Genomic DNA, 72,089 nt, shown 5'->3' with positions numbered 1-72,089 from the left:
TCTTCTATTTTTTTCTCCCATCCCCCCCCCCCTTGTTTACCTGTATCTCATCTTTTTTGTAAGGGGCGCTGGAAGCCGGCAGACCCGTCAGCGATCCTGTTCTGTCTCCCTGTAATTTTTGTCTAAACTTGAATGGGATTGTGCTGAAAATTGTAATTTTCCTGAAGGAACTCTCCTGACGGAATAAATAAAGTACTATCTAATCTAATCTAATAATTCTTCCCGCGGCCCGGGTGGGGGGGGGTCCTTTTTTTTTTTTTCTTAGTCATGAAAAATAGACGTTTTTGTGGTTGGTGCACTAATTGTAAGTGTATATTGTGTTTTTTATATTGATTTAATACATTTTTTTTTTTTAAACAGGGGTTTTTTTTGTTGTTTTTTAATGAAAAGGAATAAAAAATTCTTCTGCGGCCCGGTACCAATCGGGCCATGACCCGGTACCGCGGCCCGGTGGTTGGGGACCACTGCTGTAAATGATACACATGTGTGAGAGAAGTGTGGCATGCTTTCTGCTTAATAGTCCAGAGGGATTTCAATTTTATTACAAGATATAACACAAGTTTAAAGGTGGCAATAAAATATGTTTTTTCCAGCTTGCCCTGCTTTCATTCTTCCTATATCTCTATATGGACTCACCATCTGTCATCTGTCACCCCCCCAAACTCCCGCCACTCCTAATTTCAACCACCCCAATGCAATTCGAGGAGCTTTATTGGCATTAATAGGTGTTTTTTACTTCCTCTCTCTCTGCAGTTCGTCCTGTTAATTCCCTGCCTGCAGAATTCTGCAGAGTCCCCACACAGGGGGCTGCACAAGCCATGGTCAGCCTAAAGTGAGGCCAGTGCACTCTTTCACATCAATATTCAAGTCAAGGCTATGTATTCTTTATTACCTTGTCGGTGTTCACGAACAAGCAGGGTGGGCTGAGCGCTAAGTGATAACAGGATGTTACTAGCAGAGTTGAGGCTTGCATGCAAGAATGTGAAGCGTTGGCCTGCCAAATTAAATTACTAATAAAAAAAAGTACTGTAGTGGCCTTGGAACTGACTTGTAACTCTATGGTGTCACCGTGTGGACTAACCCTGTAAATGATTTCAAAAGACTTTGGTGTTTTGAGATCATTTACAAAGTTAACCTTGTTAACGTTTTCAAATTATTATGTTAATCTTGTAAATTATTTCAAAATACTACTTGTTTATCTTGTAAATTATTTCTAAATACTACTTAGCAAACCCCGTTTCTATATGAGTTGGGAAAATTGTGTTAGATGTAAATATAAACTGAATACAATGATTTCAAAATCCTTTTCAACCCATATTCAATTGAATGCACTACAAAGACAAGATATCCATCCATCTATCCATTTTCTACCGCCTATTCCCTTTTGGGGGTCGCGGGGGGCGCTGGCGCCTATCTCAGCTACAATCGGGCGGAAGGCGGGGTACACCCTGGACAAGTCGCCACCTCATCGCAGGGCTAACACAGATAGACAGACAACATTCACACTCACATTCACACACTAGGGCCAATTTTAGTGTTGCCAATCAACCTATCCCCAGGTGCATGTCTTTGGGAGTGGGAGGAAGCCGGAGTACCCGGAGGGAACCCACGCATTCACGGGGAGAACATGCAAACTATGTGATGTTCAAACTCATAAACTTTATTATTTTTTTTGCAAATAATTGGCCCTAGTGTGTGAGAGTGTGAATGTTGTCCTTTCTATCTGTGTTGGCCCTGCGATGAGGTGGCGACTTGTCCAGAGTGTACCCCGCCTACCGCCCGATTGTAGCTGAGATAGGCTCCTGCGTCCCCCGCGACCCCAAAAGGGAATAAGCGGTAGAAAATGAAAGGATGGATGGATAATCAACTTAGAATTTCATGGCTGCAACACGTGCCAAAGTAGTTGGGAAAGGCCATGTTCACCACTGTGTTACATCACCTTTTTCTTTTAACAACACTCAATAAACGTTTGGGAACTGAGGAAACTAATTGTTGAAGCTTTGAAAGTGGAATTAAATAAATAAATGGGTTGTACTTGTATAGCGCTTTTCTACCTTCAAGGTACTCAAAGCGCTTTGACACTATTTCCACATTTACCCATTCACACACACATTCACATACTGATGGAGGGAGCTGCCATGCAAGGCGCCAACCAGCACCCATCAGGAGCAAGGGTGAAGTGTCTTGCTCAGGACACAACGGACATGACGAGGTTGGTACTAGGTGGGATTTGAACCAGGGACCCTCGGGTTGCGCACGGCCACTCTTCCTCTGCGCCACACCGTCCCTAATTTTTTACCAATTCTTTACCATTTTTGTTTTATGTAGAGCTTCAGTCGTTCAACAGTCCGGGGTCTCCGCTGTCGTATTTTACCCTTCATAATGCGCCAGACATTTTCGATGGGAGACAGGTCTAGACTGCAGGCGGGCCAGGAAAGTACCCGCACTCTTTTTTTTACCAAGCCACGCTGTTGTAACACATGCTGAATGTGGCTTGGCATTGTCTTGCTTAAATAAACAGGGGCATCCATGAAAAAAACTGCGCTTAGATGGCAGCAAATGTTGTTCCAAAACCTGTATGTACCTTTCAGCATTAATGGTGCCTTCACAGATGTGCAAGTTACCCATGCCTTGGGCACTAATGCACCCCCACACCATCACAGATGCTGGCTTTTGAACTTTGCGTCGATAACAGTCTGGATGGTTCGCTTCCCCTTTGGTCCGGATGACACGATGTCAAATATTTCCCCCAAAAATTTGAAATGTGGACTCGTCAGACCACAGAACACTTTTCCACTTTGCATCAGTCCATCTTAGATGATCTTGGGCCTAGAGAAGCCAGCGACGTTTCTGGATGTTGTTGATAAATGGCTTTCGCTTTGCATAGTAGAGCTTTAACTTGCACTTACAGATGTAGCGACGAACTGTATTTAGTGACAGTGGTTTTCTGAAGTGTTCATGAGGTGATATCCTTTAGAGATTGATGTCAGTTTTTTATACAGTGCCGTCTGAGGGATCAAAGGTCACGGTCATTAAATGTTGGTTTCCGGCCATGCCGCTTACGTGGAGTGAATTTTCCAGATTCTCTGAACCTTTTGATGATATCATGGACTGTAGATGTTGAAATCCCTAAATTTCTTGCAATTGTGCTTTAAGAAACGTTGTTCTTAAACCGTATATACTATATTTATTGACCTTGTAAATGATTCAAAAATACTCTATTTATTGACTACTTAATTATTTCTAAATACTACTTATTGACTTGTTCACTTGCAAATTATTTAAAAATACTAATTATCAGATCATGGATGGCCAACGTGGGACCAAAGGGTGCACGGTTTACCAAATTGTACACCTATTCAAGCTCACACAATCATTGATGGCATGGCCACAAGGCTTAAGTTACCATCCATCAAACTTGACAAGCTCCAATACTTTTGGCGATAAAGCACTAAACTCCTCAATCATGGTGCTGCGGTATGCTTAAAATCTCTGTGTTCGGCCCGCGGCCCATTGGCACATTTTCACTTAGGTCCTTGGAGGAAAAAGGTTTGGATGGATGGTATGTTTTTCTGCTAGATGGCAGAAGGTACATATTTAATGTAATTGTTTTCCATGGTTACACAACTGCTTAGAGGGCACTACTGTGACTTTCGAAAGTGCTGCCAGCATTGTGGAGCCTCTGCTTGAAGCATGGCAAACTACGTCCCACGTAACACTTCTTGGGCTGCTCTTGTCTCCAACTGTGTGCACTGTAGGCATGTGTATGTTTTATTTTAAAGTTAAAGTAAAGTAAAGTTAAAGTACCAATGATTGTCACACACACACTAGGTGTGGTGAAATTTCTCCTCTGCATTTGACCCATCCCCTTGTTCACCCCCTTGGAGGTGAGCGGAGCAGTGGGCAGCAGCGGTGCCGCGCCCGGGAATCATTTTTGGTGATTTAACCCCCAATTCGACTTTAATCAGGTCGAAATGACTTGTATTCAATTTAACGTGTAATTGTGAAACATATAGACATGTATTTTGTTGTACCTGTTTTTTTAAACCACAAAAAGTTACAATATGCCAGTGTGAGGCGTACCCAACCTGTCACTCGAAGTCAGCTGGGATAAATTCACCAAATTATGGGCCCCCTATCATAAGACCCCTAAACCCCCCCATCCCATCTCACCCATAAAACCAACATCGCCGCCCCATACACACATGCTTGGTATGTTTACATACATTAAAACACTAATTGCAGGGAATTGGTTGAAACCAGCTTTTTTTTTTTTTTAAATATGTATAAGCCTTAATTAGGTTTTTGACTTTTTAAAGATGGGATTAACATATTTAGAACATATCTAAATAAACTAACCTAAATAGTTTGTTTTTGTTTAATGTGGATTTTTTACAAAAAAAAGTGCAGACAAATTAAATATAAAGGGGCCAGAATCCATCCATCATCCATCGATCATCTTCCGCTCACCCGAGGTTGGGTCGCGGGGGCAACAGCCTAAGCAGGGAAACCCAGACTTCCCTCTCCCCAGCCACTTCGTCTAGCTCTTCCCGGGGGATCCCGAGGCGTTCCCAGGCCAGCCGGGAGACATAGTCTTCCCAACGTGTCCTGGGTCTTCCCCGTGGCCTCCTACCGGTTGGACGTGCCCTAAACACCTCCCTAGGGAGGCGTTCGGGTGGCATCCTGACCAGATGCCCGAACCACCTCATCTGGCTCCTCTCGATGTGGAGGAGCAGCGGCTTTACTTTGAGTTCCTCCCGGATGGCAGAGCTTCTCACCCTATCTCTAAGGGAGAACCCCGCCACACGGCGGAGGAAACTCATTTCGGCCGCTTGTACCCGTGATCTTATCCTTTCGGTCATGACCCAAAGCTCATGACCATAGGTGAGGATGGGAACGTAGATCGACCGGTAAATTGAGAGCTTTGCCTTCCGGCTCAGCTCCTTCTTCACCACAACGGATCGATACAACGTCCGCATTACTGAAGACGCCGCACCGATCCGCCTGTCGATCTCACGATCCACTCTTCCCCCACTCGTGAACAAGACTCCTAGGTACTTGAACTCCTCCACTTGGGGCAGGGTCTCCTCCCCAACCCGGAGATGGCATTCCACCCTTTTCCAGGCGAGAACCATGGACTCGGACTTGGAGGTGCTGATTCTCATTCCGGTCGCTTCACACTCGGCTGCGAACCGATCCAGCGAGAGCTTAAGATCCCGGTCAGATGAAGCCATCAGGACCACATCCATCCATCCATCATCTTCCGCTTATCCGAGGTCGGGTCGCGGGGGCAACAGCCTAAGCAGGGAAACCCAGACTTCCATCAGGACCACATCATCTGCAAAAAGCAGAGACCTAATCCTGCGGTTACCAAACTGGAACCCCTCAACGCCTTGACTGCGCCTAGAAATTCTGTCGAAAAAGTTATGAACAGAATCGGTGACAAAGGACAGCCTTGGCGGAGTCCAACCCTCACTGGAAATGTGTTCGACTTACTGCCGGCAATGCGGACCAAGCTCTGGCACTGATCGTACAGGGAGCGGACCGCCACAATAAGACAGTCCGATACCCCATACTCTCTGAGCACTCCCCACAGGACTTCCCGAGGGACACGGTCGAATGCCTTCTCCAAGTCCACACAGGCCAGAATATGAATTTAAATAATTATATAACATATCATTATTATTCACTTAAATATGATTCGAAATCTTTCTTTTACATGTTCATGTTGAGTCCTCAATTACAAAATGATCAGCAAGCTGAATATTACACTTGATTATTTCATAGAGAAGGTTAAAATATTGTTATGCAGCAAAATGAAGACCATTAACTTGTACAAAATCCTAATACTAAAAGCATTAATTTAGGTAGAAATATCACAGATTACACCTGGGATAGGCTCCAGCCACCCGAGACCCCGAAAGGGATTAGCGGTGGGAAATGGATGGATGGATGGATATTACAAAAACATCTTTTACAATGGGACGGCGTGGCGCAGTGGAAGAGTGGCCGTGTGCAACCCGAGGGTAAATGGTTCAAATCCCACCTAGAACCAACCTCGTCACGTCCGTTGTGTCCTGAGCAAGACACTTCACCCTTGCTCCTGATGGTTGCTGGTTGGCGCCTTGCATGGCAGCTCCCTCCATCAGTGTGTGAATGTGTGTGTGAATGGGTAAATGTGGAAGTAGTGTCAAAGCGCTTTGAGTACCTTGAAGGTAGAAAAGCGCTATACAAGTACAACCCATTTAATGTGTAATTTATGCGGGAAACTATTATCTAAACATGGAAGTGTAGCCCCTCCCCTGATTGCAAGTGCTCCTAAAGCAGGAATATAAATCTGTATTTCTACAAAATACAAAATACAAAATCTGGCAAGACACCAACACACAGTAGGCGTTTTTTTTTTTATTGTCATTAAATCATGTTTGTAATTTTTGTGTTTAACTGTTTAAAAAAAGCATAATGTTTAAAACACATTTATTTAAAGCAAATTAATTGTCCGCTCGTGGTTTTAAAACTTGAAAAATATCTGTCTAAGGTACACTTATTAATGATAAAAAATTATATATAACTGTGATTAATCACCATTAATATTAAGTTAACTATGAACAAAATGCGATTAATGAGAATTAACTATTTTAATTGTTTGACAACCCTAATAATACTACATCATTCGTATAAATATATTAATATTAATGCATCTCTTGGGAGTTTAGTCTCCACATGTCTTAAAACTAGCAATGCCTCTGTTCCTAACTTTAATCAAGAGTTCTTGAATGCACCACAGTTATAGTACAAAAGTGAAACTTGCTTTTCATTGATCTATATTTCAAATACTTTTCAATCGGGGTTACATTTGAGATCAGTCTCTTTTACATATTTTAGGAAACCACCCTATACTTCCTAATACTTCACAGAACAGTCATTCAATGGCAGCCTCATTTTCTTCAGTTTGAGCAAATACAGAATATCTTTAATTCAGCGGGTGGGTAAGGAGGTGCTCTTGCATTCCAGTTTAACACAACAAAATAGTGAAAGCTACAAGATTATTTTTGGATTTTCTAAGAGTATAGGTGTTACCCCCAAAGGTCCACTTAGAGGATTTGGTTCAGTATTTTCACCAAATACCAATGACAAGGTATTAAAAATGTCAGTCCAATACCTGCACAGAGATGGGCAGAGAGGGCAGAGCCAAAACAAATGTATTAAGTTAGCTGAAGACTGTTAACACCATTTACATAATATTGATATTCTGTCATTCATCTTATCCAGTTGGACCTTAGTACAATAACTCTGATGTGTTAGCTTGCATGGAATATGGGTGTGTTTAGCACAAATAGAAAACTTATGAACTCTACTGAACATTTCTGTCCAGCTCTCCTCAGATAGGGCCAGCCCTAAGTCACCCTCGCAAAGTGACTTAATAGAATTCAGAGACTCAGGTGCATAAATGAAAAATGTGATTGTAAATACGGGTAAAGGATCCTTTTGAAGTTGGAAGTGGTATCAAAAAACATCTAAAACTGTGTCAGTCAGTAGGTTTGGAAACCTGGCAAGAGTATTACAAACAAAACTGTGGATCTGTAGATATGTAAAAAAGGCCAGTGGTTCTCAAACGGGGGTACGCGTACCCCTGGGGGTACTTGAAGGTATGCCAAGGAGTACGTGAGATTTTTTTTAAATATTCTAAAAATAGCCACAATTCTGAGGTAGTTAAAAAGCTCCTCGGCGGCAAGGCCCCGGGGGTGGATGAGATCCGCCCGGAGTTCCTTAAGGCTCTGGATGCTGTGGGTCTGTCTTGGTTGACAAGACTCTGCAGCATCGCGTGGTCCCCGGGGGGGGGGGGCGGTACCTCTGGATTGGCAGACCGGGGTGGTGGTCCCTCTCTTTAAGAAGGGGGACCGGAGGGTGTGTTCCAACTATCGTGGGATCACAATCCTCAGCCTTCCCGGTAAGGTTTATTCAGGTGTACTGGAGAGGAGGCTACGTCGGATAGTCCAACCTCGGATTCAGGAGGAACAGTGTGGTTTTCGTCCTGGTCGTGGAACTGTGGACCAGCTCTATACTCTCGGCAGGGTTCTTGAGGGTGCATGGGAGTTTGCCCAACCAGTCTACATGTGCTTTGTGGACTTGGAGAAGGCATTCGACCGTGTCCCTCGGGAAGTCCTGTGGGGAGTGCTCAGAGAGTATGGGGTACCGGACTGTCTTATTATGGCGGTCCGCTCCCTGTATAATTGGTGCCAGAGCTTGGTCCGCATTGCTGGCAGTAAGTCGGACTCGTTTCCAGTGAGGGTTGGACTCCGCCAAGGCTGTCCTTTGTCACCGATTCTGTTCATAACTTTTATGGACAGAATTTCTAGGTGCAGTCAAGGCGTTGAGGGGTTCCGGTTTGGTGGCCGCGGGATTAAGTTTCTGCTTTTCGCAGATGATGTGGTCCTGATGGCTTCATCTGGCCGGGATCTTCAGCTCTCACTGGATCGGAATGAGAATCAGTACCTCCAAGTCCGAGTCGATGGTTCTCGCCCGGAAAAGGGTGGAGTGCCATCTTCAGGTTGGGGAGAAGACACTGCCCCAAGTAGAGGAGTTCAAGTACCTAGGAGTCTTGTTCACGAGTGGGGGAAGAGTGGATCATGAGATCGACAGGCGGATCGGTGCGGCGTCTTCAGTAATGCGGACGTTGTACCGATCCGTTGTGGTGAAGAAGGAGCTGAGCCGGAAGGCAAAGCTCTCAATTTACCGGTCAATCTACGTTCCCATCCTCACCTATGGTCATGAGCTTTGGGTCATGACCGAAAGGATAAGATTACGGGTACAAGCGGCCGAAATGAGTTTCCTCCGCCGGGTGGCGGGTCTCTCCTTTAGAGATAGGGTGAGAAGCTCTGCCATCCGGGAGGAACTCAAAGTAAAGCCGCTGCTGCTCCACATCGAGAGGAGCCAGATGAGGTGGTTCAGGCATCTGGTCAGGATGCCACCCAAACGCCTCCCTAGGGAGGTGTTTAGGGCACGTCCAACCGGTAGGAGGCCACGGGGAAGACCCAGGACACGTTGGAAGACTATGTCTCCCGGCTGGCCTGGGAACGCCTCGGGATCCCTCGGGAAGAGCTGGACGAAGTGGCTGGGGAGAGGGAAGTCTGGGCTTCCCTGCTCAGGCTGCTGCCCCCGCGACCCGACCTCGGATAAGCGGAAGATGATGAATGGATGGATAGCCACAATTCCAAAATCCTTTATAAATATATTTATTGAATGATACTTCAACAAAATATGAATGTAAGTTAATAAACTGTGAAAAAACAACACTACAATGCAATATTCAGTGTGGACAGCTCGATTTTTTTGTGGACATGTTCCATAAATATTCTTTTTTTGTGAAGACATTTTTAGAATTAAGTTCATGAATCCAGATGGATCTCTATTACAATCCCCAAAGAGGGCACATTAAGTTGATGATTACTTCTATGTGTGGAAATATTTATTTATAATTGAATCATTTTTTAATTTTTCAACAAGTTTTTAGTTATTTGTATATCTTTTTTTCCAAATAGTTCAAGAAAGACCACTACAAATGACCAATATTTTGCACTTTTATACAATTTAATAAATCAGAAACTGATGACATAGTACTGTATTTTACTTCTTTATCTCTTTTTCCATCCATCCATTTCCTACCGCTTATTCCCTTTGGGGTCGCGAGTTTTTCAACCAAAAAATGCTTTGCTCTGATTAGGGGGTACTTGAATTAAAAAAAAATTTCATAGGGGGTACATCACTGAAAAAAAATTGAGAACCACTGACTTAGGAAGTAAAAAATTTAACTGTTGTCAATGTATGTTTATTTTATTGTTGTTGATCCCCAGACTTGACCACCTTAAAAAGGCACTATCGACGAGAGGGAGGGAAAGCACTGTAAAGTGGAGATTAGCTGATACTCGTAGGTGTCACAGTTAGTTGGTGATGAACCCCAAAATGCAGAGATGGAGGCAGGCATTGGATAGGAAAACATGATTTAATTAACACTAAACAAGAACAAACAAATAGCACGTACGTGGGAGGATAACAAACTAAGGGAGCTAGTATGGGAGCAAGAAAACAAAAAGGAACTTAGCATGGAAGCTAGCAAGAATCGAGCAGGAAACAGAAGTCGTACATGTAATATAAAAACAAACTTGGAAGCAGGGAACAAAAGGCAGTAAGCTAAAAACCGCAATCAAACATAGCTTACCGCAACGCCGCATAGACAAGACAAGGTACGACACGACAGGAGCGATAACAAGAGCGACATCGACAATCCAATACAATAATCCAGCAGTGACTGGATGGGAAGACAGGTCTAAATAGGAGCGGACTGATTGAAACCAGGTGTGGCCAGGTGCCAATCAGCCGCAGCTGAGGGGGAACACAGCACTCAGGGAGAAAGACAGGAATCCAACAAAATAAGAGCGCTGACAGGAAAAACTACACACACACAGAGGAAATCGGGATATCATGGTACTCTATGATGAACTGATGGCGTACTCTTTTAGGCTTTGAATACATTGCACATGATCGAATGAAGGGCATACTTATTCAAGAGCCATATATGTCACACTCAGGGTGGCCGTGTGAACAATGCCAACACAAATGTGTGCCGTATAGTGAAACCAAACTAAACAACAACAACAAACACATTTTGGAAGAATATTTACACCTTAACACAAAACAAACACTGCAGAACAAATACCCGAATTACCTGTAGCACCAACTTTTCTGGGATGCTACAATATCAACAAACGCCATTGGTGGAGCTACACCTAACACCCACTGTAATGATATCAGGTACAATAGCGTACCTAGTTGATACCACTATGATTACGTCGATAATTTTTAACCTCACAAAATCTTCTTTAGTTTTATATATATATATATATATATATATATATATATATATATATATATATATATATATATATATATATATATATGTTTACATATATATTTATAAATATATATACATACACATATATATATATATATATATATATATATATATATATACACATACATATATATATATATATATATATATATATATATATATATATATATATATATATATATATATATATATGATTGTAGCTGAGATAGGCGCCAGCGCCCCCCGCAACCCCAAAAGGGAATAAGCGGTAGAAAATGGATGGATGGATAGATATATATATACATATATATATATATATATATATATATATATATATATATATGTATATATATATATATATATATATATATATATACATGTTTATATCCTCCACATTGAGAGGAGCCAGATGAGGTGGTTCAGGCATCTGGTCAGGATGCCACCCGAACGCCTGCCTCGGGAGGTGTTTCTGGCACGTCCGACAGATAGGAGGCCACGGGGAAGAGTCAGGACACGTTGGGAAGACTATCTCTCCCAGCTAGTCTGGGTAGGCCTCGGGATCCCACGGGAGAAACTGGACTAAGTGGCTGGGGAGAGTGAAGTCTGGGCTTCCCTGCTTAGGCTGCCGCCCCCGCGACCGACCTCGGATAAGCGGAAGAAGATGGATGGATGGATGGATTATGTTTATAAACTCAGGAAATACAGTATGGCCTTTGAAACATGAGGATTTTGAATATGACCAATGTATGATCCTGTAACTCCTTGGAATCGGATTGATACCCAGATTTGTGGTATCATCCAAAACTAATGTAAAGTATCTAACAACAGAAGAATAAGTGATTACATTTTAACAGAAGTGTAAATAGAACATGTTGAAACAGAAAATAACCAGATATTAACAGTAAATAAACAAGTAGATTAATAATCCATTGTCTACCGCTTGTACTTAATAATGTTGACAAAAAAATAGAATGGAAAATGACACAATATGTTACTGCATATGTCAGCAGCTAAATTAGGAGCCTTTTTTTGCTTACTTACTACTAAAAGACAAGTTGTCTAGTATGTACTCTATTTTATTTAAGGACAAAATTGCAATAAGAAACATATGGTCAATGTACCGTATGATTTTTTGGTTAAAATAAAGCTAATAATTACGTTTTTTGTGGTCCCCTTTATTTAGAAAAGTACCAAAATAAATTTGGTATCGGTACCCGTACCAAAATATTGGTATCGGGACAACAATACACACACACAGCACCCACTGGCAGAAATGTAGATCGGTGCTTATGGTGTACACCAGTGGTTCTCAACCTTTTTTTAGTGATGTACCCCCTGTGAATATTTTTTTAATTCAAGTACTTCCTAATCACAGCAATTCATTTTTGGTTGAAAAAAAAGATATAAAAAAGTAAAATACAGCACTATGTCATCAGTTTCTTATTTATTAAATTGTATAACCGTGCAAAATATTGCTCATTTGTAGTGGTCTTTCTTGAACTATTTGGAAGAAAAGATAAAAATAACTAAAAACTTGTTGAAAAATAAATAATTGATTCAATTATAAATAAAGATTTCTACACATAAAATCATCAACTTAAAGTTCCCTCTTTGGGGATTGTAATAAAGATCTCTCTGGATTCATGAACTTAATTCTAAACATTTCTTTACAAAAAAAGAAATCTTTAACATCAATATTTATGGAACATGTCCACATAAAATCTAGCTGTCAACACTGAATATTGCATTGTTGCATTTCTTTTCACAGTTTATGAACTTACATTCATATTTTGTTTAAGTATTATTCAATAAATATATTTATAAAGGATTTTTGAATTGTTGTTATTTTTAGAATATTTTAGAAAAATCTCACGTGCCCTTTGGCATACCTTCAAGTACCCCCAGGGGTACGCGTACCCTCATTTGAGAACCACTGGTGTACAATGTCTTTAGCACATTTTGGTTTAATTGAACATTTTCTAATGTAAAACATGTGCCTTGGCTCCTCAAATATTGGGAATCGCTGCACATGTGTTTAAAATAAATAAATACAATAATACTCCCTCCTAGGTCTGCACTAAATTTTAAGCAAGATGATCAGGACCACCCAAGGGAGCTTCGTTGGGACCCTGACCAAAGAATGGAATAAAAAACCAATGGTTTTCATATTAATATTCAGATTTAACTCAGATGGCTACAGAGAAGGTGGGGTAAACTGCAGCGTTACCATTGCTTTACATCAGTGTTTTTCAACCTTTTTTGAGCCAAGGCACATTTTTTGCTTTGAAAAAATGCAGAGGCACACCACCAGCAGAAATCCTTAAAAAACAAAACTCAGTTGACAGTAAAAAGTTGTTGTCGCAATTGTTGGATATGACTTTAAACCACAACCAAGCATGCATTAATATACTGTAGCTCTTGACTCAAAGTAGGTGTACTGTCACCCCCTGTCACATCACGCCCTGACTTATTTGGACTTTTTTGCTGTTTTCCTGTGTGTAGTGTTTTACTTCTTGTCTTGCGCTCCTATTTTGGTGGCTTTTCCTGTTTGTTGGTATTTTCCTGTAGTAGTTTCATGTCTTTGAGCGATATTTCTCGCATCTACTTTGTTTTAGTAGTCAAACATTTTTCTGTTGTTTTTAGCCTTCTTTGTGGGGACGTTGTTGATTGTCATGTTCGGATGTACATTGCGGACGACGTCTTTGCTCCACAGTAAGTCTTTGCTGTCATCCAGCAATCGTTTTTTGTTCACTTTGTAGCCAGTTCAGTTTTAGTGTTGTTCTGCATAGCCTTCCCTAAGCTTCAATGCCTTTTCTTAGGGGCACTCACCTATTCTTTATTTTTGGTTTAAGCCTTAGACACCTTTTTACCTGCACCCTGCCTCCCGCTGTTTCCGACATCTACAAAGCTATTAGCTACCGGCTGCCACCTCCTGGTATGGAAGAGTATTACACGGTTACTCTGCCGAGTTCTAGACAGTACAGACACTCAACAACAACACATCATTTGCAGACTATAATTACTGGTTTGCAAAAAAATATTTGTAACCCAAATAGGTGAAACTATGGTTGAAAAACACTGCTTTACATTACATTACATCAGGTAGGATGGCAGGAGTCTTATTGCCTCACATCATTTCTAGTACTTTTCCTAGACAGAAGTCAGCATTTTGGCAGAGAATGTCTTCCTGTATTCAGGATGTGACGAAAAATACTTTTTGGTAGGGTCGACCGGCCGAGACAACCCGAGGGAGGTTGTCACGTCTCTACAAAAAGTTAAGTGGGAAAGGATACCCGTCAGACTAGCAATGGACGAACCAACTCAAGCAGGATTTTAACTTCAAAATAAAATAATTCACAACACAAGTAGCTATTTCCAGCTCTCATTCATACAATTCAATAGGATCTAAGTAATAATATTGAAAAAAATACTGTAGTGTGATTTTTGGTATTAAATATGGCAGTAGGAGCTAAACAAAAAAAAGCCACTTCAACCCTAAACGCACAGCTGTTTTATTTTGAAAATACAAACCGGAAACGTAAGTGGTTACGTTTTTTGTTGTACCCATCCTGAGAGAAGGGGGTTCTGCTTGACAAACACCGACCAGAAAAACATCCGACGAGGAATCTTTGCACGCACTAATTCTACACTTTTAAACTTGACAACTTCAACGGAGGACGCCGCCAACCGCTGCATTGAATCTCGCTGTTGTTCTCACAAAGTTTCGGGCTTTGACGTGTTTACGTTGAGGAGTTCGAAAAGTTCGCGTTGAAAACGGAGAGGGCCAGCTGAGTGATAGTGGGGTGAGGAGGCTGGGTTTGGCAACTTTGGGACTTTGGGAGTCCTGCCCTGCCGCTAGCAGCAACGTTAGCATGCTTAGCTTTGTCATCGCCAATCAAGCCCAATGAGGTGAGGATTTAACATTTTTTCCACACTTTTGATATCACTCATGGTGTGTGGACGCCTTTATTGGATAGTTTATATGCACTAATTATCCCAAAAATGACATGTCTGCCATTGCTTACGGGAGAGTTAGGCATCATGAGGGCCTTGGTCAGTTTAAACAAACTTTTAGATTGATTTTTACAAAAGTACACTGCATACTGTCATTCAATAATTATATATTTTTAATGTGTATACATATGTATATGTGTATACATATGTATATGTGTGTGCATATATATATATATATATATATTTATATACATATATATACATATACATACATACATATACACACACACACATTATATATATATATATATATATACATACACTCCGGCACTTACCAAAGGTATGCAGTAAAAAGTTGAGTGTGATGTAAGCTTGGAACTGAAATCCTACTGAATGGCTCTTAATCTTCTTCCCTTTATGCGATTTCAAATTACCGGTATTGAAATGAGCCTCCTCCATTTTGAAAGTGATGACAGGGGAAGTGTCACTCGTGACGTCACGAGTTTGACCAGGCGGTAATACTAAGCATGCGCTAATTATTTCGGGAAGCGAGTTTGACCCGGCAGTAATTCAAGGCAGGGGCATACTATTTGCCCTGCGGCAATTCAAGGAAATACGGTGTATATACATATATATATATATATATATATATATATATATATATATATATATATATATATATATATATATATGTATATATATATATGTGTGTGTATATATGTGTGTATGTATATATATATGTGTGTGTATGTATATATATATATGTGTGTGTGTGTGTATGTATATATATATATGTGTATATATATATATGTGTGTGCATATATATATATATATATATATATATATATATATATATATATGTGTATATATATATATGTATGTGTATACATATACATACGTTAGGTCAGGAAAAATCAGAGGCTATATCATCTGTACAAGCCTGTTTCACAGACTTGTACAGATGATATAGCCTGTGTTTTTTCCTGACCTAACGTATATTCCGCTCTACCATGGTATTGAGCACTGTATAATGGATTAACCACATAAACCTCGACTATGTATATATATATATACATATAACTATATATATATATATATGTATATGTGTGTGTATGTCTTGATTGGATTATCCAGAGAATAGTGCTCGATACCGTGGTAGAGCGCAATATGTAGGTGTGGGAAAAATCACAAGACTACTTCATCTCTACAGAACTGTTTCATGAGGGGTTCCCTCAATCATCAGGAGATTTTAATGGAAGCATTCACATACAATGGTGTATATAGGGCACAGAGTGGGTGGGTACAGGCAGGCGTAGGCTGTGGTGATTGGCTCATGTGTTACCTAGGAGGTGTTTCCGTCTGTGCCGGCATGTTGAAAGGATTTCACTTCGCTTGTTGAAAGATGACAGGTCTGGATGATATATAATAAACAGTTTCTCTTTTAAGCATAGGTTGCATCTTTTATTACCACTGTTGTAAGGTGTGCTGGATGCAACTTTGGGACTTTGAGTTCTGTAGAATTCTGTGCAATTCTACAGAACTCAGCAAGCACATTTGGAACCTCAAAGACAATAATGTTGAATATTCAATAACATGGCAAATTCTTGCATCCAGCACACCTTACAACAGTGGTAATAAAATATGCAACCTATGCTTAAAAGAGAAACTGTTTATTATATATCATCCAGACCTGTCATCTCTCAACAAGCGCAGTGAAATCATTTCAACATGCCGCCACAGACGGAAACACCTCCTAGGTAACACATGAGCCAATCACCACACCCTACGACTGCCTGTACCCAACCACTCTGTGCCCTATGTAAACCATTGTATGTGAATGCTTCCATTAAAATCTCCTGATGATTGAGGGAACCCCTCTTGAAACAGTTCTGAAGAGATGAAGTAGTCTTGTGATTTTTCCCACACCTACACATATATATATATATATATATATTTCATATTTATATATTTATATATTTTTATATAAATATATATATCCATCCATTTCCTACCGCTTATTCCCTTTGTGGTTGCGGGGGGCGCTGGTGCCTATCTCAGCTACAATCGGGCGGAAGGCGGGATACACCCTGGACAAGTCGCCACCTTATCGCAGGGCCAACACAGATAGACAGACAACATTCACACTCACATTTACACACTAGGGCCAATTTAGTGTTGCCAATCAACCTATCCCCAGGTGCATGTCTTTGGAGGTGGGAAGAAGCTGGAGTACCCGGAGGGAACCCACGCATTCATGGGGAGAACATGCAAACTCCACACAGAAAGATCCCGAGCCCGGGATTGAACCCAGGACTACTCAGGACTTTCGTATTGTGAGGCAGACGCACTAACCCCTCTTCCACCGTGAAGCCCTAAATATATATATATATATATACATATATATATGTATATATATATATATATATATATGTATATGTGTATATATGTGTGTGTGTTTCCACATGTACGTTAATGTGAATTACATTAAATAAAGTTGAACTACTTGGGTGATTGAAAATTGTCACAGACCTGTTTCACTCTTGTCAGTACTGAGCGTTATTAAAACGAACATGCAGGCACAAACTAAGTTTCAGTTTATTTCAAACAGGCATACGATACAATGTAATGCATCACATATTTCCAGTTGTTTCATTACAGCACGTCGGAAAAGGAGTAGGAAGAAGCAGAGCTTATTTTATCCTACCCCTTTTCATTCCATAGCAATGTTATCCTATTTCCTTTTTCTCTGTATCAAAACAGTGAATAAATGCATAATAAATTAATTATATACCATAGTAAGTAAACACATATTAAATACATAAATAATATTTGTCTCAAAATAAATAAATATAAGTATTCCAGATGTTCATCATAATTATTGTTCTGTGTACTTTGTGAACACTTGTATTTTTAACGGTCTCTTAAACTGAATCATATTGGTGTGTTGCTGGATTTCTTTGGTTAATCCGTTCCATAATTTAATGCCACATACTGATATGCTAAAGGTTTTAATTTGTGCTTTTCTTTCTCAGAGCTTCCATCTTCACTTCTACAACTTTGTCAAAGGAGAGGTTGATGGAGACTTTGCAGTGTTTAACAAAATGGATTAAACCATAGCCAACCAATTTACTTCCAATATACATGCAATGATGGTAACGTTGTGCAGTTGTCCTAGTAAAGGCAGATCTCTTCTAGTTTAAGTTTAATGCTGCAGGGTTGTACTCCCCCCACTTGTCTGTAGATTTGACATATTAACCCACGACATTCAAAATATGGCATCAGCCCAGATTTTCATGTGCAATGATTGGCTGCAGATATTTCAAGAAAAGCAGCAACTTGTGACATGCAGTAACTAAAAGAAGAAAACATACAGCATGTTTTCAATACTGCAGTGATGTGTCACCTCAGACTTTAGTGGATGGAAATTGTGCATTTTGAGAACAGCCAATACTGATGCCAGCTTATTGGGACGCCAGTTCAATTCATGAACCCTCTTATCTGAGTCAGGCTTGGCCTGGAAATTTGGATTCCTTGAATGTGTTGAATCAGCTGTTGCGGTGATGAGGCAGGGCTCCTGGTCGCCTGCGTGGCTGGCTGAGCAGAGGCCCCAAGTTATGTGATGGGGTGCAGGAACAGTAAGGTCCTCCCTGAGCCTCCAGGGGATGTTCAGTTGGACCTGGTAAAAAAGGTGAGTAAAGTGCATCACTTGTACTACATCTACCTGACACTTGATTCAATACACCTCCTTAGTTAAATCAGATCCAATGCAAGAGTTTAGTACAGTTTTGACTGATTCGGTATGTACTGCACTGGTATAGATTTGCACGGCATTAGTGTTCCTAATACTTTGGTTATGTTGGCTATGCTACTAAAACTTTATTATGTGATGACACAATATTGGATATTGTTGAGTTAAAGGGGAACTGCTTGTTTTTTTGTTTTAATTTTGTCTATTGTTTAGAATCATTCTAACTCATGAATAAGTCTGCTTACAATGGAGTTAATGAGAGGTCCTCTAGTCTGCCCTTAAAACTCTCTAAATAACCACCCAAAAGCGCCAACAATATGCCTTTTACAATTTGTGACCTGAATTTTAACCAAGTACTGGTGGTATTGTTATTGTAAGCGCTATTGCAGACACTTTTTTTGGAGGCCCATTGTCACAGACAGCTAACTGGCATGTTGCTGTATGGTGTCATGAGCAGGTGAGCTGCTTTCTCGCCTCAAAGCTCGTTATGAACAAAAGACTCTTTGAAACGCTTGTTTTTTTTTTGTACAATACTTCTCACCTGGAAAGTAGAAGGATGAGCACAAAATCAGTCAATTTTGGCATCCAATCAACCAGGAAATGACGAGAATGACATGACTTGGTTGCCACCCCTTTTTTTCTTTTCCAAGGATTATTAGTTAATCTTCATATAAATGAGAATATATGAACACCCAATCAGTCTGCATTATAATGACAGCACACATTGTACTGTAAGTGATATTTTTTTATGTTTGTTGTCTCATGAGGTCTGCAGTGAGCAGTAATCAGTGATGTTGTCGAAGGAAAAGCTAACGTTGTGATGCGTCTGTGAAATGAATGCGCCGCCGTATGTTTAAAATAAAATGCGCTGTGACATCTTTATTACTAAATGCCCGTTATGTGTCACAATGGTAAATGCAGCTTGGAATTTGTGAGATTATGCGTGGCGCAGTGGAAGAGTGGCCGTGCGCAACCCGAGGGTCAATGGTTCAAATCCCACCTAGTACCAACCTCGTCACGTCCGTTGTGTCCTGAGCAAGACACTTCACCCTTGCTCCTGATGGGTGCTGGTTGGCGCCTTGCATGGCAGCTCCCTCCATCAGTGTGTGAATGTGTGTGTGTATGGGTAAATGTGGAAGTAGTGTCAAAGCGCTTTGAGTACCTTGAAGGTAGAAAAGCGCTATACAAGTACAACCCATTTATTATTATATAATAACAATAGCTTGTCGGGCCTTAAATTAATGTCACACTTATCCACCTTGGTTGTTTGCCCAAAAAGATCTTTTGAGAAGCAATGGAGATACATTTTAATTATGTGGATGAGATTAGTCTAACGCCAAGTTATGGTAATAATACTAAATAATTGAGTTGACTCAGTGTTCCCCTTCCACACCGGCCTTCATATTGAACTGTTGTATATGCTGCATCTGGGACCAACTATATCCATACATTTTTTTCCAGGTGGATCCGCCCCCTCAAACTGATGTCTTTAAGCACTTCATTAGAGGTGATGGCACTTTGAGCAAAGTGGGTGAGGCTGGTGGAGAAAGAGAGGACAAAGCCGGCTCCGCCTCCCCATTGCTTACTCAGGCACAAGCTGCCACCCCTGTTGCCTCCACCCAGCAACCTAAAAACCCATCTGAAGTGTCAGACCCTCAAAGGAAAAAAGTGGCAAAATATCGAGCCAAATTTGACCCAAGGGTCACCGCCAAGTATGACATCAAAGCTCTGATAGGTCGAGGGAGTTTTAGCCGCGTGGTCCGCGTTGAACACAAGAGCACTCGGCAGCCATACGCCATAAAGATGATCGAGACACGGTACAGAGAGGGTCGGGAGGTCTGTGAGTCAGAGCTGTGCGTTCTTCGACGGGTTCGCCACACCAATATAATCCAGCTGATGGAGGTCTTTGAGACTGCTGAGCGTGTATACATGGTGATGGAGCTGGCTACTGGAGGAGAGCTCTTTGACCGCATCATTGCTCGCGGCTCCTTCACGGAGCGAGACGCCACTCGCGTGCTGCAGATGGTGTTGGACGGCGTCAAGTATCTTCACACTTTAGGGATCACGCACCGTGATCTGAAGCCTGAGAACCTGCTGTACTACCACCCGGGAGCAGACTCCAAGATCATCATCACCGACTTTGGTTTGGCCAGCAGCAGGAAGAAGGGAGACGAATGTCTGATGAAGACCACATGCGGCACGCCTGAGTACATTGCCCCAGAGATTCTAGTGAGAAAACCATACACAAATGCCGTGGACATGTGGGCATTGGGGGTGATCTCATACATCCTGCTGAGCGGAACCATGCCATTTGAGGATGACAACCGCATGAGGCTCTACCGGCAGATCCTCAAGGGGAAGTACAGCTTTTCTGGAGAGGTAAGGAATGACATGCTGTCACACATTTACATAACGGTGACTTAAACCTATATGTATATTTGTATTGTTAGTATTTTGCCCAAAAAAATGGCTGCACAATTGCTCAAAGTAGAAATGAATGCTATCATGTTCAGTGAACAGCATATATCTCATATTGCTTCAATTATGAACATGGTCTACTTACTAAATTTACTTGAAACTCTGCTGCACTGTTGTACATATTTGAGGATATGTTTGTAAAATAATTAATAGATTATAAGATATAATATAAAACCAGTTCTTGAACAGGGTTCATATATATAATATTTTGCATATTGAAGCACATTTCTTAATAAGAATCATGAAAAAAATTTAAAATGGGTTCCAGTCTCTTTTATTTTAATAAAAGTTAACACACTTTGAACACAGTGTACAGCACTTTTCAGTACTGATTATCAAACAAAACAAGGGGGTGATGAATCAACATTGAAAAAAACTAAACAACTACCTGTAGCTAAACTGTCTCCCTCCTATGTCTCTTCCTTGCTGACACATACTATCACAAGCCCTGTGGTGCACTCACAGTTTAAAATCACAAAACTCCTTTACTTTTAAACAGCCAGGGTGCTACAATGATTAGGAATACAAGATAAACACTTTATCCCGTTGGTCAATCTTCTTTGTGTGCTATGTAAGGTAGGAGAAGGGCAGTGTCGACATTACTGTGGATACGTCCTGAAACCACACATCGCTTGTCCGTTGCTTTTTTGGACTCATATTGAGTTAACAAAACTAGAAAAATGTTTAAAAGAGATAATATAAATAAACAAAATGTACACAAAGTAATGCTTAGCACGGTAGCTAATGACAGCATTGCTCTGCTCTGCTGACCAAATAAGCGCCGCAGATTGATTGCTGTGCTGTTTGGTCTGTTGTTCGTAAATTTAAAAGTAGAATAAAGAGTTAATATAAATCAAGGTTTCACTGTAATGTATGTAATGCTGTAGTGTTATCAGACTATTTGAATAATGAAGAACCGGAGCAAACTTAGAGTGGATGTACAAAGAACACCTTTGCTTGATATTATATTTTTTTATGTGTTGCAATTATATTGACAGTCAAATTCAGCACATTTTCAATTAAGATTGATTGCATACTTATGCCACATTTGTGTTCATTTCCCCAGCCATGGCCGAGCGTTTCCAATCTTGCCAAAGACTTTGTGGAGCGAATTCTAACAGTAGATCCCAGTGAGCGGCTGACTGCCGGCCAGGCTCTCAAGCACCCATGGATCATCAGCATGGCCGCTGCTTCTTCCATGAAGAACCTACAACGCTGTATATCTCAGAACCTGCTGAAGCGGGCGTCATCTCGCTGCCACAGCACCAAGTCGGCTCAGTCCACACGCTCTAGTCGCTCGACCAAATCCAACAAAGCTCGACGCGTTCGAGAAAAGGAGCTGCGCGAGTTGAACCGACGTTATCAGCAGCAGTACAACGGCTGAAACAGAACTCGGTATAACATCAATGAGCTTCCTGACCCACAAAACTAAACTCAGAAAGCAACCTGATGTGTCAAAGTCATGAGAACCAACAACGCATGGACACTTTGTTTCCAGTGAGAATAAATCAAAAATAATTCCTGAACTTTTAAGGACAAACTTGCATACCCTTTTTGTTCTCTAATGAAAACAAACACTAAAAGCCTGATTTACTAAACGTTTGCATGTACTAAAACACTTGCCAACCTGATATCACACGCAAAACAGATTAACTAAACGTGTGCAAAGTGGATTGCGTCTGTTAAGTGAGCAGAATAAGGCGTGCAATCCATTTTACATTTGCTTATTATTATTATGCAAAATATATGCTGTTCATCCAAACGCCCACAATGTGGGAGGAGATGATGCAAATATATTATACAGTGCACACCATTGTGCGAACACTATGTAGAGTTTTATTTAGAACGTCTGAAAATATGTGCTAGCGCTGCAAAGACGAATGACTGACAGAATGCTCCGTTATACAGTACGTGTGTTTCAACATATTGGCATGGTTCATCCGAAATCAAATATCTTAGCATATTGTCTATTCAGCAACATCCTTTTATATTTTCATAGCTGAATGCTGGGGTACCTATGCGGCTAATTAAAACAAATTCAGTTGATGCGTTTTGGTGTCTGCTGGCGTTTTTTTCGAATGCCATTTGATTTTTCATTTATAATACACATTAATATATTTCCTGTATGGAAAAACTTCTTGAAGTATGCAGCCTCTCTCTCGTGAGCGTACTTTCAGCGCTGAAAAAAAATGGCTTCTGTTGTAAATACACTTTGGACTGTGTCTAAAATGCCAATCAAACGTGGTAGTTGCCTCCTGCATGTTTGAAAACAGCCTACACCACAGGTTGGAGCATGATAAAATTAATGTATAGTAAATGATCGCGAGGCTCCGTGGTGATGCCCTGTAAATATAGTACATGCAAACTACTCATTTAAATAAGGCAGTCTACACCAATTTTGGACTGTACACAGTGTTAGATCACACACAACACGCCGACTAATAGTACACACAATTTTATAGATTTCACTCACTGTTTTAGCGTGTGATATCAAGATCTTAGTAAATCAGGTCCTTAGTGTTTTACCACAAGATCATCTCTCCATTGATGCATCCTTCTCTCTCACAGGGAGGAGTACTCCCAAGTCCCTGTTTTGACATGTATTTATTTATTAATGTGGACAGTCTTCATTCAGTTGGTCACTGGATAATGACCATCAACGAGGATCTGTTGAACAGAGTTCTGGATACTGAAGTTACTTAAGAGCAGGGCAATCCCTCTCAAACTCTGTTGATTGATGACAATTGCTGTGAATTATTGTACTAAGCGTCTTAAGAGTGTAGCTGATGCAGCAACCTCCAACGGTAAAAAATTAAGTCATGTTTTGTCTTAAGTCAAAGCTTGCATCGTCTTGCCATATAGTGTTTTTCAAGCTTTGGTGGGTCAGTTCAGTTGACATACGACACACAGCTCTGCTCCTAGTGCATTTTATTGTAAATTAGATTTCAATATTGCTGCTATGAGCACTGTGATTTATTTGGCTTCTTGGGTTATGTGTCCGTTTAAGCACCTGCTGTTCAGACCATCTTGTTTTAAAAGCAAGACAAAGCTTGTAATTAAATCCTGATTAGTTGTAGCGAAACAAAGCCCGGTGGAAATCAACTACATACGGCTGGACTGACTTTATATACTATTTCTGTTTAATGTAAATGTGAAGTAATTCATTGCTGCCCAGGAATTAACAAGGGTTTTAAACTTGATATGCCGGTTTTTAACTTTTAGTAAAGTTCAAATATAAATACATCTCACAAGGTCATAATGGACCTGTTAGGAAGAATGAACACATCACACTTCCTGAAGGATCTATCCATAGCAAGTGCAATATAATCTACAAGTCCAGTCAGTTTCTGATTCAGAAGAAGTTTTGAGCTGGATACTACATTTCCAGCACCATGGTGGCACATCTGCGTCAGAGATTGGTTGTTCTGTGCATTAATCGGCTCAGAGTGCTTTTACTCTGGACACTGGTTGATTAAATTGCCCATAAGTATTAATGTGAGTGCAAATGGTTGTCTTTCTGTTCCCTTCAGTGTGTAGCCTATGTCTTGCCCAAAGTCAGCTGGGATAGGCTCAACCCCACTCAGAAGAGGATAAACCGTTTAATAAATAAATATATAGATAAATGCCACTCTTACCTTTAACGTTACGTGTAGAGATAGTGCAGTATACAGCTATGCACCCTTTATGTGTACGTTTATTTTGAGGTGAGAATAATACATTTGTCTTTATTTTTAGGTTAAAGTCCCGATGATAGTCACACACACACTAGGTGTGGGGAAATTACCCTCTGCATTTGACCTATCGCCATTTTGCACCCACTGGGAGGGGAGGGGAGCAGTGAGCAGCGAGCAGCAGCGCTCTGTAGTCATTTGGTGATATAACCCCCAATTCCAAACCAGTGCCAAGCAAGGAGGCAATGGGTCCCATTTATATAGTCTTTGGTATGGCTTGGCTGGGGTTTGAATTTATGACCTTCCAGTCCCAGGGTGGATACTCCAAACACACAAGCCACTGAGCAGGTCTAATTTTGTGCATAAACTGTTGACTTGTGTGTGTGTGTGTGTGTGTGTGTGTATACAGTATATATATATATATATATATATATATATATATATATATATTATATATATATATATATATATATATATATATATATATATATATATATATATATATATATATATCTTAATTAGATTATCCAGAGAATAGTGCTTGATACCGTGGTAGAGCACAATATATGTATGTGTGGGATAAATCACAAGACTACTTCATCTCTACAGGGGTTCCCTCATGAATCAAATCTCCTGATTTTATATATATATATATATATATATATATATATATATATATATATATATATATATATGTATATATGTATGTGTGTGTGTGTGTGTGTGTGGGTGGGTGGGAAAAATCACAAGACTATTTCATCTCTACAGAACTGTTTCGTGAGCGGTTCCCTAATGAATCAAATCTGCAGATTGAGGGAACCCCTCATGAAACAGTTCTGTAGAGATGAAGTAGTCTTGTGATTTTTCCCACACATACATATATATATATATATATATATATATAAAACACACACACACACGATATTTCCAGTGACGTCTAACATTTTCACAGATTAAAATATTTTGTGTACAGTAATTTGGCAAAGCACTTTTTTCTTTTTATATTATACATTTTTTTAACAATCGGATTTTGCTACTTCAGGTCTTGTGTTAATGTTCATTCCCCCCTAAAAAAAAACAACTTAATTAGTTCTCCCAATTCTTTTAGAAAGAATGTTGCTGTGATGTACCAAGACATGCTAAGGTTGTTGTGAACTTTTGAATAAATACTGGAAACTTAACTGAGCCATTTTAGCTGACCTCAGTGTTTCTATGAATATTTTGCTAAAATTCTGATTCTATTGCTGTTTGTATTTTCCTCATAAACATTTCTTTTCCTACCGTTGAAAATAAATTGGTTGCGTATGAAAAACTGAGGCTACAGATGATCACCGCACTCATAAGCACTTGTTGAATGGTACTGGACATTGCTCGGTTTCATTCCTCCAAAGGAAATGTGCCTTTTAACATTAGTTTAATGTTTGAGAATGAGTTCTAGAATACAGCAAACCATTTGAAGTGTTGCGTTATCTAGCTCCATCATTGAGTACTCTATATATGCTGTTATGACTAACCAAATCAATTCCTTTTTGTTTTGCAGCATGTCAACACGGCAGCGCTTTCTTTCTGTTTTTATTTACCTGCGATTTTATGTAAATGACGATGCCCAAAATTAAGTAAACAGCAGTTACCCAAAAGCAATTAATTTTTGATATTATGTATACATAAACATGTCGATTCTTCTACGATTAGTTTTGTTATTTGTCTGAAACCATGTGTTTTACTGTGTTCTGTGCCAATAAAAACGAAAACCTGATATGTATTTTGGATGTTCTTAATATTCTTAGAGATAGATCAGTTTGTGACTGTTCATAGTAGTTCAGAATAAGACTACTGTATTTAAGGTTTGTATCAATTCCTTGACTACATAATAGTTTCCTAATGAGTTTACACTACCCTTAAATATGTTATATGGTACATCATCACAACATCCATCCATCCATTTTGTACCGCTTGTCCCTCATCACAACATACACTATATTGCCAAAAGTATTTGGCCAGCCATCCAAATGATAATAATCAGGTGTCTTAATCATTTGGCCCAGTCACAGGTGTATAAAATCAAGCACTTAGTCATGGAGACTATTTCTTTGAACATTTGTGAAAGAATGGGCTTTTTTCAGTGATTTCCAGTGCGGAACTGTCATAAAATGCCACCTGTGCAACAAATCCAGTCGTGAAATGTCCTCGCTCCTAAATATTTCAAAGTCAACTGTAGGCTTTACTATAAGAAAAGTAAAGAGTTTGGGAACAACAGCAACTCAGCCACCAAGTAGTAGGCCACGTAAACTGACAGAGAGGGGTCAGCGGATGTTAAAGCGCATAGTGCAAAGACTTTCTGCACAGCCAGTTGCTACAGAACTCGACACTTCATGTGACCTTCATGAAATGGGTTTCCATGGCCGAGCAGCTGAATCTAAGCCATACATCACCAAGTCTGATGCAAAGCGTCGGATGCAGTGGTGTTAAGCATGTCGCCACTGGACTCTAGAGCAGTGGGACGCCTTCTCTGGAGTGACGAATCACACTTTTCCATCTGGCAATCTGATGGACGAGTCTGGGTTTGGAGGTTGCCAGGAGAACAGTACATTTCGGACTGCATTGTGCCGAGTGTGAAATTTGGTGGAGGAAGAATTATGGTGTGGGGTTGTTTTTCAGGTGTTTGGGCCTGGCCCCTTAGTTCCAGTGAAAGGAACTTTGAATGCTCCAGGATACCAAAATATTTTGGACGTTCCCATGCTCCCAACCCTGTGGGAACAGTTTAGAGCGGGCCCCTTCCTCTTCCAACATGACTGTGCACCAGTGCACAAAACAAGGTCCATAAAAACATGGACGGCATAGTCTGGTGTGGACATACTTGCCAACCTTGAGACGTGGGGGGTGGGGGCGTGGTTGGGGGAAGGGGGCGTGGTTAAGAGGGGAGTAGTATATTTGTGCAGTTGTGCACTGCACTTTCTAAAGTAGATGTTATTGTCACAAATGCATGATTGATTGATTGAAACTTTTATTAGTAGATTATACAGCACAGTACAATTGACCACTGAATGGTAACACCGCAGTAAGTTTTTCAACTTGCACGTTAATCAATTCATGGTACAAATATATACTATCAGCATAATACATTCGCCACACAAGTTAATCATCATAGTGGATACATTGAATTATTTACAATCCGGGGGGTGGGATGAGGAGCTTTGGTTGATATCAGTACTTCAGTCATCAACAATTGCATCAACAGAGAAATGGACATTGAAACAGTGTAGGTGTGACTTAGTAGGATATGTACAGCTAGCAGAGAACATAGTGAGTTCACATAGCATAAGAACAAGTATATACATTATAAATACATTCGATTATTTACATTAGGTTATTTACAATCCGGGGAGATGGGATCTGAATGTAGGAGGATTAAAGGGTTGAAGTTCCCTGGAGGTATTGTGGTGCATGTACAGTAGATGGCAGTATTGTCCTGTTTAAGAATGTCACATGCTGTTTATGGCAGACTAACTGCCTTACGGTAGAGTGTTAGACGTAAACATGACTGCTGTTGTTGTGTGTTGTTACTGCGCTGGGAGGACGTTAATGAAACTGCCAAACAATAAACCCACATAAGAAACCAAGAACTCCCCCTCGATCATTCTGCAGTTATAACGTCATTGGGCAGACACGCTCTCAGACACGTCACTCAGGTCCTCATGGAGCCAGGGGGGCGTGGCCTCCTACTCCGCCTGAATTTCGGGAGATTTTCAGGAGAACATTTGTCCCGGGAGGTTTTCGGGAGAGGCGCTGAATTTCGGGAGTCTCCCGGAAAATCCAGGAGGGTTGGCAAGTATGGGTGTAGATTAACTTGACTGGCCTGCACAGAGTCCTGACCTGAACCAGATAGAACACCTTTGGGATGAATTAGAACGGAGACTGAGAGCCAGGCCTTCTCAAACCAACATCAGTGTGTGACCTCACTAATGCGCTTTTGGAAGAATGGTGGAAAATTCCTATAAACACACTCCGCAACTTTGTGGACAGCCTTGATGGTTGAAACTTTATCCATCCATTTTCTACCGCTTATTCCCTTTTTGGGGTCGCGGGGGGCGCTGGCGCTTATCTCAGCTACAATCGGGCGGAAGGCGGGGTACACCCTGGACAAGTCGCCACCTCATCGCAGGGCCAACACAGATAGACAGACAACATTCACACTCACATTCACACACTAGGGCCAATTTAGTGTTGCCAATCAACCTATCCCCAGGTGCATGTCTTTGGAAGTGGGAGGAAGCCGGAGTACCCGGAGGGAACCCACGCATTCACGGGGAGAACATGCAAACTCCACACAGAAAGATCCCGAGCCTGGATTTGAACCCAGGACTGCAGGACCTTCGTATTGTGAGGCAGACGCACTAACCCCTCTCCCACCGTGAAGCCCTAGTTGAAACTTTAATAGCTGTAAAAGGTGGACTCACAACATATTGAACCCTATGGGTTGGAATGGGATGGCACTTCAAGTCCATATGTGAGTCAAGGCAGGTGGCCAAATACTTTTGGCAATGTAGTGTATAATGTATAAATATGGATCTCCACAGCAATTTGTCACCTCCACATAGACATATTGTGAAACAGCGCCCTCTAATGGAAATATTCAACATGGCTGCTGCTCGGGTTCTTTGGGTTGCCAAACGTAACGAAGTCAGCCAGTATACGATACGCACGCTCCATACTGTAGTGAATGTACCGAATATCCTCGAGTAAAAAAATGCACGATAAAATTCGATGAATATTTTATTAAAAATAAAAAAGACGATATATCCACTTGTGTGGTATTGTTTGGAAGATACAAGTCGTACGAAACGGAATGCGTTTTAGGAGTACTATATACACAAACCTGGCAACCAATCGTAACCAGACGTCAGTGGACTGCGGCTGGAGGTAGTCACTTTGCTAACTCGCTTTTGTTCGAGGTTAGCAGTAGAAGGACTCGAGACGTTAACTGTCACAACAAGAAGCCTAATAAAATAACAGCTGACGCACAAGAAAGAGTTACTTGGTGAGTAACATCTCACACATTTCATAAAAACAACGTTTGCTAAACACAATAATACAAGGCTAGCTAACATATGCTATACATGTGATTTGGCTGCTGCTATCCAACATCAGTGTTCAAAACACACACTGACCAATAATACTTGTCCTTGTGATTCAATATTGTGTCGATTACCTCCAAATACTATTATTCGGTTTCGATGCAACAATTGACAACCGGTAATTATATTTTACGCGGCCAGAATCATCCACGGATAGTATTGTTTACATCGATTAAGCCAGTGTTACTTTTTGTCGTCTGCTTTTGTTTGCGACTTACTAGCAAACATTCAACTGCACCCGAACTGCTCATCAAATAATGGCATTTAAATGCAACACTTTTTTCAATGCAAAATATACATCGTCTGTGATGGTTCCATCCATCCATCACAGGGGTCGGCAACCCGCGGCTCCGGAGCCGCATGCGGCTCTTTGGCAACTCTGATGTGGTTCAGCTGCATAATCGCCGACCCCCCGGACTGTTACGGGGGAATTCCGGATTTCGGTGCCTCTCCCGGACATCACCCGGGGTCAGCGTTCTTCGATTTTCACTCGGACTACAACATTGAGGGTGTGCCGTAATGGCTTTACTTTTAACGTCCTCTACAACATGTCATCGCGCCCGCCTTTACGCAATGTTATCTGCGTGCCAACCGGACGCATGCTTTTCGCTGCTTCTATCGTCAAATGTACGAGATTGCAAGTCATACTGGGTGATACAGGTTAGATAGACAGACAACATTCACACTCACATTCACACACTAGGGCCAATTTAGTGTTGCCAATCAACCTATCCCCAGGTGCATGGCTTTGGAGGTGGGAAGAAGCCGGAGTACCCGGAGGGAACCCACGCAGTCACGGGGAGGACATGCAAACTCCACACAGAAAGATCCCGAGCCCGGGATTGAACCCTGACTACTCAGGACCTTCGTATTGTGAGGCAGACGCACTAACCCAGGGGTGTCAAACATACAGCCCGCGGGCCGGATCAGGCCCACGAACAGGTTTTATCCGGCCCGCGAGATGTGTTGGATCCATTGTGGATTGATCTTTCACAGTATCATGTTAGACCCACTCGACATCCATTGCTTTCCTCCTCTCCAAGGTTCTCACAGTCATCATTGTCACCGACGTCCCACTGGGTCATTATTGTCACCGATGTCCCACTGGGTGTGAGTTTTCCTTGCCCTTATGTGGGCCTACCGAGGATGTCGTGGTGGTTTGTGCAGCCCTTTGAGACACTAGTGATTTAGGGCTATATAAGTAAACATTGATTGATTGATTGATTGAGGTTGCTGAGTATAATATTGAGCCGAAATTTTGTAATGAAAGAAACTGCTGTACTAAATGTGTCCACTAGATGTCGCATTAGCAATTCTTTGAATCTTTGTCGATCAGGGGTCAGCAACCCGTGGCTCCGGAGCCGCATGCGGCTCTTTGGCAACTCTGATGTGGCTCAGCTGCATAATCGCCGACCCCCCGGACTGTTACGGGGGAATTCCGGATTTCGGTGCCTCTCCCGGACATCACCCGGGGTCAGCGTTCTCCGATTTTCACTCGGACTACAACATTGAGGGTGTGCCGTAATGGCTTTACTTTTAACGTCCTCTACAACATGTCATCGCGCCCGCCTTTACGCAATGTTATCTGCGTGCCAACCGGACGCATGCTTTTCGCTGCTTCTATTGTCACATGTACGAGATTGCAAGTCATACTGGGTGATACAGGTTACACTGAATGTTGTGATATAAACAACTTTAACACTCTTACTAATATACACCACACTGTGAACCCACACCAAACAAGAATGACAAACACATTTCGGGAGAACCTCCTCACAGTAACACAACATAAACGCAACACAATAAATACCCAGAATCCTTTGCATCCATGACTATTCCTCACCCCGCGCTCCCAGCCCAGCCCACCTCAACCGACGCACGGAGGGGGCGGGGTTTGGTGCTAGCAAGGTGTATAATATAGTCAGGAAAAGTCATGGATGAAAAGGATTCTGGGTATTTGTTGTGTTGCGTTTATGTTGTGTTACTGTGAGGATGTTCTCCCAAAATGTGTTGGTCATTTTTGTTTGGTATGGGTTCACAGTGTTGCGCATATTAGTAAGAGTGTTAAAGTTGTTTATATCACAACCTTCAGTGTAACCTGTATCACCCAGTATGCCTTACAATCTCGTACATGTACCTGCGGAAGCCACATATAACATTTTGCTGGACTGGCAACTAATATGTATATGTTGTAGAAGGCGTCAAAGGCAATGGCTTCATTGCACGCCTTTATTATTGTTATCTGGGTGACCACCAGCAGATGTTTGCGAGAATTGTTGCGGCTCCCATTGTCTTCTTTATTTCGTGAAACTGGTCAAAATTGCTCTTTGAGTGGTAAAGGTTGCCGACCCCTGATCCATCATTTTCTACCGCTTGTCCATTTTGGGGTCGCGGGGGTTTGCTGGAGCCTATCTCAGCTGCATTAGGGCGGAAGGCGGTGTACACCCTGGACAAGTCGCCACCTCATGGCAGGTGTGTGATAGTTAGCCACCTCAAATCAGCTTGCATTACATCCATCCATCCATTTTTCTTGTCCCTTTTGTATTACATGCACATCAATAAACATTATGTGATTGCTATTTGTATCAATATAAAAACAATTTGCCCAAATATTGTCAGTAGTGTTCTGACTAGCTTGGGAGTCACTCATGTTCCTAAATAGTAGTTTGGCTCTAGTTTAAAGGTCTACTGAAATGAGATTTTCTTATTTAAACGGGGAGAGCAGGTCCATTCTATGTGTCATACTTGATCATTTCGCGATATTGCCAAATTTTTGCTGAATGGATTTAGTAGAGAACATCGACAATAAAGTTCGCAACTTTTGGTGCTGATAAAAAAGCCTTGCCTTTACCGGAAGTCGCAGACTATGACGTCACAAGGGTGAGGGCTCCTCACGTCCTCACATTGTTTATAATGGGAGCCTCCAGCAGCAGGAGCTATTCGGACCGAGAAAACGACAATTTCCCCATTAATTTGAGTGAGGATGAAAGATTCGTGGATGATGATATTGATAGCGAAGGACTAGAATTTTTTTTAAATAAAAATAAAGTTAAAAAAAAAAAGGCGATTGCATTGGGACGGATTAAGATGTTTTTAGACACATTTAAATGGATGATTCTGGGAAATCCCTTATCTTTCTATTGTGTTGCTAGTGTTTTAGTGAGATTAAATAGTAAGTGATAGTTGGAAGGGTGTGTCCACGGGTGTCTTGAGGCCAATGTCTGAGGGAAGTCACTGCAGATACAAGGACGGCGCAAACTTCACAGATCTGCGGTAAGAGACGACTTTTTAACACAATTTTCTCACCGAAACCTGCCGGTTGAAAAGTGGTCGGGAACCATGTTTGCTTGACCGCTCTGATCCATAGTAAAGCTTCACCTCTGGGAATTTTAAACAAGGAATCACCGTGTGTTTGTGTGGCTAAAAGCTAAAGCTTCCCAACTCCATCTTTCTACTTTGACTTCTCCATTATTAATTGAACAAATTGCAAAAGATTCAGCAACACAGATGTCCAGAATATTGTTTAATTGCGCGATGAAATCAGACGACATTTAGCCGCAAATGGTGCTGCGCTAATATGTCCTCTACAGTCCGTGACGTCACGTGTACACGTCATCATTCCGCGACGTTTTCAACAAGAAACTCCGCGGAAAATTTCAAATTGCTATTTAGTAAACTAAAAACGGTCATATTGGCATGTGTTGCAATGTTAATATTTCATCATTGATATATAAACTCTCAGACTGAGTGGTCGGTAGTAGTGGGTTTCAGTAGGCCTTTAATGCAGCCTTTGTGGCTTGCTTGTTGACACAAGTTGTCCCCAGTCCTAGCTTTTTACAGCCCTGCCCTGAACAGTTTCCTTATTTTTTTTTTCTTAACTAGTAGCGGTTTTGTTGACTCGGTATAAAACCTGCCTACCTCTTGTTTGACTTGACTATCCAGTTATTATATGGCCTACATCCTTATTGAGGCAGATGTTGATTTGCAGGTTTTATTTCTTGCATAATAAAGATTACGTATTGTGACGACCGTGCACAAGCATTTAAACGTTAAAATTATTTGACAGAAATTACTTTCATCCTAGGGCTGGAATTTTATGGCAAATATAGTAATCATGATTTTTTTTTATTGATATTGAAATTACAATTAATACAATTTCTATTCATTATTTTGAAATCATGACTGAACTTTAAAGGCCTACTGAAACCCACTACTACCCACCACGCAGTTGTTTTTATATCAATGATGAAATATTAACATTGCAACACATGCCAATACGGCCTTTTTAGTTTACTAAATTGCAATTTTAAATTTCCCGGGAGTATCGTCTTGAAAACGTTGTGTAATGATGACGTGTACGCAAGGCGTCACGGGTTTTTAGGAAGTATGAGTGCTGCACACACACACAGCTAAAAGTCGTCTGCTTTAACCGCATAATTACACAGTATTTTGATATCTGTGTTGCTGAATATTTTGCAATTTCTTTAATTAATATTGGAGAAATCAAAGTAGAAAGATGGAGTTGGGAAGCTTTAGCCTTTAGCCCCACAAACACACGGTGATTCCTTGTTTAAAATTCCTGGAGGTGAAACTTTACTATGGATCAGAGCGGTCAAGCCAACATGAATCACGACGGAATGTCAACTAGCAGGTTTCTGTGAGAAAATTGTGGTTAAAAAGTCGCTTCTTACCGGAGAAAAGCTGAGCTTGTGCCGTCCATAGCTGCAGTCGACTCCCCTGAGACATTGGCGTCAAGACACCCGTGGACGTACACCCTTCCGACTATCAGGTACTATTTAACTCACTAAAACACTAGCAACACAATAGAAAGATAAGGGATTTCCCAAAATTATCCTAATAAATTTGTCTAAAAACATTGGAATCCATCCCAATGCAATCGCGTTTTTTTTTTAACTTGTTTTTTTTTTTTTTTTTTCCCAGTCTGCCGCTATCAATATCCTCAAACACAAATCTTTCATCCTCGCTCAAATTAATGGGGAAATTGTCGTTTTCTCGGTCCGAATAGCACTTTTTGTTGGAGGCTCCCATTAAAATCAACGTGAATATGTGAGGAGCCCTCAACATGTGACGTCATCATCTGCTACTTTTGGTAGAGGCAGGGCTTTTTTCTTAGCACCGAAAGTTGCAAACTTTATTGTGGATGTTCTCTACTAAATCCTTTCAGCAAAAATATGGCAATATCACGAAATAGTCAAGTATGACACATAGAATGGACCTGCTATCCCCGTTTAAATAAGAAAATCTCATTTCAGTGGGCCTTTAAATTTGATTTTAAATAACTACTTTATAGAAGTTAGTAATGGATAACCAAAAGTAAAAAGAAAAATCGTACCAACTAGTGTTGTCCCGACACCAATATTTTGGTACCGGTACCAAAATGATTTTGATACTTTTCGGTACTTTTCTAAATAAAGGGGACCACAAAAAATGTCACTATTGTCTTTATTTTAACAAAAAATCTTACTGTACATTAAACACATTTCTTATTGCACATTTGTTAATTTACTTATTCATTTACTGTTAATATCTTCTTACTTACGGCGTGGCAAACTTGGTTGAGTGGCCGTTCCAGTAATCTGAGGGTTACTAGTTTAATCCCCACCTCCTACCATCCTAGTCACGTCCGTTGTGTCCTTGGGCAAGACACTTCACCCTTGCTCCTGATGGGTCCTGGTGAGGGCCTTGCATGGCAGCTCCCGCCACCAGTGTGTGAATGTGTGTGTGAATGTGGAAGTAGTGTCAAAGCGCTTTGAGTACCTTAAAGGTAGAAAAGTGCTATACAAGTACAACCCATTTACCATTTCTTTCTTTTTTAACATGTTCTATCTACACTTCTGTTAAAATTTAAAAATCACTTGTTCTTCTGTTGTTTGATACTTTACATTAGTGTTGGAGGATACCACAAATTTGGGTATCAAGTAGTTATAGGATCAAACATTGGTCATATTCAAAGTCCTCATGTGTCCAGGGACATATTTCCTGAGTTTATAAACATAATATAAATTTAACAAAACGAAAAAAGATTTTGTGATAATGAAAAATATCAATTTAATCATAGTAGTATCGGTTAAATACGCTCCTGTATGTTGGTATCATTGCAGTGGATGTTAGGTGTAGACCACCAATGGCTTTTGTTTATATTGTAGCGTCCCAGAAGAGTTGGTGCTGCAGAGAATTCTGGGAATTTGTTCTGTAGTGTTTATGTTGTGGTGCAAATATTATCCCAAAATGTGTTTATCATTGTTGTTTAGTTTGATTTCATTATATAGCACAGATTTATGACAGTATTGAGTTTTTCATATGGCCACCCATAGTGTGACATTTTTATGGCTGTTGACTAAATATGGACTTCATTCACTTGTGTGTGGTGTGTTCAAAGTCACGATAGTAGATTTTAAATGATCGGACATCGTGATATCTTGACTTGACTTAGCCGAATATAGATTGTATCTAACATATCCACTTCTATAACTAAGGCGTGCTGGGGTATGTAGTGAGGCGTGAGTAGTTATCACGCGTTCTACCGGGATGATGCTTGAAATAATTGTGTTGTATATGTCGCCATGGGGACAAGGATTAGTGATTTAGAAGTAGTTGCAAGACTGCAAATATATATTAGCCGCTAGCTAGTAAGCCATGTCTTAAAGCACCTCTTCCTGAGGGCTTTTGCGCGGCCGCGAACATGCTCATCTGCATCACACGACACGACGTGACGACGACTGGTGGGGCTTCCGGTACTTATTAGAGGCGGTATAGTACCAATTATGACTCATTAGTATCACGGTACTATACTAATACCAGTATACTGAACAACCCTGGTACTAACACTAAAATTTAAATTACAATAGTGATCAGTTTTTCCGTTTACATTTTTTAAATTTCGTTGTGTACCTTTTACACTTATTTTATCACTATAGTGTGTTCTTTTTGTGTCATTAAGTTTGATAAAATGTCAGTTGATTAAATGCAAAAATCCTCACATTTGTTGGTGAAATACATATTTTGACAGTTTTGACCAGTATTTTAAGTCAAAGCGTAATAATTGTGATAATGTATGCTTGTGTAAAGTACTTTTTGAAACCTTTATTTTGTTAGCACACTCAGACTGGATGTTGCGCAAAGATCTGTTATAATGAAGGAGGGGGAAGTGTGCTGTTATTCCGAGCTTGACTTGAAGGGACAACTTGAGGTTGTTTATAAAAAAAAAGAAAAGAAAAAAAAAAGAAGACAAAACCTCTCAAGTTGTGACCGCTGTCCTGTTTGTACATTGATCTTCCATCGATGATGTCGTTCAAAACAACACAAGCAGATGAGATGTGTTGGAGATGTATGGATGGTTCTTGCTATTTTTAGCATTGTAGTTTAATCGCTGTTTCAAGCGGCTGTTTTGACGTTGTTCAGTTCAAGAAGGGGTGGTTGAATGTTTCAGGGATGAATGAGTAGTACTGGACACATTATTTTCCCAAACAAATGTACTTTCCCCTCACACTGACAGCATTTCAGGCAAATTTTAGTCAAGTTTTGCGCAAATTCTGTGTTTAACGGGGGAGTCTGTTTTATTGGGCCATTCTGTAATTTTTAACTGCAGTTACGTGAACGCGGAAATCATACGGCCTAATTCTGTTTTGTTAGTGATGGCATTTTAGCACTTTGTCAAATAAAAGTAGCAACCATGGGGAGACCCAAACTTCTAGTCTTTTTTTTTTTCACTCATTTGCCCACTCATCAGTTTGACCTTCACAAGCTCAATAATAACCATGCACGTTGTACGGCGCATTAATAGTTATTATTTACGATTATGACATTTTTAAGATTGTGAGAAGCCAAAATTGAAATTGTGATTAAAATTCCATCAATTCCAGCCCTATTTCATCCACACAAATGTTTATTGCTTTTTTGACAAGTGTGTACAACGAAAACTAGTTATTTACACATCATCATGCTTTTTTCTGTAGATTATTGGCGTGTACAACATTTCTAATTGATTTAAGAATGTCTCTCACATGACTGTACAAATGGTTGCCAAAGCTCACAAGGATTCTTATGTCAAAAATTATGTATCGATACACATCTTTCAAGAATCTGAGAGGAATGATTATGTTACTGATTTTATAGCCCTAATGCAAATATGATTGTTGGAATAAAGGAAATTGTTTCAGGGAGTAATTGTATATTTAGTAAAAAAAAAAAAAACAGAAGACATGACTTAAATGATTGTAACTATAGTAGACCGGAGAAACCTCTGATATGTGACAATTTTTTTTTTGTTCCAAGATAAGCTTCGATGTAAATACTCATGTATTTATGTAAATACTATTATATACTGATTATTTACTAAACATTGACCAATGTTTAGTGTGAGTGGTATTTTGATACTATTCCTGTTATCGAAGGTTATCAACCTAATCTGACAAGTTCCTGTATATAGTTGAGGCGTGAAACAAGAAAACATACTGGTGTTGAGTTGATAAAGTATCTTCTATCATCACATCTCTGTCAACATAAACAAGAAGAAAGTGAGGAGGTGGTTGTGCTAAAAGTTTATACACTACATTACTTAGAAGGTTTACTGTTGTAGATGGTAACCAGAACAGGGCCGGAACTACGAGTAAATATGAAATTTAGACCCGAGGTCGGCAATCTTCAGCTCTTTAGCACCGAGCTTTTCAATAATGTATGAAATATGGAAAAAGTTGGGGGGGAAATGTATTTTTTGTTTTATTATGGTTTCTGTTGAAAGGCAACCATGACAAAAACCTCCCTAATTGTTAGAAAGTCCACTGTTTATATTAAACATGCTTCACAGATGAGAGTTTTTGGTGAGCGCAGTTTTATCTTTACTAATTTTAGGCGGTCCTTGAACTCACTGTAGTTTGTTTAAATATACAATTCTTTCCGACGCTGCCATAGAAAGACATGTTTGATGCCACTCCTTCTTTGTCTCATTTTGTCCACCAAACTTTTTATGCTGTGTGTGAATGCACAAATGTGAGCTTTGTTGATGTTATTGACTTGTTGGAGTGCTAATCCGACATATATTTGGTCACTGCAACGTTGAGATCTAATCGATGCTAACATGCTATTTAGGCTAGCTGTATGTACATACAGTATTTCATCATTATGCCACATATGTAGGTATATTTGAGTTCATTTTAATTTAATTTATGTTCTCTGTGTATTTAATTTATATTTGCATTATCTGTATGTGATATTGGCTGCTTTTCTGATACTTGTTTGTGTGCCATGTTGTTATAGACCACAGCAAACATTATTCAACTTGCACAGATTGCATTAAATACATGAGAAGAAGACAGTTTGCCATTTCCTTTAACTTGGACTTGGATCTATACTTTTGGCCATCTAAGCCAGTAATTTCCAGGAGTTGTCTCACCTATTGAGAAGCCTCCATTTTACTCACGTGTAAAAAATATGTAGTAAAATGTGTACAATAAATATTAAATTTCTGTCAACAAATATTTGTGTCAGCCTGCAAAAAATAGGCATTTTGATAGTAGGATAACATAGCTAATACTGACACATCATGTGTTGCCCTCAATATAAAACTTATATAGGCTTTTAATATTTTGCGGCTCCAGGCAGATCATTTGTGTTTTCTTTTTGATCCAATATGGCTCTTTTAACATTTTGGGTTGCTGATTACTGCATTAGACCTATGAAGGGGAGAAGATAAGACTGAATTTGTGTCAGCAATTAGGGTGCACATGTTAAATGTATACCAACACAACTGGCCCAAAATGTAATACATACATGTGACAATTGAGTGTTTGGTTATACATCCAAAGTTTACATTTCAAAAGCAACACTAAGAAGACTTTCATTCCCCTTGTGATATGTTTTATTATTTGCGATGTGAATACAGCCATTCGGGACATAGAACGTTTTGTTTGAAATCTATTGGAATAGTATTTGATGTCAATATACTGTAAATAATGATAAGAGCATCACTAGCAGAATCACAATTGATTTTGAACATAGAACATATCATGTACATAAATATGTAATAAGTATGTGTTAAATATGTGCTAAGTTGGATACATCACAGAACACTTATTTACTGTTCATTGTACAGATTTATATTACACTCTTACTTAAACTGGCATTCAAATTGTTGTCATTGTTGCATATAATGCTGCATTATTACATGCTTTAATCTCGAACAGTCATTTTCATTCAGGGCCACATTGCAGTTATGATTGCCCTCAGCGGGCCTCTTACAATTGTCAATTTACTGTATAAATACAAAAACTTATCACCTCATGATTACTGCCTCATATTAGTACACAATTACACTTTTTCAATTTTTTTAAATGTCATCCACATTATTCGCATCCAAATTCTGTTTGTGTCTTGCAAGCCATAATCGCCGCCTTTCTTTCTAGACAATCGCTCTGTCCGCACTGTTTTTTACACATTTGTGCAGAAACAGTAGTCGTACTGTAGATGTTTTTATCTGTTTGCTCAATTCTGACCACAAAACCAGAGCTAAAGTTAACTATTTAGCTTTAGCAGAGTTGCTAACAGTGCCTTCCACTGACGATATATTGTTGGACTTTATCATTGCTGACATTCTGGTTGTTGTTCTTACATGAAAGAAATCATTTGATATGAAGCATACTGCACCTTTTATAAGAGAAGAGTCCTGTGACAAATGTGAAAAATGGCTGTTATGTTTGCTAATATTTTTTTTTAAATTAGTTTAACATAGTACTCCGGCTTCCTCCCACCTCCAAAGACATGCACCTGGGGATAGGTTGATTGGCAACACAAAATTGTCCCTAGTGTGTCAATGTTGTCTGTCTATCTGTGTTGGCCCTGCAATGAGATGGCGACTTATCCAGGGTGTAAAACGCCTTCTGCCCAAATGTAGCTGAGATAGGCTACAGCACCCCCTGTGACCCCAAAAGGGACAGGTGGTAGAAGATGGATGGATAGATAGTCTTCTGGTGTATTTAGTTAGTTTAACCATTTTGTTTTCCATTGTGAAAGAGCAGTAAATGAATTCATATACCTACAATTCATTTTGGTCCTCTGTACTTTTTTGTCCATATAGATGTAAAATGGTCTTGAAATATATTAAATGTGGTCTTAAAAAGTCTTAAATTCAACTTGTTAAAACCTGTAGAGACCCTGATCTTGACAGAGAATAAACAAAATGTTGTTTATTTTGCAGAGCTAAAAAGAATGTGTATATTTGGCGGGAAAAACAACAGTGCTGGGTAAGAAAACATCCTTAGTCAGTAGAGAGCTGGTTTCCATGTGCTGAATTTGGCCAGTTTGTGTTGTGTATGGGGCCTTTGTGTCCTAATGGGTTTGTTTAACTATGTACGACGTTGTGTCATTTTGGGTGTGTACTTGTGTTTCTACTGGCAGGGTTGTCCCCGCCTCAGTCCAGGTAGCAAAACCTGTAATGTTACACAGCCTCTTCCCAGCCATTGACACCACAGCTATTTCATACAAATGAAAAACAAGAACAAAAAGACAGACACAATATTAAATATACATTTATACATGTTTTTTTAAGATACAATAATAATATTTTGACATTTATATTTTGCCACTTTAGACCAAGGCTGCCCTTTGTCACAGAATTTCTAGGCGCAGTCAAGGCGTTGAAGGGAACTGGTTTGGTGGCTGCAGGATTAGGTCTCTGCTTTTTGCAGATGATGTGGTTCTGATGGCTTCATCTGGCCGGGATCTTCAGCTCTCACAGGATCGGTTCGCAGCCGAGTGTGAAGCGACCGGAATGAGAATCAGCAACTCCAAGTTCGAGTCCATGGTTCTCTCCCGGAAAAGGGTGGAGTGCCATCTCCGGGTTGGGGAGGAGACCCTGCCCCAAGTGGAGGAGTTCAAGTACCTAGTAGTCTTGTTCACGAGTGGGGGAAGAGTGGATCGTGAGATCGACAAGCGGACCGGTGCGGCGTCTTCAGTAATGCGGATGCTGTATCCATCCGTTGTGGTGAAGAAGGAGCTGAGCCGGAAGGCAAAGCTTTCAATTTACCGATCGATCTACGTTCTCATCCTCACCTATGGTCATGAGCTTTGGGTCATGACCGAAAGGATAAGATCACGGGTACAAGCGGCCGAAATGAGTTTCCTCCGCCGTGTGGCGGGGCTCTCCCTTAGAGATAGGGTGAGAAGCTCTGCCATCCGAGAGGAGCTCGAAGTAAAGCCGCTGCTCCTCCACACCGAGAGGAGCCAGATGAGGTGGCTCGGGCATCTGGTCAGGATGCCACCCGAACGCCTCCCTAGGGAGGTGTTTAGGGCACGTCCAACCGGTAGGAGGCCACGGGGAAGACAAAGGACACGTTGGGAAGACTATGTATCCCGGCTGGCCTGGGAACGCCTCGGGATCCCCCGGGAAGAGCTAGACGAAGTGGCTGGGGAGAGGGAAGTCTGGGCTTCCCTGCTTAGGCTGCTGCCCCCCCCGACCCGACCTCAGATAAGCGGAAGAAGGTGGATGGCACTTTAGACCAAAGTTAGATATGATGCATGATCTCAAAGGCCAACATATTTGCTATTAGGGATGTAATAATTTGAAAATGTCATATGGTTATTGTCACTAACATTTTTACGGTTATTATCATTGCAATATTGTTGAATGTGCTCAGAAGGTACTTATATACACACTGAAATCTTTTGACAGCATTTAAAAAATATATATTAAAATAGACACACTATTAAAAAACCCACTATTTTGCATGTTTGCGTTTTTTATGCGTCACTGTAGGGATGTAATGATATGGACATTTCACATCACGGCTATTGTGACCAAAACCATCATGGTTATCTTTATCACAGTATTGTTAAATGTGCTTAAAAAGTACTCATACACACACAATAAAATATTTGCATTAACTTGATGTGCTTGGTTGAAGAACATTAATAGTAGTGGTATTGATAAAAATAGTACTCACTTCTCTTATCTGGACTCATTAAACACATAAAACCCAAGTAAAGCAACATGAAAACATCATTCTCCGAATCCTGCCTTACAGTTATAGTGTGCTGTTTTCGTGATTATCCAGGGTGTTGAACTTGGGTTGGATCATTTCTGAGAGTCCATTAGTCTAGCCTGGTTTGACAACACGATGTCCACTGGGTTTATACGGATAAACACAAACGTCACACAATAAAACAAAGTGGTCATAGCTTTCGAGATTCTTATAATTTAAATTCTTTCAATGTGTAAAATGGGGTGGGTTGAAAAATCACAGAGTTCAGAAAGTCCAGGTGTGAGACATCGGGGAAGATGTCGTGGTTTCTACTATACTCCACTGAGACTTGGGGATCTTGTACAGATCCTTGCATCTATTTACAACTGTTTGCTCTTTTTAACGACACGGGGACTTTTTATCTAATGACTGACAGGATTTATCCACAGTTTAACAGCCGGTGTAATGTTATTTTCCACTGAATAGGTTGGAAATATTACATGTCCCGGCGAGCGCTGTTATAAATGATGACGCTCGCCCTTTAAAGTGTATTCTGGCAACGCACTTCCGGGAAAAATCAGAACCCCTCTATACTTTTGGCCACTCTAAAGCCAGTAATTTTCGAGGAGTCATCTCACACCTCTAAGAAAATCTTCATTTTACAAAAAAATAATACTTTCTTAATAGAAGAAACATTCCTGCCTTCCTTTTTAAAAGCTATATTTTAAAAAATGTTAATATATTTTATAGTTAAGTGTGTAATTATGTTTCTTCTTCCATGTTAATTTGCAAAATTTTCTTTTGAAGTTGCTTCGCTTCCGGTTTATGTGAGTTCACTTCCTCTAATTGACCCCTCCGTCCTGTATTTTTTTGTGTATAGATCAATCATTCTGTCTATATGAGTTTATATAGGGGCAGCACGGTGCAAGATGGGTTAGTGCGTCTGCCTCACAATACGAAGGTCCTGAGTAGTCTGGGGTTCAATCCCAGGCTCAGGATCTTTCTGTGTGGAGTTTGCATGTCCTCCCTCCGTGGGTTCCCTCCGGGTACTCCGGCTTCCTCCCACTTCCAAAGACATGCACCTGGGGATAGGTTGATTGGCAACACTAAATTGGCCCTAGTGTGTGAATGTGAGTGTGAATGTTGTCCGTCTATCTGTGTTGGCCCTGCGATGAGGTGGTGACTTGTCCAGGGTGTACGCCGCCTTCCACCCGATTGTAGCTGAGATAGGCACCAGCGACCCCAGAGGGAATAAGCGGTAGAAAATGGATGGGATGGAAGTTTATATAGGGGTGTCATTTCCTAAGGGGAATATTTTTTTTATGTATCTTGTAATAATTCTCCCCTTTCTGTTGAAAAAATTGTGAATAATCCACTTGACACTCCTGTGGGGAAACTTTGCTTTGATCAGAAAAATAACAGAAATCCAAATATTTTTCCAAAATGATTGTGTGTCTGTCTCCTATGTAATTGCACTCTGGAATAATGTTGTAAATCAATCCCCACCTAGTACCAACCTCGTCACATCCATTGTGTCCTGATCAAGACACTTCACCCTTGCTCCTGATGGATGCTGGTTAGCGCCTTGCATGGCAGCTCCCTCCATCAGTGTGTGAATGTGTGTGTGAATGGGTGAATGTGGAAGTATTGTCAAAGCGCTTTGAGTACCTTGAAGGTAGAAAAGCGCTATACAAGTAAAACCCATTTACCATTTAAATGACATCTGCTGGGTCAAAACATGGTCTCCTCCTAACAGGTATTTACTTACCAACAAAATCAAAGAGATATCTTTTCAAATCATTCATCGTTATTACCCTGTCACGACTGTGATGGTTAGATACAAGAAGGACATTGATGTTACCTGCATCCAGAGACTGTTTACCACCTGTTTTGGACTTGTGAAAGCACTTGATCACTATGGCAGGGCATCTGTCACTTCATCCTGGATAATATTCATGACAAATTTGTCATGAAGTGATGTGCTATTTGGATTTACACTTTATGAAAAAACATTTGAATATGAATTTTACCTTTGCAACCTCATTATACTATTGGCTAAGTTTTATATTCATAAATGTAAGTTTTCAATGTCCACCTGTTTTCGTACCTTTGAAAAAGAATTAGAACTTTACGTTTAAACACTCTCTACCTCCAACAACCAAAAAAGTGTGAAAACGATGAATCTATGTTCCAAACTTTAATTAATTACTGAACTTGTGTGAACCTTTGGCTTTGCACTTTGCTATATATATATATATATATATATATATATATATATATATATACACAATTATTGAATTTTAGAATGTTTTAAACTTAAAATGGTAATGCTATAACCCCTGGTAGTTTTACCGTAGTTATCAGTGCCGTTTATTGTAACATCTCTGCTTCACTGATAGTTTTAATCTTAGTCTTTTTCTTTGTACCAGTACTTTTACTAAAGTTCTCATTGTCATTTCTTTCCAGATTTTGGGAATTAAAATATTTAACACAGATTGACACCACCTGGTCCTCCATCGCTGTTCCTTGCTGGAAAGATTTTCTTCACTTTTCTCAACATGGCAGCTATGTTTCTACTCTGGCCTTGTCACTGAACTTCATCTTGGACTACCACCATGGAGAGAAAACGCAAGAAGAAATTATTTTAGCTCCTCAGAACATTTTCAGTATGGACTCACTTTTGGAGCTGCAGACCTGAGATGTTGATTTCCCTGATACAGGTTTTAGCCTCTCAGTTGCCATCTGAAAGCAATCTGGCTGCCTGAGTTTATCTAGCCTATATGGAGCACAAGATGTGTGCAGTTTCACTACGCAAAATGCTCCTACCGTCTGTGTGGGTCTCCATACTTATGGGGCTGCTTGCAGGGTTCCTGCCTTTTGTAGGGATGGAGCCATTGCCAGAGAGTAAATCTGGTTCTTATCACACCTCAAGCTTTGAGTCGCCCAGCTTTAATTACTCCCAGCTCACTCTCAAACTGGGGTTCTCATCCAAGGTGGTAGAACATGGTAAGTAATGTCAAACCTATAGCCATTTTAAATATCTGGGGAAAAATCCTGATGGGTATTTGTGATGTTTAATTTTCTGTTTCCCTCTTGAAACGTTATTTACTTTCTGCATTTTATTTTTAAGCAGAATGTACCATTCAGTGTTTAAGTCAAGGGATATCACTGAGTAACTTTACACAGTATGTTTTATAAGATATGGTATTCTTAATACTGTTTATAGTACTATAATATATGTATTTGAAATAACTAAATAATAAGGTATTACCTATCGATCGGCCACCAATCGATATTGGCCGATTTACGTTAAAAGGATGTGATTGCCATTGCCGACTAATGCCTTTTATTGCCAATCATAAACGCTGATTCCCTCTGGCTGACACTGTATCTTTAGTCTCCCGCTTGACAAGCAGCTAGAAACTAATTGTGTCTTCATACACAGTATGAAGCCTCGCCTCCAGCTAATAATAATCACTTCCATTACAGCAAATAAACTACAATTATGTGCATTTTAGCTATCATTTTCAAGTACATTTTTACTGGAGGACAAGGCTGAACATACGTATTACACTCAGTGGAAGAGAATAAAGAATTAGTTTGAATGTTGTGTTGATATTGTTAAACTGTCTATAGCACATTGAAACATTTGCAGGTAATACGTGCGATTGGTGTTGGCGAAACTCAATCATGGATAATCAGAATCTGCAGCACAAAACCCTGATCAGAACATCCCTACTAAATAAACCTTAATTTGTGTCACTTTATGTTGAAGGACTGCAATGCATACTGTATAAACTGCACCTATGTCATAAAACAATATTCCCCTCTTTTCTCTTCAGAGTACATAGTGGCATTCATTGGGTATTTCTCAGCCAAAGCCCGCAGCCTGTACATAAGCAGTGCCCTACGAAACGCAAACGATGGCGCATTGGAGTGGCATATTGTTCCCAGGGAAAACCCAGCTTCTGACTTCCCCAGTGACTTTGAGCTGGTCCACATCAGACAAGCTTCATCCAGCAATCTGCTGACGTTAGAGGACCACCCCTACATCAAGAGAGTCACTCCACAACACAAAGTGTTCCGTTCCCTAAAATACATTCCTAGTAAGTTATACATATTGTTTTGTATGTTGGGGGATGGGAAGTGGGGCCGAGAATGTCTGTTTGCTCTTCCACTGTGGGAGAAGGTGAGTTTGTCTGGGGGGGTTTTCCTGAACAGCAGGCTCAGCCTTGTGCCTGACACAGTATAAAATACTTTTGTGTCTGCCCCCCATTCTTTATATATTTGTTGTATGCATTGAAATGATTCTGTGATAATGTAGTGTCATAGGATTTCTAGTATTAGTTTACAAGTTGCAGTAAACTGCAGTGATTTTGGCATCTTAAGTCTTATTTTAACATCTGAAAAGGGAATGTATATGGATGTACTTCACTTTCATTAGTTTGGGGGCAGCAGTAGCTCAGTCTATAAGACTTAGGACTTCAGAACCTTTGTGGATGCAACATAGTGGCTTCTATCGTAATTTAGTTTTCATTTTGCATTCTTGTCTCCCCATGTTCCTCATTGACCTGTGATTTTTTTTTTTCAGCAACCCTCATGCGACAATCTAACATAGTTTATTTCTTCATGCATTCCCTGGCCAGTAGTGATTGCGCGTGTCCCAAATATTGACCCGAAAGTTGACGTCGCAATGGAATACTTTTCATATTACTACAAACCCCGTTTCCATATGAGTTAGGAAATACTGTTAGATGTAAATATAAACGGAATACAATGATTTGCAAATCATTTTCAACCCATATTCAGTTGAATATGCTACAAACACAACATATTTGATGTTCAAACTGATAAACATTTTTTTTTTTTGCAAATAGTCATTAACTTTAGAATTTGATGCCAGCAACTCGTGACAAAGAAGTTGGGAAATGTGGCAATAAATACTGATATGGTTGAGAAATGGGGCTTCACGGTGGCAGAGGGGTTAATGTGTCTGCCTCACAATACGAAGGTCCGGAGTAGTCCTGGGTTCAATCCCGAGCTCGGGATCTTTCTGTGTGGAGTTTGCATGTTCTCCCCGTGACTGCGTGGGTTCTCTCCGGGTGCTCCGGCTTCCTCCCACTTCCAAAGACATGCACCTGGGGATAGGTTGATTGGCAACACTAAATGGTCCCTAGTGTGTGAATGTGAGTGTGAATGTTGTCTGTCTACCTGTGTTGGCCCTGCGATGAGGCGGCGACTCGTCCAGGGTGTACCCTGCCTTCCGCCCGATTGTAGCTGAGATAGGCACCAGTGCCCCCCGCGACCCCAAAGGGAATACCGGTAAGCGGTAGAAAATGGATGGATGGATGGTTGACAAATGCTAATCAAACACTTATTTGGAACATCCCACAGGTGTGCAGGCTAATTGGGAACAGGTGGGTGCAATGATTGGGTATAAAAGCAGCTTCCATGAAATGCTAAGTAATTCACAAACAAGGATGGGCGAGGGTCACCAATTTGTAAGCAAATTGTCGAACAGTTTTAGAAAAACATTTCTCAACGAGCAATTGCAAGGAATAGAGGGATTTTACCATCTACGGTCCGTAAAATCATCCAAAGGTTCAGAGAATCTGGAGAAATCACTGCACGTAAGCCATGATATTACGCACCTTTGATCCCTCAGGCGGTACTGCATCAAAAACCGACATCCGTGTCTAAAGGATATCACCACATGGGCTCAGGAACACTTCATAAAACCACTGTCAGTAACTACAGTTGGTTGCTACATCTGTAAGTGCAAGTTAAAACTCTGCTATGCAAAGAAAAACCCATTTATCAACAACGAGTCTGACGAGTCCACATTTCAAATTATATTTGGAAACTGTGGACGTGGTGTCCTCCGGAACAAAGAGGAAAATAACCATCCGGAAAGTTCAAAAGCCAGCATCTGTGATGGTATGGGGGTGTATTAGTGCTGAAGGCATGGGTAACTTACAAATCTGGGAAGGCACCATTAATGCTGAATGGTTCGTACAGGTTTTGGAGCAACATATGTTGTCATCCAAGCAACGTTATCATGGACGCCCCTTTTTATTTCAGCAAGACAATGCCAAGCCGAGTGTTACAACAGCGTGGTTTCGTAGTAAAAGAGTGTGGGCACTTTCCTGGCCCACCTGCAGTCCAGACATGTCTCCCATCGAAAATGTGTGGCGCATTATGAAGCGTTGAATACGACAGCGGACTGTTGAACGATTGAAGCTCTACATAAAACAAGAATGAGAAAGAATTCCACTTTCAAAGCTTCAACAATTATTTTCCTCAGTTTCCAAACGTTTATTGAATGTTGTTAAAAGAAAAGGTGATGTAACACAGTGGTGAACATGTCCTTTCCCAACAACTTTGGCACGTGTTGCAGCCATGAAATTCTAAATTAATCATTATTTGCAAAAATAAATAAAGTTTGAGTTTGAACATCAAATATCTTGTTTTTGTAGTGCATTCAATTGAATATGGGTTGAAAAGGATTTGCAAATCATTGTATTCAGTTTATATTTAAATCTAACACAATTTCCCAACTCATATGGAAACGGGGTTTGTATAAAAGGCTATTCTTTAAATAGACAAACGTTCAATGGTTGGATTCGGAGGAGTCTGATTTGACTATCAACCTTGGAGTCGAATTGTTTGATATTGAACCCCCCTGTTCCCTCCGTGGTAGGAAGGCAAGTTAAGTTACCCATTCCTACTACCCTCGGGCAGACGCTACAGGGTGCTAAAAGCGAGCACCAATAGACTAAAAAACAGCTTTTACCCAAGAGCCATAGTAGCATTAAACAGGCACTGAGTGAGCACAATATGTCCATCATGTCCTCATGTGTAATGTTTAAATTTTTTTTCTATTTTTTCGGACTATAATGTGCAATAATGTTGTATGTATGTGTGTGTATATATATTCATATGCATGCATATATGCATCTGTGTGGATATATATACATATACATAGATACAACTCTCATCTCTATCTTTTTTCTACTATTTATATTACCATATTGTATATGCACCTTAGGAGATCTGCTCCAATTTCGTTGTTCTTTGAACCTGTTCATTGCAATAATGACAATAAAACTCTATTATATTCTATGCTATTCTAAGTACCTGCTGACGGCTGCCTCACAGGTGTGTCGGGAAGCTAGATCGATTGCGTTCACGTGTCTTCTTTAAATATTAGTAAAATATTATTGTGTGCACACAAACACTTTTAGAAGTAAAAAATAATTCATATCTGCTTTCAACTTCGACTGTCACAAGAAAATAATCGCTATTTCCTATAGCTGCTTCCTATAGCTGCTTCCTGGTATGTTACATAAACAGTTGGCTGTGTTTTGGCTCCCGTATCTCTTATTATATAAAATCAATTTGTCTGCAAACAATAATATTTTACTAATAGTGTTGAAAGGATGTTTCTCCATGGGGAACGTAATGGAGGCCCATTAAGGCGCACTGCTGTCAGATTTGAAGTGCGCCGTGCTATCGCACGCCTATTGCCAACCCAATCTTGCCTTCCGCCCGCTGGCAATTGAACAAAGCGTAGACCGGGGAGCACCGCTTAGTGCTCCTCTTGCAAAGGTAATGATCTTTATGCTGGTTCACATACAGAAACTTTAACTTTTAGCTTTTCAATTTAGTCAAGTTTGATGTCCTCTTGGTGCTGCACCATAACCGAGAACCTCACAAAGTGTGGTTTAGCCTTTTTTAAGTGGAAAAACTAGCAAATCAGATCTTTGTTTTGTTCACTTTAATAACACTATATTACTTTTATAAATATATGATTATCTTCAAATTTCCACGTCTACGTGGTAGCGCACATACATCCATCTATCCATCCACTTTCTACCGTGTGGTCCTTTTGAAATTGCGGGGAGGCTGCACCTGCACTCGGGCAGAAGGCAGGGTACACCCTGGACAAGTCGCCAGCGCATCGCAGGGCCAACACAGATAGACAGACAACCATTCACATCCGTGTGACTTTATTGACACTTAGTGACCAGTCCGTATACACTACTACATGTCATCATCCATTTATTTCACTTAAAAATGCAATTGATTTGAATGATTGTCGACTTTTGGGAGCCTTATTATTGTTTGATAAAATTAAACCAGAAATATGAATTTAAATGTAATTCAACATGGATAGATGTATAGTAAAACAATACAATTAAAATATATGCATGTGAGTTTTTTGCAGTTTTTCTCCCATAATCTAAAAATATGTATGTCAGGTAATTGGAGACAACATTTTCCATTAGTGTGAATGTGAGTGTGATTTGTTGTCTTCCTGGTGCCTGCCCTGTGCACCGCTTGTAACTTAAAAACTGTTTAATGTAATGTGTTTATATATAGACAAAATTATACCTCTGTTTTTAACAACTCTTTGCATTTTGTGTTTCCAGCACCTGAAACCGCCGCGCCGCGTAACATCACCCACAGGACGCAGAAATGGCAATCATCACGGACTTTCAGAAGGACCAGTCTGTCACTGTGCTCGACTTTTTGGCATGCAACCGGGCGCCACTCCAGTCGGCGGCTGCTGCGTGCCATCCCCCGTCATGTAGCCCAGATTTTGCAGGCAGACGTACTGTGGCAGATGGGACACACAGGTATGCCTGAAGCGTTTTAAGTACACTATGTAGGCAATATTAGTTGGGCAGGTGATCACTGCACATACAGGAAATACGAATGTAACAAAAAAAATATACATGTGACCATTAGAATATACATATAAACAATGGAAAATATTTATAAAAATCCAAATAATATAACAACAATCACCTTTCTTGTAAGACTTAATTTAAGATGTTAGAATGCCTATGATTGGTTTTACTATTTTTCCTGAAGAATATTTGTGAAGTAGTTCAATTCAAATGTGTTTGATCTGTTTAAAGTTAGGGTTTGGTGCATGTTTTTTTTTGTTCACAGTTCTAGAACATAAGAGTCCTCCACAATTTGTTGTCCTACAGTTGTTTGCTTAGAATTATTAAAAAAGTTACTGGCAACATAAAGTATTTAAAATTCAGGAAAATTGTTGTTGTATATTCCAACTCCTAATTTGATTTATTGATGAGTGATTAAGTGTGTCTGCATACTTTTGTTTAGAGAGACTTGGCAACCATGTGACACATAAAAATGTAAGGTTAATGTTGATGTCTGTGTGCAGGTTCTGGTGTGAAGGTGGCCGTGTTTGATACAGGCCTGAGTGAGAAACACCCCCATTTCAAGAATGTAAAGGAAAGGACTAACTGGACCAATGAGAAGACACTAGATGATGGTTAGCAGGACAAAAAAATATACAGTAATGATGGTTTTGATGATGAAGACACATCTACTGTATGTGTTTTAATATCACAGATTCAATTTTCTTATAGTGCGGAAGAAATATACAATTGTTTCACATAAGGATGGTGTGGGAGAGAGACAGATTGAATCTGTTTTTCTTTCTTTCTTACAGGCCTGGGTCATGGGACATTTGTAGCTGGAGTGATAGCCAGTATGAGAGAGTGTCAGGGTTTTGCCCCTGACTCGGAGCTGCACATCTTCAGAGTGTTCACTAACAACCAGGTACAAGGCTTTATAATATAGTTCACATATGATCCTGCGAATTTCCATATGTAGATATCGTTATGATTTACCATGCAGTCGATAATAGTCATACTAATCATCTTCCACAGCCAAATCAATGAAATCCAAGCAAGGACAGTATGTGTTATTTTCTTCTCACCACCCAGGTGTCTTACACTTCATGGTTCCTGGATGCCTTTAACTATGCCATCTTGAAAAAGATTGATGTTCTCAACCTCAGCATTGGTGGCCCCGACTTCATGGATCACCCCTTTGTTGATAAGGTCAGACACTTGCGAGGTCTCATAGTTGTGTGTGGGTTGAAAACATATATCAGTAAAAATAGTCAAGTATTTAAGTAAGTAATAAGTGTTATTTATGTGTGCGTTATCAGTACACAAGACGGCCGTAAAGGTAGTAGTAATATATACACAAGTAATTTATTTCTCAATGTACTACATTAAGCACAGCATATGGAATTGGGTGTTAAATCACCATAAATGATTCCCAGGCACGGCACCGCTGCTGCCCACTGCTCCCCTCACCTCCCAGGGGGTGAACAAGGGGATGGGTCAAATGCAGAGTGTGTGTGACAATCATTGGTACTTTAACATTTAACTTTAACTTTACATTCCCCAAAGGTTATTAGGAATTGTTCAAATTAATTTAACTAGAAGGATAAAATATGTCAGTAAGCTGCTATAACATGTATTACCTTGATACCCAAGTGATTAAAAATAGTGTATTCCTGTAGTTCTCCAGGTGTGTGACATTTAAAAAATGTTGCCTCCTTAATGTGTTACCTGTCTTTATTGATTGGCAGGTGTGGGAGCTCACTGCTAACAAAGTGATCATGATCTCTGCTATTGGGAATGATGGACCACTGTATGGGTATGTTTCTCTGCATGTCCATTGAGGGGACAGGGCGACCACCTAATATAATGGTTAGGTAAACACTGAAATTCAACAAAAAACATGTTTGTTAAGCTAAAACACTAAGTGCCTGAACTACTAAGCACTAAATTGCAAGTGCTACATAGCGTGGGAAAACTATAACATTGCGTGTAGTACGTGTACTATTACTGGGCGTGTTGCACGTGATCTACTAAGACTGCGTGCGCAAATGATAACATGTACAAGAGTGGAGACCCCCACCCTATTTAAATTAGTTTTTGCTTGTATTAAGCGGCTGTCACCATGGAGACAGTCATTTTCCGCCATATTCATGTGACTTCCTATCTGTGACGTTTTGCTATGTTTTGAAACATGCAGCAGACAACTATAATATGTGTCACTTTCTATGGGCATTCTATATGATCTACAATAAAACACACGTTTTAGCTCTTGGAGACGCAAGCACAAACTGCAAGTAAAAGAAAAAGCATAATGCATGTTTTTTTCATACAGGAGATGTTTTAAAACAATGTATATCTCATCGCCATATTGTGGTAATATATGTCCTATATGACAAAAGGAAATGCATTTGAAGCAGACACAAGCTTGCTGTGTCCAAATCAGCCCTTAAAGGGGAACTGCACTTTTTGGGGGGATTTTGCCTTTTGTTCACAATCATTGAGAGTCATGACGACGGATGTATTTTTTTAATGCACTGTTACCTGTAAATAAACGTAAATTATTATAACCAAAGTATAACCCATTTTTACAGCGGAGCTGATGGGATGTCCTCTCTTCTGCCCATAAAAACCAATAAATAACTATCCAAAAACCGCCAATACTCTGTTTACATTTCCTGACTTGAGTATTAACCAAGTATTTGTGATATAGTTATTATATGCACTAAGGCAGATTAACTTGTTATAGCAGCGCTGTGATCATGAGCTTGTGCGCTTATATTAACATCGAGTGCTAAGCTGCTTTTCTCAATTCCTAGCTTGTGGAAGTTTATTGTAGAAGATGAGGACATTTTCCGACAAGTTGGTACACTTTGACAGCCAATTTAGACCTGTAAATGGCAAGAACGACACAAAAAGACACTTTGTTCCACCGCCTTTTTATTCACATTCTTCAGTCAGTCTTCATCTAGACGGGACTATTACATAATTATGTTAATCAGCTTTCTAATGACAGCAGACCCTGTACATTAAGTGCTGTTTTATTATGTTTGTTGGCTCTCATGAAGTCTGCAGTTAGTGTTAATATCTGCTGTGTAGATTTACTTTAGAGAAGAGAAATGTTGCATACTTCTGTTGCCTTATTTGTATTTGACTTTATCAAATCTTTGAGTAGAATTTTATTAAAAACTGTTTTTTCTAAAGTAAAATAAAAATGTATCAGAGCTGTTTGTATATTTTATGAAGGAATGTAATCAGTTATAGAATTGGCAGTCAAAGTTATTGAAATTTTATTAATTTTAAATCGAGAATCGTTTGGTATTGAGAATCGATTCTGAATCAAATTGTTACCCCCAAGAATAGGATAAACTTGAATCAAGTTGTGCCCAACGATTCCAACCGTATTCTGCTTATGAAGACAGACATGCTAAATGGGTTGTGTTATTTTGCTCATTTAAGAGACACATTCCTCTGAGCACGGACTTAATAGATAAGCTTTGCGTGTCGTATCAAGTTGCATTTGTTGTAATATATACAAACCTTTCGTAGATAAGGCCCTATATAAGTTAATATAATTGTTATGATGACCACAATACCCAATGCCCGAATGATCAATGCCACATTCTAAACCAGCAGTTTGTGATTGTCTGTGTAACATCCACCTCTTTTTTAAGAACCCTTAATAACCCAGCAGACCAAATGGATGTAATTGGAGTCGGTGGGATCGATTTTGAGGACAACATCGCAAGGTTTTCATCTAGAGGCATGACCACTTGGGTGAGTTTCTGGAAAACCACTGATTCCTGTTAATCTGAAATAAATTGTTTGAGATTTGAACATTTAATTTGTAGTCTACCAATGAGCTTGTGATGCCTCAAACGTCACCCATGTAATCTACTCTTTACCCCTGATGATTTGGTTTCCTGGAATGGTGTTAGTTCAATGTAGATGCAACATAAGATGTGCAGTGTTTTTTTGTCATTATCATTGCAAAAAAAATCACTTAAAGGGGTTTTCTTTTTCCTGTACTATCTGTCTCATTTTCTGTGCAGGAGCTGCCAGGGGGCTATGGCAGGGTGAAGCCAGACATTGTCACTTATGGTTCTGGTGTTCGGGGGTCAGGGATGAAGGAAGGATGCCGGTCTCTGTCCGGCACTAGTGTGGCCTCTCCTGTGGTGGCTGGAGCTGTCACACTTCTGGCCAGGTGAGGATTTCCTTTTTTATGTTCATTTCAACATTGATTTATTCATGGAGGCCCAGTTCAAAGAAATGTCTCTTAAATGACAACCTGATTACAAATGATTAAAAATTTAAGGATTAACATTAAAGAATTCGAGAGGTGCGTTGTAAACTGCCATCTGGACGGGTTAAGCTTGACAATGACCAAAAGCGTACTGTTAAGGCATGATTGGAGTGACTCAGGAAAAAACACATGAAGATCCTGGAATGTCCAAGCCCATCTATGGACACAATTGCATTAAACATCTTTGAGGGTAGCTGAAACTTCAAGTTGCCAAGCTACTGTCTCAAAAAAGTTTGCCTGGGGATAAAACTGTTATGTAATTCAATCCATAAATGATTCCCTAAACCTTGTTCATTGTTTTTCGTTTATGTTTGTGTTTGTAATGTGGTAAACGTACATAATAACTAGGCGATCAAATACATATTTACCCCACTTTGTGTAATAGTGTATTCCACTAAGTAATGTGTAAGATTCTAGTGTCAGTGGTTAATGATCTAGCGTGCGTCTGATGTTACACCCAACTCTATAGTGGTTAACACTTGCACTGAAATAGGAGCCCGTTAATTTTTCATTTTTCTTTTTCTTTTTCTTTTTCTTTTCTGCTCAGATAACATACCTTTTAATCTGACAACATATGAATTTATTTGTGCACTGACCCCACTCCGCCTCATCTTCCTTTAGTACTGTGCTGAATCGGAAGTTGGTGAACCCAGCCTCCATGAAACAGGCTCTGATTGCCTCGGCCCGCAGGCTGCCAGGGGTCAATATGTTTGAGCAGGGCCATGGGAAACTGGACCTGATCAGAGCTTACCAGATCCTTAACAGCTACAGACCTCAGGCCAGGTAAGGCCTGTGGGATTGTTACTACATACAACGACTGCACATACATCACACTTGGCAATCTGTGTTGTGCTTGGGCACACTTAATACCCAAAGTCTAGTTAGTTTGACTAGTGTGTGTGTGTGCGCGCTCTTATATACAGTCGTGGTCAAAAGTGTACATTCACTTGTTAAGAACATAATGTCATGGCTGTCTTGTGTTTCTAATAATTTCTACAACTTTTATTTTTTTGTGATATAGTGATAGGAGCACACACTTGTTTGTCAAAAAAAACATTCATCAAGTTTGTTTTTTTCATTAATTTATTATGGGTCTACTGAAAATGTGACCAAATCTGCTGGGTCAAAAGTATACATACAGCAATGTTAATATTTGGTTACATGTCCCTTGGCAAGTTTCACTGCAATAAGGCGCTTCTGGCAAGCTTCTGGTTGATTTTTTTGACCACTCCTCTTGACAAAATTGGTGTAGTTCAGCAAAATTTGTTGGTTTTGTGACATGGACTTGTTTCTTCAGCATTGTCCACATGTTCTCATTTGGGTTTAAGTCAGGACTTTAGGAAGGCCATTCTAAAACCTAAATTCTAGCCTGATTTAGCCATTCCTTTACCACTTCTCACGTGTGTTTGGTGTAGGGCTGGGCGATATCGCCTTTTTTAAATATCGCAATATTTTTAGGCCATATCGCGATATACGATATATATTACGATATTTTGCCTCGGCCTTGAATGAACACTTGATGCATATAATCACAGCAGTATGATGATTCTATGTGTATACATTAAAACATTCTTCTTCATACTGCATTAATATATGTTACTTTTAAACTTTCATGCAAAGGGAAATCACAACTAAGTCAATTGACCAAAAGTGTATTTATTAAAGTTATTAAGCAATTGCACAAACATTCAAGTCATTTCCAAAACATAAATTGTAAGATTAAGTGTCAAATAAAAATGAGCTGCCTAATAGGAAATCAAATTGTATTCGTCCTTCAGTATGTGGTATGTTACTACGGTTATAAAATTCTCTTCATTCTCTAGCGTGTGACTTTACAAATGATGCTACATATTAGCAGTAATGTTACTTTTTATAGCAACGCTTTTTCCCCCCACACTTGACAAATTACGGTTGTCCTGTTCGACATATTCCCACAGGGACAAAACTGTGCAATGCACTTTATAATTACGAACATTTGTCTGCACAGTTGCTCTTGGGACCTTAAGCTGCTTTTGAAATGGCTCCAAGTGACTTTTCTGACGGTCCGCTCCCTGTACGATCAGTGCCAGAGCTTGGTCCGCATTGCCGGCAGTGGGTCGAACACATTTCCAGTGAGGGTTGGACTCCACCAAGGCTGTCCTTTGTCTCCGATTCTGTTCATAACTTTTATGGACAGAATTTCTAGGCGCAGTCAAGGCGTTGAGGGGTTCCGGTTTGGTGACCGCAGGATTAGGTCTCTGCTTTTTGCAGATGATCTGGTCCTGATGGCTTCATCTGACCGGGATCTTCAGCTCTCACTGGATCGGTTCGCAGCCGAGTGTGAAGCGACCGGAATGAGAATCAGCACCTCCAAGTCCGAGTCCATGGTTCTTGCCCGGAAAAAGGTGGAATGCCATCTCCGGGTTGGGGAGGAGACCCTGCCCCAAGTGGAGGAGTTCAAGTACCTTGGAGTCTTGTTCACGAGTGGGGGAAGAGTGGATCGTGAGATCGACAGGCGGATCGGTGCGGCGTCTTCAGTAATGCGGACGTTGTACTGATCCGTTGTGGTGAAGAAGGAGCTGAGCCGGAAGGCAAAGCTCTCAATTTACCGGTCGATCTACGTTCCCATCCTCACCTATGGTCATGAGCTTTGGGTCATGACCGAAAGGATAAGATCACGGGTACAAGCGGCCGAAATGAGTTTCCTCCGCCGTGTGGCGGGGCTCTCCCTTAGAGATAGGGTGAGAAGCTCTGCCATCCGGGAGGAACTCAAAGTAAAGCCGCTGCTCCTTCACATCGAGAGGAGCCAGATGAGGTGGTTCGGGCATCTGGTCAGGATGCCACCCGAACGCCTCCCTAGGGAGGTGTTTAGGGCACGTCCAACCGGTAGGAGGCCACGGGGAAGACCAAGGACACGTTGGGAAGATTATGTCTCCCGGCTGGCCTGGGAACGCCTCGGGATCCCCCGGGAAGAGCTAGACGAAGTGGCTGGGGAGAGGGAAGTCTGGGTTTCCCTGCTTAGGCTGTTGCCCCCGCGACCCGGCCTCGGATAAGCGGAAGAAGATGGATGGATGGATGGACTTTTCTGACTTGTTCAAGTCAACGATTAGTTTTTTCAGATTTGTGCTGACTTCCTTTGACTTACCTATTGTCGCGTTTGAAACCAAGTGTAATGACTGCATCACATGAGCCCTATTTACATGGGCTCAGGGAAGTCAACAGGTGTCGTCAATCATAATCACTCTCATGAAATTGGGAGGCCATGCCAAGAAGCTAACTTGATTTAATTGTAACTTTTCTAAATCACCAAAATTGATAATGTATGTTACTGTATGTATACGTTTGACCCAGCAGGTTTGGTAACATTTTCAGTAGACCCACAATAAATTCATAAAAGAACCAAACTTCATAAATATATTTTGTGACAAACAAGTATGTGCTCCAATTACTCTATCACAAAAAATAAGAGTTGTAGAAATTATTGGAAATTCAAGACAGCCAGTCCTTCACAAGTGTATGTAAACTTTTGACCACACCTGTATATGAACAATGTGTTTGTGTGTGTGTGTGTGTGTGTGTGTGCGTGCGTGCGTGCGTGCGTGTGTCTGTGTTTGTTTATAGACATACATACATCGATAATATTTCTACGTCTTCTGTTAGTCTTTCTCCTAGCTACATCGACCTGACAGAGTGTCCATACATGTGGCCTTACTGTTCTCAGCCCATTTACTATGGAGGAATGCCCACCATCGTTAATGTCACTATTCTTAATGGCATGGCAGTCACCGGCAGAATTGTGGACAAGGTAAACACAATCATCACTCTTCACTCACAATCATTTAATTTACATGTGCTGCCATCTAAGTGACTGTTTAAGAAGCCAAATGGACTAGTTTCTTCATTATCTGGGTTTGCTTAATGATATTGTCTCTCTCATTAAGCCTATTTGGCAGCCATACCTTCCTCAGAATGGAGACCATATAGACGTGGCAGTCTCATACTCACCAGTGTTATGGCCGTGGGCTGGCTACCTCGCTGTGTCTATCTCTGTTGCCAAGAAAGCAGCATCATGGGAAGGGATTGCCCAAGGTCATGTAGTGGTGACAGTGGCATCACCGGCAGAGAATGATGTAAGTTTGTGCAAAATTACATGTTTTTGTATATCTTGTCAATCTGCTAGTAAAAATGTAAAACAGTGCCTGTGATGTTTATCAGTCTGAAGTGGAAGGAGAACTGACCTCAACAGTAAAACTGCCCATCAAAGTGAAGATTGTCCCAACACCTCCACGCAGTAAAAGGGTTCTGTGGGACCAGTACCACAACCTGCGTTACCCCCCAGGCTACTTTCCCAGAGATAACCTTCGCATGAAGAATGACCCACTTGACTGGTACGTGTCTGTTAATTTAGTTGGTACCTGTGTAATGCAGTCTTTTAAGGTGCTGTTCAATATATTTACAGGAATGGTGACCACATTCACACAAACTTCAGAGACATGTACCAGCACCTCAGAAGCATGGGATACTTTGTCGAAGTGTTAGGAGCACCAATCACCTGTTTTGATGCCAGCCAGTATGGTATGATTGCAGATCATCAACACTGTTTGGGTTAAAGTTACAAAAAGACGAAAGTACATTGACTTTTGTCCATGTAGGAACATTGCTGATGGTGGACAGCGAGGAGGAGTATTTCCCTGAAGAGATCACCAAGCTGAGGAGGGATATTGACAATGGGCTTTCACTCATCATCTTCAGCGACTGGTACAACACCTCTGTCATGAGGAAGGTCAAATTCTACGATGAAAACACCAGGTACTTTCTACTTCCTGTGTATTGCTGAAGTGTTTCGCAAAAGCATTATAGAAACACTATTTTCGTATTTAGAAGTCACTTAAACACTGAACCGGCCGGGCGCCAATGCATGACAACTAGGGCAGACAGGCTCAGAGAGAACCACATCCCCGATCAATGTCGAGTGGGCAATAAGGACGTTACCTTTGAGTGATCACCCGCTGCCTTGGTCTTCTATTGACATCACGGCAACATTATCTTACACAAAGTGGAGAATTATGGCTCATGATGCAAAACATTCTTGAATGGAAAATACCTACCAGTCGCGAATGTATTTTGCCAAACTTTTAGAAATATTGCTTTTATTTTGGAAACACAGCTTCTGACTGTAGTATTGTGAACACTGGAATACAATATTGGTAGTGAATAATAATGATTCTTTTCAAGAGTCCTGTACCTTGTCTGTATTGTTACACAGTTCACTTATCAGCTTAGTTAGATTAGCTGCTCTGCTCACATTTTGTAATAGCTGCAAAATGTCCTATATTGTCACATTTTGAGCCACTCGTGCAGAGTGAACATTTACTCACATCTCCTTGCTGCACTATTCATTGCCTTTCTGGTATTTAAGGGATTACGCACAGTTTAAAAATAGCATCCCCAGCTTTAAAGGGATATACTTAGTAATCCAGTTTTGGTTGAATGTCGTTGGCGACTCATTCAAGAGCTGAGATATTCTTTAGAGATACATTTTCTAGCAATATCAACCATCCAAACCTTGTAAAACTTGTTCCATATGTTATTGTGGACCATACATAGCTAAAATTGTATATATAAAAATTAGAGCTGCCAAAAAAATCAAGTTAATTCATGTGATCTAACAAAAAATTTGCATTAATCATGTAGTGCAGTGGTTCTCAAATTTTTTTGACCAATTACCACCTCAGAAAACACATTGCTTTACTAGTACAAACATAATGACCAGAATAAACTACAGTAGTGTAAATTCATTAAAAACAAGGCAGATGTTTTATATAACAAGTACTTATAATATTTTTGGTCCGTGTAACCAACGGCGCAGGTTCTTATACAGGCAGTGATCAGATCAATGCATATGTCAGTTTAAAGATGAGAGCGGAGATTCCAGCAATTGTGCTGGCTCGCAAATTTCACTCAGATAGGACTTTAGGCAATACCGTTATCCAAATAAATGACGTGTATTCAAGTAAAACCTTTAAAAAATGTTCCTGTCAGTTATTTTGAAGATACAGTTACATTTGCTCACAAGAAGTAATTACCTGTTCATCAAAAAGTGTGATTAATCTGATTAAAAAATGTAAGTGTTTGACAGCAAGAGGGCTGCAGCTATTGATTTTAGGAATCAAGTTATCTGTCAATTAATAGTTTTTATTAATCGAGTAATCAAATAAAAGAGACTGAATGCGACCTTTAGATATATATTAGTAACATATGAAGGATAAAATGCCAATAACATTGAAATTGCACTTTTACAACGGGAGTCCACTCATCCATCCATTTTCTACCGCTTGTGCCTTTTGGGGTCGGGGGGAGTGCTGGAGCCTATCTCAGCTGCATTCGGGCGGAAGGCGGCGCACACCCTGGACAAGTCGCCACCTCATTGTAGGGCCAACACAGACACAGACAACATTCACACACTAATACAACAATATATTACTTTTATTTCAAAAAATAATTTAAAAAGTAAACAAAAACAGTGTGACCAGATGGACATGCACAAGGTGAAATATAACTAACACAGAACCAAACCAAACAAAAATACACTGATAAAGTTGTTGTCATCAACAAATTTTAAGCATGGCCCATAATACACACACAAAAAAAAATTGTGAAAGAAGCAGGGTACAACAATGTTAATTCAATGCTGTACAAGCAAGAGTTTTAAACTGTGTTGGTCAGAGTGTGTGTGTAATGTTTATTTGTAGAGTTTGTGAGTGACAGTGTATACAATAATTCACATTTGAAAATGTAATAAATGGAGGAGTGCTGTTTGGTTGGCTGTTTTTCCCCACAAAAAACTTGTTAGCATTAACATACAAACTGTAGATGCTTATATGTTCTCCCATGTACTTGGATAAAACAATCAATATGCGAGTCAAACATATAAGATGACGTTAGCTACCAAAGTATACATTACCTTGTTTCAGCTTGTTTGTTGCTTTTAAATATGCTGGATGAGTGCTGGCAATGTTGTATCATTGATCTAGTGCTACTGTTTGACCGTGCATGCATTTCACCACAATGTTGGTCTTTTTCACTTTTAAATGATCACAAAACCTCTCTCTCATTTTTCTGGACCTTTTTCTTTATTTCTACCCACCCGCCGGCAGCGGAATCTGCATTACTGCATCATATTAGAAGTATTTATGTCCATATTTTGCTTTTTCGGTGCCTGAGAGCTTGTTTCATTTGCAATCACTTGCAGGCAATGGTGGATGCCAGACACAGGAGGCGCTAATGTGCCTGCACTGAATGACCTAGTCTCAGTGTGGGGGATGGCATTTAGTGATGGACTATACGAGGGCGACTTCACTCTAGCAGATCACGACAGTAATAAAAGCACACAAACGTCTTCTCTGTGTAACATCAATCTCGAATGTGTTATTTTAAAGTTGTTTTTATTTTTTATTATTATCTCTCACTTGCTAGTGTACTATGCCTCGGGCTGTAGTATAGCTCGTTTCCCAGAAGACGGAATAGTTATCGCCAAGAACCTGAAAGACCAAGGTACCTTGAGCCTTCTTTCAGTACATGTTAAGCAGTGTGTATCAGTGATGATCCAATGTATGCATGTGTGTTGTTGTCGTAGGTCTGGAAGTATTAAAACAGGAAACAGCAGTGGTGGAAAGAGTTCCCATTCTTGGACTGTATCAAACACCATCTGATGGGGGGGGTCGTATTGCTCTGTACGGTGACTCTAACTGTATAGACGATAGCCACAGACAGAAAGGTAAGTGGGAATGATGTATCACATTGTAATTGTATGAATGTTTGAAATGAACTGACACCCACCAACTTTTGTGCGGCAACCGTTCAATGCATGCACTGTTTTTATTTTTTTTTTATTTTTTAAACAGTCTCAGCTAATTAGTTACATCTGCTTTTTGTTTTTGTGTATGTCGCTCTATTAGATTGTTTTTGGCTGTTGGACTCTTTGCTTCAGTACACATCCTACAGTATGACGCCTCCCAGCCTAAGCCACTCCCACAGTAGGGTGGCGTCTCCCACTGCCAGCGAGCACCCACTGCCACAGAGATTGGAGGGTGAGCACTGACCAAAAATGCTACTTATTTTAATTTTCTTGTCAGATATCTGCCAGGTCTCATCAATACCTCTTTCTTCATTTTTCACAGGTAATCACCTTTATCGCTATTCAAAAGTTTTGGAGGCTCACCTTGGAGACCCAAAGCCCCGCCCTTTACCGGCCTGTCCACATCTTTCCTGGGCCAAGCCGCAGCCTGTCAATGAGACAGCACCGAGGTGGGTTTAACTAAACTCTATTGATGGTCATCTGCACAGTAATGTTATAATACAAATCAGTCTTTTTTGAAATGATTGCTATTTTGATTGATGATTATTCATTGAAGGAACATGATTATAATTAAATTGTGCATGTTAGGCTTTGTGAACGTAACTAATCAATTAATGGACAGACCACTATTGTGTACATTTTTAACTTTTTCCCATAGGTGTCTTACAATAAACAATTTCAGTAAGAAGGTTTCGCACACTTAATTTCTGAAACAAATGTTTTATTGCCTTAATTATTTATTGGAATCCATTTGATTCATTGTGTACTGTGTATAGTGAGTGTATGAGTTAAACTTAGACAAGGGAGCATTGATCTTGTGTTTTTTTTTACTGTGTATCCTTTTCAGTAACCTGTGGAAACATCAGAAGCTTCTGTCTGTAGACCTGGACAAGGTGGTTCTGCCTAATGTGAGGCCTTATCGTCCCCAGGTCCGACCTCTGTCCCCTGGGGAGAGTGGGGCCTGGGACATTCCTGGAGGTGAGAGTGATGATGATTTATTGTTGCGCGTGTGTGGTTATTTGTATATGAACAGCCGTCGACTTGTTTCTTCAGCATTGTCCGCACGTTTAAGTGAGAACTTTAGGAAATGCCATTCTAAAACGTTAATTGTAGCCTGATTTAGCCGTTCCTTTACCACTTTTGACGTGTGTTTGGGGTCATTGTTCTGTTGGAACACCCAACTGCGTCCAAGACCCAACCTCCGGCCTGATAATTTTAGGTTGTCCTGAAGAATTTGGAGGTAATCCTCCTTTTTCATTGTCCCATTGACTCTCTGTAAAGCACCAGTTCCATTGGCAGAAAAACAGGCCACCACCATGCTTGGCGGTAGCCATGGTGCTCCTGGGATTAAAGGCTTCACCTTTTCTCCTCCAAAAACATTGCTGGGTATTGTGGTCAAAAAGCTCAATTTTAGTTTCATCTGACATCACATGGACAAAGATAAGACCTTCCGTGCGGTATAGCTCGGATGGTAGCGTGGCCGTGCCAGCAACTTGAGGGTTCCAGGTTCGATCCCCGCTTCCGCCATCCTAGTCACTGCCGTTGTGTCCTTGGGCAAGACACTTTACCCACCTGCTCCCAGTGCCACCCACACTGGTTCAAATGTAACTTAGATATTGGATTTCAATATGTAAAGCGCTTTGAGTCACTAGAGAAAAAGCGCTATAAGAATATAATTTACTTCAGTTCACTTCACTTCTGGAGGAAAGTTCTGTGGACAAAGCTGAAGAAACAAGTCCATGTCAGAAAACCAACAGATTTAGCTGAACTGCACCAATTTTGTCAAGAGGAGTGGTCAAAAATTCAACCAGAAGCTTGTGGATAGCTACCAAAATCACCTTATTGCAGTGAAACTTGCCAAGGGACATGTAACCAAATATTAACATTGCTGTATGTATAATTTTGACCCAGCAGATTTGGTCACATTTTCAGTAGTCCAATAATAAATTCATAAAAAAAACACAACTTCATTTTTGTGACCAACAAGTATGTGCTCCAATCACCCTATCACAAAAAAAAAAACAGTTGTAAAAGTTATTTGAAACTCAAGACAACCATGACATTATGTTCTTTACAAGTGTATGTAAACTTTTGACCACAACTGTATATGTGTGTGTGTTCGTGCAAGCGTGCATTTGTTAAGTTAAAAGTTAAAGTACCAATGATTGTCACACACACACTAGGTGTGGCGAAATTATTCTCTGCATTTGACCCATCACCTTTGATCACCCCCTGGGAGGTGATGGGGGCAGTGGGCAGCAGCGGTGGCTGCGCCCGGGAATAATTTTCGGTGATTTAAACCCCAATTCCAACCCTTTATGCTGAATGTTAAGCAGGGAGGTAATGGGTCCATTTTGATAGTCTGTGGTATGACTCGGCTGGGGTCTGAACTCACGACCTACCAATCCCAGGGCGGACACTCTTAACTACTCGTGCGTGCGTGCGTGCGTGCGTGCGTGCGTGTGTGTGTGTATATATATATATATATGTGTGTGTGTATATATATATATATATATATATATATATATATATATATATATATGGCTTCACGGTGGCAGAGGGGTTAGTGCGTCTGCCTCACAATACGAAGTTCCTGCAGTCCTGGGTTCAAATCCAGGCTCGGAATCTCTCTGTGTGGAGTTTGCATGTTCTCCCCGTGAATGCGTGGGTTCCCTCCGGGTACTCCGGCTTCCTCCCACCTCCAAAGACATGCACCTGGGGATAGGTTGATTGGCAACACTAAATTGGCCCTAGTGTGTGAATGTGAGTGTGAATGTTGTCTGTCTATCTGTATTGGCCCTGCGATGATGTGACGACTTGTCCAGGGTGTACCCCGCCTTCCGCCCGGTTGTAGCTGAGATAGGCGCCAGCGCCCCCCGCGACCCCAAAAAGGGAATAAGCGGTAGAAAATGGATGGATGGATATATATATATATATATATATATATATATATGTATGTGTGTGTATATATATATATATATATATATATATACGTACATACATACACACACTCTCACTCACTCACTGTTGGCTCTGCGATGAAGTGGCGACCAAAAAGTACTCCCGACCTGTGCATATATGTATGTATCTGGGAAAGATATTACATTTTAAATACATTATGCATACATTGTGGAATGTATGAATTGATGATTTCTGAATATGCTTTGTGTGAACTTATACCTTTTATATCCACAGGGATAATGCCTGGTCGCTACAACCAAGAAGTGGGCCAAACCATTCCTGTCTTTGCCTTCTTGGGGGCAATGGTCGTCCTGTCCTTCTTCGTGGTCCAGCTCACAAAGACCAAGAGCAAACCTAAACGCAGGAAACCCCGCATTAAACGGCCCACTTACCTGCAGCAGCAGCAGACAACAAGTGGGAAAAACCCTACGGTTTGACCAAAAGTGCTGCTTGGACATATGGACAACTGGGGTTGACTCCATCATAGATACCTTGCTTAAAGTGCAGCCACCTGGAACGTGTGGAACACAACAAACGTGCATTAGCGCAGTGAGGAAGACTTTGGGTGGCGGTTGGACTCCAAGTGTCTTGAATACTTTTAAGTGTTTTCATGCCAATTGTTGATTGAGGGCTGTATGTGCTTGTGTGTGTTTACAGAGTTAGGAACTGTTACACATTATGTACAACGCACACAATACATGCCTCTTTCAGACTGCCAACTTAGAGCTTTCTTGGACCAAATTGAACTGCCTGACTTTTATATTTATTTAATTTGGTTGTACCCTGACAAACACACACTCAAAAGCTAAAATAGTTGGCATACCCCGAAACAAACAACTCACACATACAGTTATACTCAAAATTATTCAATTGTGTATACTATTTATTTGCAAGGGTCTTTTTTTAAGATTTAAATAAACCAACAAAACACAGTGCTAAAACATCTAATATTCCATATGATCACTTAAAAATTAAAATGTGTGTGAGAACTGTACATACTAAGACTATCCCTATCCCAAAACCCATTGGATGCATATGTTATATTTCTGTTCTTAAACTTTGTGTAATAATAAACTGTGGTTCATCGCTGCTGTGCTAATCATCCAACTCATGATTTCATCTTGAAGCAGCAGTGACAGACTTTCAAATATACTCCATCAATAAATGACAAAAAAAAAAAAAAAAAAACTGTCACAAATACTCTCCATTCTCCAGTTTGAGTACAGTACTTGGCTGGCATGCTGTTTATAGATTATGTCATATTTGTATAAAAACGGTGGATTTATTCTAGCTTCATTAAATTTGTGTGAGCACAACCTCCAAGTAATGGTCAAACTTGAGCTTGCCTAACTCAAGTGCCCAAGGAACATGTAGTTCCACTCTTTTATTGGCCACGGCCTTGATGTAGTTCTCAGAAATGCCACCAGGTGGTGCAAAATAGCAATTCCCTCAAGTGGCGATCGAGTATAGTGTACTCTTCCATCATCACTATGGGTTTGGTCTGAAGCTTCATTGGAACTTTGAAAGTCTTTCAAAACATGGCGGCTAAGGAGGATAAAAAAAATTGTTTTTTGTTTACTATTTCCGCACTTTCAGACCAAAATATATAGTCATCCGCTTCAGTGGACGAAGTTTCCCAGACTCGTGAAAGTGCCAAGTATGTAGGCGTTGGGATCGGTTCGTTTAATACTGTATTTCCTTGAATTGCCGCCGGGGCGCTAATTAATTTAAAACCTCTTCTCACTCCTGCGCTTACCAAAGGCATGCGGTAAAAGTAAGCCTGCGCTAATTATTTGAAAACTTCTTCTCACTCCGGCACTTACCAAAGTTATGCAGTAAAAATTTGAGTGTGATGTAAGCTTGGACCTGAAGTCCTACTGAATAGCATTTAATCTTCTTCCCTTTATGCGATTTCAAATTACCGGTATTGAAATCAGCCTCCTCCATTTTGAAAATGATGACAGGGGAAGTGTCATTCGTGACGTCACGAGTTTGACCAGGCGGTAATACTAAGCATGCGCTAAATATTTTGGGAAGCGAGTTTGACCCGGCAGTAATTCAAGGCAGGCGCTTACTATATTCCCTGCGGCAATTCAAGGAAATACGGTAATTTAATCATGAATTAATGACGTAAATTAAAACAAATGATTCAATATTGAAAAACCTAATTTAATGTACTTTACGTTGGATAAAATAATGGAAAAACGTATTAAATAAATTCAGATTACAATTAATGGCACAATGAAGTAAGTATTTAAAGATGTAATTTTGGCCCTCCATATATTGATGCCGATATTCTTTAATGTAAATATAAATTCCTCCTAGCCATGTGATGAATGTGGCATTAGTAATAAAACAATTTATAAAGTGCTGAACAGATCATTTTATTAGTGGGTGTAATAGAGACAGTGTTCAAATCATACACTATGATGACAATCAGGTGTCCTAATCACTTGGCCCGGCCACAGGTGTATAAAATCAAGCACTCAGGCATGGAGACTGTTTCTACAAACATTTGTGAAAGAATGGACCACTCCCATTGATTTCCAGCGTGGAACTGTCATAGGATGCCACCTGTGCAACAAAACCATTCGTGAAATGTCCTCGCTCTTAAATATTCCAAAGTCAACTGTCGACTTTATTATAAGAAAATGGAAGAGTTTGGGAACAACAGCAACTCAGCCTCAAAGTGGTAGGCCACGTAAACTGACAGAGAGGGGTCAGCGGATGCTGAAGTGCAAGAGGTCGCCGACTTTCTGGACAATCAGTTGCTACAGAACTCCAAACTTCATGTGACATTCCAATTAGCCCACGTACGGTACGCAGATAGATTCATGGAATAGCCATACATCACCAAGTCCGATGCAAAGCGGTGGAGACACGTTCTCTGGAGCGATGAATGTTACTTTTCCATCTGGCAATCTGATGGACGAGTCTGGGTTTGGAGGTTGCCAGGAGAACGGTACATTTCAGACTACATTGTGCCGAATGTGAAATTTGCTGGAGGAATAATTATGGTATGGGGTTGTTTTTCAGGAGTTGGGCTTGGCTTGGAACTTTGAATTGTTCCAAGATACCAAAACATTTTGGACAATCCCATGCTCCCAACCTTGTATGAACAGTTTAGAGCGGGCCTTTTTCTCTACCAACATGACTGCACGACAAGGTCCATAAAGACATGGATGACAGACTCTAATGTAGATGAACTTGACTGGCCTGCACAGAGTCCTGACCTGAACCCAGTAGAACACCATCCATCCATCCATCCATCATCTTCCGCTTATCCGAGGTCGGGTCGCGGGGGCAGCAGCCTAAGCAGGGAACCCCAGACTTCCCTATCTCCAGCCACTTCGTCTAGCTCTTCCCGGGGGATCCCGAGGCGTTCCCAGGCCAGCCGGGAGACATAGTCTTCCCAACGTGTCCTGGGTCTTCCCCGTGGCCTCCTACCAGCTGGACGTGCCCTAAACACATCCCTAGGGAGGCGTTCGGGTGGCATCCTGACCAGATGCCCGAACCACCTCATCTGGCTCCTCTCGATGTGAAGGAGCAGCGGCTTTACTTTGAGTTCCTCCCGGATGGCAGAGCTTCTCACCCTATCTCTAAGGGAGAGCCCCGCCACACGGCGGAGGAAACTCATTTCGGCCGCTTGTACCCGTGATCTTATCCTTTCGGTCATGACCCAAAGCTCATGACCATAGGTGAGGATGGGAACGTAGATCGACCGGTAAATTGAGAGCTTTGCCTTCCGGCTCAGCTCCTTCTTCACCACAACGGATGGATACAGCGTCAGGCATTACTGAAGACGCCGCACCGATCCGCCTGTCGATCTCACGATCCACTCTTCCCCCACTCGTGAACAAGACTCCTAGGTACTTGAACTCCTCCACTTGGGGCAGGGTCTCCTCCCCAACCCGTAGATGGCATTAGATCGGACACTAAGAGCCAGGTCTTCTCCACCAACATCAGTGTGTGACCTCACCAATGCACTTTTGGAAAATTCCTATAAACACACTCCGCAACCTTGTGGACAGCCTTCCCAGAAGAGTTGAAATTTTAATAGCGGCAAAAGGTGGACCCCCTTCATATTTAACCCTCTGGGTTAGAAATGGGATGGCACTTTAAGTCCATATGTGAGTTAAGGCAGGTGGCCAAATGCTTTTGGCAATGTAGTGTATGTCATATTTATTTAAAAACTTTGTGTATTGCTAAATTGGGTCAGTTTATTATGAAGAACAACATGAAAAAGCCTATACTTGGTGTATATTAGTGATTATTAGCGAGGTAGTAAATGACACCTCGGTGAGTGTAAGGCACACTTCCTAGCTGTATGGACACTAATATAATATTATAACGTAACGTAATATCGCTAAAATTCGCTCCATTCTGTCCACTAAAGACGCTGAGATCATTATCCATGCGTTTGTTACGTCTCGTCTCGATTACTGTAACGTATTATTTTCGGGTCTCCCCATGTCTAGCATTAAAAGATTACAGTTGGTACAAAATGCGGCTGCTAGACTTTTGACAAGAACAAGAAAGTTTGATCACATTACGCCTGTACTGGCTCACCTGCACTGGCTTCCTGTGCACTTAAGATGTGACTTTAAGGTTTTACTACTTACGTATAAAATACTACACGGTCTAGCTCCATCCTATCTTGCCGATTGTATTGTACCATATGTCCCGGCAAGAAATCTGCGTTCAAAGGACTCCGGCTTATTAGTGATTCCCAAAGCCCAAAAAAAGTCTGCGGGCTATAGAGCGTTTTCCGTTCGGGCTCCAGTACTCTGGAATGCCCTCCCGGTAACAGTTCGAGATGCCACCTCAGTAGAAGCATTTAAGTCTCACCTTAAAACTCATTTGTATACTCCAGCCTTTAAATAGACTCCCTTTTTAGACCAGTTGATCTGCCGTTTCTTTTCTTTTTCTTCTATGTCCCACTCTCCTTTGTGGAGGGGGTCCGGTCCGATCCGGTGGCCATGTACTGCTCGCCTGTGTATCGGCTGGGGACATCTCTGCGCTGCTGATCCGCCTCCGCTTGGGATGGTTTCCTGCTGGCTCCGCTGTGAACGGGACTCTCGCTGCTGTGTTGGATCCGCTTTGGACTGGACTCTTGCGACTGTGTTGGATCCATTATGGATTGAACTTTCACAGTATCATGTTAGACCCGCTCGACATCCATTGCTTTCCTCCTCTCCAAGGTTCTCATAGTCATCATTGTCACCGACGTCCCACTGGGTGTGAGTTTTCCTTGCCCTTATGTGGGCCTACCGAGGATGTCGTAGTGGTTTGTGCAGCCCTTTGAGACACTAGTGACTTAGGGCTATATAAGTAAACATTGATTGATTGATTGATAATACTGTGTTAAAGTTTCCTGATGGTCTATTGCCACCTACGGGATTTAGAAAGTTTGAGTTTATTTTGAACATGCGAGCAAACAACATGATGCATCACAATTTCCAGTTTCT

General features: G+C 40.6%; 2 protein-coding genes across 2 annotated transcripts; both read left to right on the top strand.

Annotated features, from left to right (window-relative positions):
* The first annotated feature begins 14,442 nt into the window (after window positions 1-14,442).
* On the top strand, window positions 14,443-24,565 carry pskh1 (protein serine kinase H1). Its single transcript, XM_061917451.1, has 4 exons — window positions 14,443-14,800; window positions 17,878-18,533; window positions 20,055-20,972; window positions 22,138-24,565. Exons 2-4 carry the CDS (start codon window positions 18,465-18,467, stop codon window positions 22,453-22,455), a joined length of 1,305 nt encoding a protein of 434 aa, XP_061773435.1. The 5' UTR covers window positions 14,443-14,800; window positions 17,878-18,464; the 3' UTR covers window positions 22,456-24,565.
* Window positions 24,566-29,621: 5,056 nt separating this feature from the next.
* On the top strand, window positions 29,622-67,710 carry mbtps1 (membrane-bound transcription factor peptidase, site 1). The gene is made up of 23 exons (XM_061917450.1): window positions 29,622-29,780; window positions 45,318-45,857; window positions 46,694-46,957; window positions 51,284-51,490; window positions 52,048-52,158; window positions 52,339-52,448; window positions 52,616-52,732; window positions 53,272-53,339; window positions 55,195-55,297; window positions 55,573-55,724; window positions 56,445-56,606; window positions 59,463-59,607; window positions 59,744-59,932; window positions 60,018-60,190; window positions 60,262-60,377; window positions 60,455-60,611; window positions 63,055-63,179; window positions 63,279-63,356; window positions 63,439-63,579; window positions 63,761-63,892; window positions 63,983-64,109; window positions 64,508-64,638; window positions 66,856-67,710. The coding sequence occupies exons 2-23, from the start codon at window positions 45,632-45,634 to the stop codon at window positions 67,056-67,058; spliced, it is 3,237 nt and encodes a 1,078-aa protein (XP_061773434.1). The 5' UTR covers window positions 29,622-29,780; window positions 45,318-45,631; the 3' UTR covers window positions 67,059-67,710.
* Window positions 67,711-72,089: the final 4,379 nt, after the last annotated feature.

Source organism: Nerophis ophidion, linkage group LG12, assembly GCF_033978795.1.
Source record: "Nerophis ophidion isolate RoL-2023_Sa linkage group LG12, RoL_Noph_v1.0, whole genome shotgun sequence".
NCBI lineage: Eukaryota > Metazoa > Chordata > Actinopteri > Syngnathiformes > Syngnathidae > Nerophis > Nerophis ophidion.
The sequence above is the reverse complement of the archived record's forward strand: the minus strand, read 5'-3'. Positions and strand labels throughout refer to the sequence as shown.

Bases quoted from the DNA above. Each gene is read 5' to 3' on its own strand.
- pskh1 (XM_061917451.1), top strand. From the start codon at position 18,465: ATGGGGTGCAGGAACAGTAAGGTCCTCCCTGAGCCTCCAGGGGATGTT. The intron at 18,534-20,054 runs GTGAGTAAAGTG...ATTTTTTTCCAG, and splicing joins AGTTGGACCTGGTAAAAAAG to GTGGATCCGCCCCCTCAAAC. The intron at 20,973-22,137 runs GTAAGGAATGAC...TCATTTCCCCAG, and splicing joins AGTACAGCTTTTCTGGAGAG to CCATGGCCGAGCGTTTCCAA.
- mbtps1 (XM_061917450.1), top strand. From the start codon at position 45,632: ATGGAGCACAAGATGTGTGCAGTTTCACTACGCAAAATGCTCCTACCG. The intron at 52,733-53,271 runs GTCAGACACTTG...ATTGATTGGCAG, and splicing joins ATCACCCCTTTGTTGATAAG to GTGTGGGAGCTCACTGCTAA. The intron at 63,580-63,760 runs GTAAGTGGGAAT...TCGCTCTATTAG, and splicing joins CGATAGCCACAGACAGAAAG to ATTGTTTTTGGCTGTTGGAC.